We start from the raw sequence: 60,335 nt of genomic DNA, 5'->3' as shown, positions 1-60,335 counted from the left end.
TTGAGGGAATATTTGCTTTTCCTTAATTTATAGCAAAAGCAAACCACCACCACCTCACTCTATGATTAGCCACTCTTTCCCACTACCCCTTGTCACCTTAGTGGACCTTTACACCCAATCTCCAGCTCTTCCCACGTTCTAAGAGCTGGAGAATTGGTCATCTCTCCTCATTCTCATTAACTTCTTTCATTCTACACTTAGCAACCAAAGAACACTCTCCAAAATTCTCTCATCTTTTCTCTCAACTTCAAGAACTTCAAGGCTTTCTCCAGGGATTTCTTTCTTCAATTAGTAAGTATCTTCATCATTCATATAATTATTACACTCCATTCTACTCAAATCATTGATATCTTACACAAATTCCATCTTATTCGGTGTTAGATTCTCGAATCATCAAGACATCTTCTTAGTGTTCTTGGGTTGAACACTTCCTCTCTCTTACTTTCATCTACTGAAACCACATAGGGTGAGTTCATACCCCTACATTTACATGTTCTTCTTAAGTTTTAAGGGGGGGAATACAAGTAAAATCATCAAGAACACAATTAAACTTTTTCTAACAGATTACATCAGAAAAGATGGACTTCGATCACGGACTGTTTTGGTCAACTTAAATATTTTAGTTTTCAAAACTGTTCCAGGTGCAAGTAGTTCAAACTCTTAGCTTTAAAATGGCTACTTGCACATCTCCATATGATTTTTCTACAATTTATGGTGATTTTTACAAAACTGCCTATCATTTCAGAGGCAAACCCGGACCAGTCTGTGATTATGAACATTGTCACCTCTGTTAGAAATCACTAAAAATCATGATAAAATTTACGAACAAACTAGACTCATATTCCAAACTCTCAGAATTTGCGGATTTGGATTTGGAGCTTTGATGATTTTTCTATAAATTTTCTAAGAACAGTAACAGAAACTGTATTCAACAAAAAGATGCTGTCAATTTCATTTCACCTTGTAACATGTTGAGCAAGGTGTATATCTTTTTGTGATTATATGTTATTGCAATATATGACATTTTATCTTAATATTTAGACATACATCAGTTTACAAATGGATTTGGACATATAAAATATAAAGAATAACAAGTGATTATAATCAAAGTACAACCGATACATTCAAACATTTAATAAACTATTTTGAATATAGTTTGCATACATTACAACGTACTACCCTTGGTTGATAAACTATAATAGGTATAGTTTATGATACATTACATAATACATACATTTAAAAAGGGTACATTTATACAAAGGATATTTTCATTAAGCAAGGTACGGCCATACGGTACCAAGTTTTCATAACACGTAATTCCGTTAATGAGTTTGTGAGACATTTACTTCAAATTACCATTAAGTCCTGTATTGTAACCAGAGTCTCCTTGAGGGAGAGCGTGATAGTTGTGTATAGATCTATATTGGGTTTGACAAACCCACACCTAAACTGCATGCAACAGTTAGACCGATAGGTCTGGGGTGACAAATGTCATAACATTTCCGACGCCTGAAGAACGTCGTTTCAGGCCAACTAGGTCATAGCATGGTTATAATAACTCACATGTGGTATTAACAAACATAGAATTTACGGGGATTTCACAAAAATCAAACGAGTTTATGTCGATTTAAACTTGCATTGTTTTACTATAAGGAACGAACACTACTTGTACATTTCGGTCTTTGGGTTTTAAGACTACATTTACACATTAAGGAAAATATTGGATTTTCTGGAACGAACACTACTTTTACAAGAAAAGGTTATAATAAACTCACACAAAGTATTAATGAATATTGGAATTTACGGGAACTTCATTAAATTTAAATGAGTTTACGTCGATTTAAACTTACATTATTTATTATAAGTAAGAAAGTTACTTGTACATTTCGGTCTGTGGATTTAAGACTACATATACATTTTAAGGAAAATATTGGATTTTTCTAAAACAAATACCACTTTTACAAACGAAAGGCTTTTAATAATACCAAACAAAAGCTTATGAACTCACCAACCTTTGTGTTGACACTTTTTCAAACAACTTGTATTCTCAGGAAATCATTAAACAGGTAATCAAGTGCTTTTGAGGATGGGACGCTAAGGCGTCTACTATTTCATATTTTGTCAACATATTGTAATTGATTCGTAAACATGTAATTCATACAATGATGTAACTTTTTCAATTATATATATGTTGGTTGTGTTTGCTTGAATTACTATTACAATTGTTGTTATGATACTATACATGAAGTCCTCCACCCCCGGACATTTCCGCCATCCTTGGTTTGGGGGTGTGACAGATTGGTATCAGAGCACAGTTTATAGTGAATTAAGTATATCAAACCACATAAGATATACAAACTATAAACACAATTGGGACTAATAGTCTCTGATTTGTGCATTTTTCAAATAAATATACTTTTAGAAAATGAATGGTTTCTTATTAAAAGTATAAATACATGCATACATGCTCACATAGTGTCATAACTAGAAGAACATAAAGTAAAAGAAAAGGAGTTGTACATTATGGGTATGCCTTGGTATATGTAAATCAAGTCTGGGAAGGATATAGCCTGATCAACTATATCTGTCCGAGGAGTGACTTGCATATACTGGGGGATAGTCATAATGGGCAACAAATCTAACAACCTAACTACACCCTACAGGGAATACTTTAAGAATCGAATCTAAACACCTAAAAATACTATAGGAGTATTTGGTGATACTATAACCAACTTATGTGAAAACTAAAGACCTCTATTAGTAGGCCTATGATAACTGAGTGCATACGCCAAGGTTATACATAATTAAAGATATTATAGACTCAGAATCTATGACTATTGCTCTACTTCCTGTTCCTTGTTTGGTTGTGGACTTAGAGTAGAGTCATTTATTCGAAAGTCTATTCTATCTCAAATTATGTATAACTGATATGCACTACGTGATTATAGACGTAATTAATAAGGATCACCCCTATAAGTAATTATAGGATTAGACGTCTTTTAATTATCTCTTCTATCCCTATTTTCGCACGAGCAACATGATGTGTAAAATTTTAACGCCCGTACAAAACCTACTTTACCCACTACCATAACTCCGTCTCCAAGACGTTAACAGAAACACTAAGAATAGTTCACTAAAGTGCGAAATTATACATGTGTATATAAATGGTAAGGATATTTACTAAAAGGTTTATCAATGAAATAGGCATGTATTTTATTTCATTGAATCTCACTACTTGGTATTACAAACAATTTACAACTGGTAACTCTAAGATTCTTTAGGTGTACCTCGAAGTTATGTGTAATTAAGAAATGATTGACCTAGAAATGGTGAGTCCGCCTTAGGACCTGTTCCTTGTTTGGTTGTGGACTTAGGGTAGACTCATTAGGATCAACAGTCTAATAAAATTTTAATTACACATAACTGGGGGCATGTCAAGTGAATCTTAGGAGTGGATCAGACATGGAACAAATCACAAGATTATAATCAAGTTATTCCTACTAAATTCATAAGTCTATTTATATAGACCTCTGGTATAGAGTCGTCGGCGTAGTCGTGTCGGCAATCTAGAATATGGCTAAATACATAATACAAACTATAATACCCAAACTATACAAAATTTTCTGCATTAAAAATCAATAGACAAATACATAAAATGAAACTAAAAAGGGTATCAAACTATCAAGAGAAAAACACATACAATGTAGATTAAAATCCACTAATTATAACAAAATGGCTAAGGATTGTTAAGTCCTCTCTTCTTATAAATAGCTTTGAAGCAAGCTTGCCTAAGCTTCTTTGTTCTTTCTGTCAATTCCATACCTGACAATTTCTCCATCATCTTCTTGTGCCCTTCTAACGTCTCTATCTCCTCCTTTAATCCCAACTCCTAATTTTTTTTAAGGTAGATGCAATATATTTTTCATGTGAGTTCACAAAATTTACAATGAGTTAAGTTTATATAAATATAAATCAGGAGATCGTAGTAAATCAATTGATTTGATGTGGCATATGCCTAGGACCTATGTTTAGTTATAAAGAAACTAACAATTAAAATTTTAGAAAATACCAAAAGCACTTTGGTTAACAAGTGCATGAGTAATGTATAGAAGGTTATTATCATAATTTACCTTGGCATTTTCAATGAGGGATTGAAGGCTCTTAAGTTTTCTATGAGGCCATCTGTTTATGTTTAGCTCCCTGCATCTTTTCTTCAACACTGTTAAACTTATCCCTAGTTCCTTTGCTGCCATGATTATCGGCATCTCAAAGTACTTCTCTATCTCTTCAAACTGCAGTGGTCTCAATCTCTTTGCCACCTTCCGGCCACCGTGATCAGTGGTGGCAGCACTAGAACTACATGTAGCCTCACCACCGGATTTACAGTCTTCACTGAAACTAACCAATGGTAAATTACCATCCTCCCAACAATCCCATAAGCTTATATCTTCAAGGGGATCAAGATCGTGAAACTCATTTCTAGAAATGATGTTTTGATCTTTGTTAAGTACTGTGGAAACGTTCTGATCGAGCACTTCGTGCAATTTTTCCGACAACTCGTAATCATGATGGTTGAGCATGTCACCACTGCAAAAATCCAAAAAAACTCAAGATAATCAAATCCAACACGATGAAAGACTCTTTTTGATCACTACAAATCCAAACCATGTTTTGATCAATGTCGACAAAATCACTTTTCTGTGCGTAAGATGGTGTAATGAGTGACGTTTATATATACCTGAAAAGATCTTGATGATCAAAGTACTGAAACCAATCGAGGTCATCTATGGGGTTTTGATGATCTGCAGGTGGATCCATTTGTGAGGGAGAAATTAAAAGTCGCGGTAAGAATGTGATGATTTATATAAGTAAAGTGGGAGAAGTAATTAATAGCAAATTGTTGGGAATGCAACAAAACAAGTTAAGCACTTCTGAAAAATTGATAAATGATTTCGGTAACACTCGCGGAATATAAACTAGTGAAAATTACAAATGAAATGGAATATATATAGTCTATGATGTTATGGTTATTGTGTATCTAACAAATGAAGAGAAAATGAATATATATATATATATATATATATATATATATATATATATATATATATATATATATATTCTTTGAGCCGTAACCTTCTTCTTCAATTCACACACATATACGGATATGTTGCTGCAAATTATGACTTGTGTGCCTCATGCATTTAATGCATCACATGCCTACTGTATATTCTTGACTTTGAAGCTACGTACCAGTTTCCAATTTCCCCAGTAGCACAGTTTCATTAGAAAGTACTCTAAGTCTTCACACATGAACCAGTTAGAAAGTACTCCAAGTCTTCACACATGCAAATTATGACTTGTGTGTCGCTATAGGTATGTCGTTGGCTATTGTTAAAAACCTATAGCGACAACAAGTCATCGTAATAGATTAAACCTGTGGTGACGACAAGTCGTCGCTATAGGTAACTAATAAAACTTTATTTTTTTTACCCCGAGAATATGATTGACAAAATCTATCCGACGAGACCCTCGTGATACCTCTTGACGAAATTGAAATCAACGAGAGTCTCCACTTCGTGGAAGAACCGGTAGAAATCATGGATCGAGAGATCAAAAGAACAAAGCAAAGTCGTATTCCCATTGTGAAGGTCCGCTGGAACGCTAAACGAGGACCCGAATTCACCTGGGAACGCGAGGATCAGATGAAACAAAAGTATCCACATCTCTTCCCAAACTCTTGAAATCCCAGTCAAAATGAAAATTTCGGGACGAAATTCCTTCTAACGGGGGGATGATGTGACAACCGTCAAATTTCGGTCAAGTCAAAGTCAAACAAAGTCAACAAGTCAAACCGGTCAACTCCAATAACCCTTGTATGTTAGGGTTTACGTTATGTAATCACTATACAATTCGCTATTTTAATGAGAAATCATCATTTGGAAAGTTCATGTGTTTGATTTTCCTTAGCCTTAACAGTGCTAAACAACGAACCAAAACGATAAAACATTATTGCACACTCATTGGGAGTGTGTACGACACTAAAACACGGTTTAACGAGGTTTACGAACCTTGCGTTATGAAGCCGGACACTCAAATTAATCACAAACGAAACCTCTCTAAATCGTTTTCACTCTATCTCTTTCTATTTGAAATCTCTCCCAAATCTCTCTCAAAAGTTCCCATAACTTTTTGGAATCATTGGGTCATCCCGACCCTTAACCGGGTCAAAAACCACTTGAAACGGGGTAAAAACGGGTAAAATAGCCTTAAGGACCCAAAACGGAAACTTCAGGACCGAAGCCTCTCATCCGAGGCCTCGGATCCGAAGCCTCTCATCAGGACCGAAGCTGAAGCCTCTCAGGAGACCGAATCCGAAGCCATCAGACAGCAGCCTCGCATGCGAGGGTCCGAAGTCTCGGCCCCCATCCGAGAGGTCTCGCAGACGGCCCCTTTTTACCGGTTTTTCGACTACGACTTCGTTTTAACTCCGTTTTTCATTATTTTAACGTGGGATTTTCACCCAAAACTTTATTTTATAAACTAAGGCCCCAAAATATATAAATCTCCAGGGTTTTTATAAAAATATATTAAAAGAATTAGTGGTTGAACTAATTATTGAGGGAATATTTGCTTTTCCTTAATTTATAGCAAAAGCAAACCACCACCACCTCACTCTATGATTAGCCACTCTTTCCCACTACCCCTTGTCACCTTAGTGGACCTTTACACCCAATCTCCAGCTCTTCCCACGTTCTAAGAGCTGGAGAATTGGTCATCTCTCCTCATTCTCATTAACTTCTTTCATTCTACACTTAGCAACCAAAGAACACTCTCCAAAATTCTCTCATCTTTTCTCTCAACTTCAAGAACTTCAAGGCTTTCTCCAGGGATTTCTTTCTTCAATTAGTAAGTATCTTCATCATTCATATAATTATTACACTCCATTCTACTCAAATCATTGATATCTTACACAAATTCCATCTTATTCGGTGTTAGATTCTCGAATCATCAAGACATCTTCTTAGTGTTCTTGGGTTGAACATTTCCTCTCTCTTACTTTCATCTACTGAAACCACATAGGGTGAGTTCATACCCCTACATTTACATGTTCTTCTTAAGTTTTAAGGGGGGGAATACAAGTAAAATCATCAAGAACACAATTAAACTTTTTCTAACAGATTACATCAGAAAAGATGGACTTCGATCACGGACTGTTTTGGTCAACTTAAATATTTTAGTTTTCAAAACTGTTCCAGGTGCAAGTAGTTCAAACTCTTAGCTTTAAAATGGCTACTTGCACATCTCCATATGATTTTTCTACAATTTATGGTGATTTTTACAAAACTGCCTATCATTTCAGAGGCAAACCCGGACCAGTCTGTGATTATGAACATTGTCACCTCTGTTAGAAATCACTAAAAATCATGATAAAATTTACGAACAAACTAGACTCATATTCCAAACTCTCAGAATTTGCGGATTTGGATTTGGAGCTTTGATGATTTTTCTATAAATTTTCTAAGAACAGTAACAGAAACTGTATTCAACAAAAAGATGCTGTCAATTTAATTTCACCTTGTAACATGTTGAGCAAGGTGTATATCTTTTTGTGATTATATGTTATTGCAATATATGACATTTTATCTTAATATTTAGACATACATCAGTTTACAAATGGATTTGGACATATAAAATATAAAGAATAACAAGTGATTATAATCAAAGTACAACCGATACATTCAAACATTTAATAAACTATTTTGAATATAGTTTGCATACATTACAACGTACTACCCTTGGTTGATAAACTATAATAGGTATAGTTTATGATACATTACATAATACATACATTTAAAAAGGGTACATTTATACAAAGGATATTTTCATTAAGCAAGGTACGGCCATACGGTACCAAGTTTTCATAACACGTAATTCCGTTAATGAGTTTGTGAGACATTTACTTCAAATTACCATTAAGTCCTGTATTGTAACCAGAGTCTCCTTGAGGGAGAGCGTGATAGTTGTGTATAGATCTATATTGGGTTTGACAAACCCACACCTAAACTGCATGCAACAGTTAGACCGATAGGTCTGGGGTGACAAATGTCATAACATTTCCGATGCCTGAAGAACGTCGTTTCAGGCCAACTAGGTCATAGCATGGTTATAATAACTCACATGTGGTATTAACAAACATAGAATTTACGGGGATTTCACAAAAATCAAACGAGTTTATGTCGATTTAAACTTGCATTGTTTTACTATAAGGAACGAACACTACTTGTACATTTCGGTCTTTGGGTTTTAAGACTACATTTACACATTAAGGAAAATATTGGATTTTCTGGAACGAACACTACTTTTACAAGAAAAGGTTATAATAAACTCACACAAAGTATTAATGAATATTGGAATTTACGGGAACTTCATTAAAATTAAATGAGTTTACGTCGATTTAAACTTACATTATTTATTATAAGTAAGAAAAGTTACTTGTACATTTCGGTCTGTGGATTTAAGACTACATATACATTTTAAGGAAAATATTGGATTTTTCTAAAACAAATACCACTTTTACAAACGAAAGGCTTTTAATAATACCAAACAAAAGCTTATAAACTCACCAACCTTTGTGTTGACACTTTTTCAAACAACTTGTATTCTCAGGAAATCATTAAACAGGTAATCAAGTGCTTTTGAGGATGGGACGCTAAGGGGTCTACTATTTCATATTTTGTCAACATATTGTAATTGATTCGTAAACATGTAATTCATACAATGATGTAACTTTTTCAATTATATATATGTTGGTTGTGTTTACTTGAATTACTATTACAATTGTTGTTATGATACTATACATGAAGTCCTCCACCCCCGGACATTTCCGCCATCCTTGGTTTGGGGGTGTGACATCATCTCTCGTTTCTTGTCATCAAGATCACATGCTTTGGTGATTGCCATTGTTTCAGCAAGACTAAGACGATTTAGATCTTTTGTCTTTTTTATAACAACCACATTCATGTCCCACGACTTTGGAAGTGAGTTTAGCAATTTCTTGTTTATCTCTGACTTAGTCAAGTAAATCCCAGCTGTACTCATTTCAGTATTAAGTGCAGTAAATCGCTGCAACTAAGCTTCTAGTGTTTCTCCAACAACATAATTGAACATGTTGAATTTTTGTCTTAACATATCCTGATAGTTTTCCTTCATATCTTCATTTCCCTCGTAAACCTCTATCAAAGCTTCCCACAGTGCTTTGGCTGAAGTGTATTCTCTGAAGCCTTGCGCAATATCGGGAGATAGAGCCATAGTCAAGGTAGCCAGTACTCTTTCTTGTTCTTTAACCTTTTCGAAATCCTCATCGGTGTAATCAGCGTACAACTTGTCAATTACTTGTCCAGTTGGAAGATTTGTAGTTATTCTGACTGGTCCTTTTAGGATGCTTCTCCAAACCTTGAAATCTTTCATTTTGATGTATTTTTCGATTTTGTACTTCCATTCTGGGAACCCTTATGCAGATAACAGTCGGGGAATGCGAGTGGTTGTTCCCATAATGGAATCCAGTTCATGATGTAGTGCTGAGTTTTGTGAGCCCATTTTGTTTGAAGTTTTTGGCTTTTCAGAAATGAACAGATCGAAAAATTAAAAGAAAATGCTTAAAATTAAGAGGTTTAAGCTGCTAAGTAGTTTGCGGCCGCACACTCAACCGTACACACTTACAACCGCACACACTTTCAACCACACACACTCTCAACCGCACACACTCTCAACCGCACACACTTTTCAACCGCACACACAGCCGCACACCTTTCAACCGTACACACAACCGCACACCTTTCAACCGCACACTCATCCGCACACCTTCAATCGAACTCAACCGTACACTCACAAAAATCCAAATTGACACTGACTAGGCTCTGATACCAATTGTAAGTCCCTAATTCTTTAGATCCAAATCAGTGATCAAGAGATATTGCAATAAATCAGAGTGTAGGAGTAGAAGATTGAATCAATTCAAGCATGCACACATTTATATCATATAAATGTCAAATACACCTTCAAAACACACAGATACGTCACCCTATTACAGACACAGACACCTGTTATTTATACCACACCCAACAGCACATGAGTGTACAACTACACATGTGTGTGCGGCCGCACACAAGGTGTACGGCCGCACACACGTGTTCGACCACACACAGCCATACAAAAGATACAATACACCATAACTACCCCCAAGACCCAAACAAGACAATTACAAGATAAATGCCTAGCCCAAACCACTATATTATGACCTATCACTTGTAAAAGGGTGTATGTTCCTTTCTGTTTCTTGTTATTGTATGTTTCTTTTTGTTCTTGTTATCATATGTTCCTTTCTGTTCTTGTTATTATATGTTTGAACTGACTCATGTATGAACTGACTCTTGTAAGTTTCATTGTTCTAGAAATAGTAAGTATTATTCTCCTAAACTATACCTATTATAGTTTACTAGTAAGCTCTGTAATTGAATGACTGTTCATGTTTGTACACCTTTGCTACCCAATGGTATTGAACTGATTTTAAGTATTTTTATATCTACATACATATACATAATATATAATTAAGATTTAAACGGCACTCAGACAAACAACCGATAACCTAAGTCCACAACCAAACAAGGAACAGGAAATAAAGCGAGTTATCAGTCCTAAGCCCTTTTAAACTTAATTATATAAATATATCTAAGTAGACATGATTTTGACAATATATAAGTTTAAAAGAGTTTTGTAAAATGATAAAGAGTTTTATTATATAAAAGAGTTTTAACCATTCGAATGGTTATTGATGACTTGATGTTAATTTATAAAATGATTTGAAATAGTTTGTTTGATAACACAGTTTGAAGTATAAGAAATCTCTTGTTTTGATAGTTATAAATCACATGTGATTGATTATACAACTATATGGTTTTCTACTTCTCCCCCCCATAAAGCATTTAAAATCATTTAAAAGATAAGTTAGGGGTATGAACTCACCTGTAGTGAGTGACTCGAATGGAAGATAGATATAGGATGCTTGAGATCACAAAAGGAGTCCCGAAGCACAATTTGATCCTATTAGACATATAATCACATATATAGGCATACAATTAGTGTATAACAACTAATCATGTATTGGAAACACCCTTAGTGACTAGGAATCACTCACAATGGAGTGTATTAATCACACATGATTGATTTAAGGGAATTCACGGCCACACCAAGTGTGTTTACGGCCAAAGGAAGGGTTTACGGCCAAAGATGCTTAAGTGTTTAAGGCCAAGGCATGAACTAAGTAGGGTTTACGGCCCTAACAAGATCACTTGAAGGGTTCACGACCATATGAAGGGTTTACGGTCGTGAACTCTTGAAGATGATGCTTATATGATGCTTAAAAGTTGTTTGTTTCATGGGGATTCAAGAGCTCCTAATAGATAATAAGAATATGGAAATGATACTTACTAAATGGAAGTCTTGAAGGAAAAGTGATGAATTCAAGGATGTGATTCATAGGTTTCATATGATCAAGAAGATTAACTACTAAAAATGGATGAATTACTTACGTTTTTGAAGAGAAATGATGGATTCCCTTGATGATACTTGAGAGAGTTTGAGTGTTCTTGATGAAAGAAGTGAGAAATGAGGAACTAATGAAGGAAATCTATACTTATGATGAGGGGTTCACGACCACCAAGAGTTTACGGCCGTAAACTCTAGTTTGGGTCGTAAACACCCTTGATGAATGTTCCTGGATCAATTAGAAAGTCATAGATTCGTTACTCACACATCCTAGCATCAAGTCCTAAGTGTACGAGGCTTAAAACTCATAGGATAATCCTTAGCACGGCTAAAAGGTAACAGCTACAAGTCTGACTTTGATTGAATGAAATGGTTTTACAAGATAGAAATTTCGGGTTGTCACAATATCATTGGTATTATAGATGTATAGAGTTCAGGAAAATTTGACCTTGAAGTAGGTCTATAACATACCAACACATGGAAAACTTTTGACAACATAAAGACCTAACGAAACTGAAAGTTCAAGGCCTAGATATAAACAGGGAAAATAATACTAGAGTCTAAAAGTAGACCTAATCTATATCCAAAAGAGTGAGTAGAGTATGCTCTACTCGCGAGGATTCTTATTCTGGTTGGTACTAGATTCTGCCCTCGACTCAACCGGCTGGTGTTCTATTTCCCACACACGCCTTTCCAATGCAACTTGACCCTGTCGAAGTTCTCTAACTTCGGATCGATTGGAATTCAGTTCCATCTGTAGTGCGTCAGTGTGAGTCCTGGTTAACTCATGGTCATCGGTCAGATGGCGGAGACGAACTGTGTTGACTCCTGAGTTAGCCCTAATTTCCATGACTTGGTCAATGGTTTCTCTTCCTTGCTCAGCATTGCGTGCAACACGACGAACCAAGATAGGAAGGACTCTGTCTGCTGAGCCTCCCTCGCTCAAGTTGTAGAAGCTTCGGTCTCCATTATAAGGAGGTGGTTGTCTCTGTTCGTGGCTCCACCTTCCCAAGTTTACTGCCCACAAAGGCGTCGGGCCTTGAAAATCCTATCGAGGGTTAGGATTTTGGGCAACTTGAGGTGGATTATAGACCTCGGGTTCTGAGTCAGAGTCTTCGTCTACTGGGAACACTGGGTTCTCTTCTTCTGGTTCTGCTTCGAGCCAGCCCCCGTTCCCTTGATTGGGAAAGTACAGGTCGCCAGGTAGATGGAATCCAGCCATTTTATCTAAGCAAGAAAAGGGATGTAAGAGACGTATAATAGATGTATTTCTAAAGATATTTATAGGATGATCCTTACCAGTTACTTCAATACTTACGTAGTGCATACCAGCTATATATAACCAAGATAGAATAGACCTTCGAATAAGTGATCCAACTCTAAGACCACAACCAAACAAGGAACAGGAAGTAAAGCGAAGATCGCAGATTCTAAGTGTATAGCATCTTAGTCACATATAACCTTAGCGCATCCACTCAGTAACTATTGACCTACTAGTAAGGGTCTTTTTAGTTTTCACATAAGTAATTATAGTACAACAAAATACTGCTATAGTATTTTAAATTTATGTTATGTTCTAGTGTTTCATTGTAGTAGAGTTGGTAAGTTTTAGACTTGTTGCAACACCACAACCATTCCTAGGCACATGCTAATCACTTCTCGGATAGATATAGTTGATCAGGATATATCAATCCCAGACCTGATTATATGTCCCCAAGCGTACTTGTGTTGTTCAACAATCGCAATACTTTTGTTCCGTTCTAGTATGCCACTGTTCTTGCTATGAATGCATGTATGTATACTTTAGTAAAATATTTTATTATTTAAAAAGTATAATCTCTTGGTCAGAGTGTTTTAATCCTGATGTGTTTATAGTTGTATATCGTTTATGGGTTGATATACTTAGTTCACTATAAACAATGCTCTGATACCAATCTGTCACACCCCCAAACCGAGATGGCGGAAACATTCGGGGGTGGAGGACGTCATGTACAGTATCATAACAATACACAATAGTAAAACAAGCAACAACATCCATTGCATTAATAGAATAGTTAATACATGTGTGTTCTGTATAGTTGTAAGACACCAAAAATGTAACATCAAAATATAAAAGACGAGTCTTGAACATGCTCCGTCTTCTCAAAACTTGAGCTAGCGTACCTGTCTACTGGTTCCTGAGAATACAAGTTATTTTGAAAGAGTATCAACATTTAAGTTGGTGAGTTCATAAGTATTTAGTGTCAAATGTTTGTAGTTGTATCATGAAAATGTTTGTATTTGTTTAGTGAAATGTTTTTATACTTCCCAGAAAATCCTATATTTTCTTCTAAAAATGAAAAGTAGTCTTCTACCCAAGACCCGACTGTTTTGTATGTTTGTTCTCTCGTAATAGTGTAAAATGTATGTTTGTACTTGAAATAGTAAAAACGTATGTTTTCTATATTTGTAAACCATCTGTACTAGAAAAATAGTATGCATTTCTCATATGAGAATATCACTGTATGAATGTAATGGAAAATGAAGGTTTACAGTAGAATTGTATAAAATACACTACTGATGTGTGTTGTGCAGATAAATTTATATAAGCAAATAAAAAAAAATAAGAGATTGTGATACCTAACTCAGATCATTGTATTTAAATTTTTTTGAACCGATCTTGTTGATAACTATTTGTATAGGATTGTTAATGTAAGTGTACATCAATGTATTTTATTAAATAAAAACTAATTTTTTTGGGCATACCTTATGTTAAAAAGTCGGGTGTAACACGTTTTCAAACCGTGGACACTATCTCACCACCACGATCTTTGCTCTTCGTGATGTTTACCAATGATTGCAAAATCACTGATTGCTATGAAATGATCCTTTCTATTTAAAGTAAATTTTAGACTTTTTCTTTATTTGTATAAACCTATCTCAACCCTCTCTTATATTATGAACCTTATTTTTGATGTAAAAGTGGTTTTTGAATATTAAAAAAAAAAAAAAAATTCAAATTCCTTTTTTTTTAATAAAAAATATGAATTTTACAACAGTATCCAATTTCACATATATATAAAACCAATTTTAGAATATATGAAGGATTGTTTTTGGCATACAGAACCAGTTTTATTACAAAATAATCATGTCATAAAATTAATCGTTATTTGTGAAAAAAAAATCAGATTATAACTATATATTATAAAATACCATTCCAAAAATAGATATTTTTTTCATTTTCGTTGTATAATTTTGAACTTTTAATCAATAAACGTATTTACACGATAGCCGCCAATGTGGAACTAATCTAAATACCCACTTGTGTCTCGGTCTGTCCCTAACGACTAAGGCTCGTTGGATCCCATTAATCTAATGCTATTCCAATATTACCCTCCAACTTTACGATAAGATCAAATCATCAAATTGTACTCCCCGCCTCAATGTATGTACATCGTCCCCACGATGTTCCGAGTATTGTTGCATCGGTGCTATTTCTTTTCTTTAATTTATTGCAATATTTAACAATAAAACTTTAACGTAATAACAGTATTAAAAATAAGATAATATTTTCCAATATCCTTAATCATTATATTTACGAATTATTGAATAAAGTTTGACTATTCTATTATGGTTGAATGAGATTGTTTTGGTATGTATATATACGTAGAGCTGTTTATGGCTTGATCACATTATTGAAGGAGATACACATTAAGCTTTTGAACTGTAGAGAGAAAATGGATAGCACGTTGGAGTCGATGAAGGACGGAGAGGCCACCGTTGGAGGCGGCGTTGAGGACGTCTACGGCGAAGATCGTGCCACCGAGGACCAACTCGTCACGCCTTGGACTGTTTCCGTCGCCAGGTATATCGCTGCTACAAGTATCGCTTACTTTAGTTTGTGCTACTGTTTGAGTTTAATTAGCTTCGAATGATTACGATCTTGTTTCGGATTTGGTTTTTCAAATATGATTGTTAATAGGAAGTAATTGGATGCATGTTTTTGAAGTTGTATAAGCTAAATCTGTACGGATAATCTGTCGATGTGTAGTATGCAACGGGCTTTCGGTCCGTTTGATCGGAGTTATTCGTTATGCTGAATTGACATTTGCGGATGACGATTGATAGATTTATGATTGTTCAATGTACTTTAAATGATGCTGATTACATGAAACGATTGTTTTTTTGTAGTGGATACACTTTGCTGAGGGATCCACGCCATAACAAGGGGCTTGCGTTCACCGAGAGGGAAAGAGATTCTCATTACTTACGCGGTCTATTGCCTCCGGCTGTTTCAACACAGGAGCTTCAGGTTTGCATTTGTCCCCAATATCTCTATAGACACTGAAGATCAATTTGGGTTAATTATGATATAGCTTACATGAGACCTGTATGATCCATCAGGAGAGGAAATTGATGCAAAGTATTCGCAATTATGAAGTTCCCCTGCACAAATATGTGGCTATGATGGAACTTGAGGTATCATTTGAAACTTTATTGACTTTTTTTTCCCCTTTGATTTCCTGTAATCAACGTTTTTTCACAAGTTCATAATATCATTCATCCTGGTTTCTGTTTATTCCAAATACTCATTCTACTATGGCTTATAGGAACGAAATGAGAGGCTGTTCTACAAGCTTCTTATTGACAATGTAGAAGAACTTCTCCCTGTTGTATACACTCCTACAGTTGGTGAAGCCTGCCAGAAATATGGGAGTATTTTCAAGCGCCCTCAGGGTCTATACATTAGCATGAAAGAGAAGTACACCTCTCACATTAGCCTGATTTTACTTAAATTACTTTAAATTAGCATGACGTGACAATGAAATAACTCAAATTCACAGGGGAAAGATTCTTGAGGTACTCAAGAACTGGCCTGAGAGGAGTATTCAAGTTATTGTGGTGACAGATGGAGAACGTATCTTGGGACTTGGAGATCTTGGATGCCAGGTAAAACATAAGCTAATTTTTCTTTCCTTCATGATTATTTTCATCAATGTCATTATAGTTTTTTTTCAGATGAAACAATGTTGTATTCTAAAAAACTATTTAAATTTGTACAGGGTATGGGAATTCCAGTTGGGAAACTTGCTTTATATACTGCACTTGGAGGAGTTAGGCCTTCTGCAGTAAGTTGTTTGTGTACTTACTTTTCTACTTATTTTATTAGGTAGATAATAAACTACTAAACACTTTAAATTCCAAATTTAATTATGCCCATTACGTTTTCCATGTAGTGTTTGCCAATAACCATTGATGTGGGGACGAATAACCAAAAGCTACTTGATGATGAATTCTATATTGGTCTTAAACAAAAGAGGACCACTGGAAAGGTACATTAAAGTTGTGTACATTTATTGTAACTCAATCATGTCCTTTATTTAATATAAATACAAGTTTTGACTTTTTAATTTTTTGTTTCTGCAGGAATATTATGAGTTACTTGAAGAGTTCATGTCTGCAGTCAAGCAGAACTATGGTGAAAAAGTTCTTGTACAGGTAAATAATCCATGTGGGCTTCTAAAAGTCACATAAAACTGTAAGTTTTTATAAACCATAAATGCATCTTTTCATGTAAAAACTTATTTGGGTACTGTTTAAAATTTTCAGTTTGAAGACTTTGCAAACCACAATGCATTTGAGCTGTTAGCCAAATATAGAAACACTCATTTGGTGTTCAATGATGACATACAGGTATTGATTATTATGATTACCTTTACTATTATTATTATTATAATTATGATTATTAACTTTGAATCTTTTGTTACAGGGGACTGCATCTGTGGTTCTTGCTGGTCTTGTTGCATCACTGAAATTACTTGGTGGTAGCTTGGCTGATCACACATTCTTGTTCCTTGGTGCTGGAGAAGTAAGCATGTCTATTTTTGTCAATTGTGCGCAAAACTCTTACCTTTTACATTAAAAGTTTTAATTTTTATATACATAAGTCACATAAATTATCTCCTTACTTTAATATACTGAATATTGCATTTATCTTTGTATTTCAGGCGGGAACTGGTATAGCTGAGCTTATAGCTCTTGAGATATCAACAAAGGTACCAACTTTATGCTTAAGCATAATAATAAACATAAATATAATAAGTTTTTTCTTTTCTTATTGTTTTTTTATTGTTTATAGACAAATATTCCTGTGGAAGAGACTCGAAAGAAGATATGGCTTGTGGATTCTAAGGGGTTGATTGTTAGTTCTCGTAAAGAATCCCTTCAACATTTCAAGCAACCATGGGCTCATGAACATGAACCTCTTACTACTCTTTTGGATGCTGTTAAGGTGGGACAATTTTTTATGTTTTTTTCCTTTCAATTATCAACTTTTTGATTAGTTTTTTCTAAAAATTAGTTTTATTTCCACTTATTTGTCAGGCCATCAAGCCATCTGTCCTGATAGGAACATCAGGGGTAGGACAGACATTTACAAAAGATGTGATTGAAGCCTTGGCAGCTGTCAATGAGGTTCTCTCTCTCTCTCTCTCTCATACACACACACACATACAACAAGACATGAGAGACCATGTTATACTGTGGTTGGGGTGCATTCAGTGATGGGATAAAAGTTGAATTTTTTTGTCCAATCCAAAAAGGTGGGACACTTGCTATCTCGTCTGTGCAAAAAGACAAGAATGCCCTCATGATTGAAAATAACGGTAGCTAGAAAGATCGTACAATAGTAAAGTAATGAAAATACTAATAATTATTGTATGCAGAGACCTCTTATTATGGCTCTATCGAATCCAACCTCACAAGCAGAGTGCACAGCTGAACAAGCTTACACATGGACCAAGGGCAAAGCAATATTTTCAAGTGGCAGTCCTTTTGATCCTTATGAGTACGATGGCAAACTCTTCATTCCTGGCCAGGCAAACAATGCTTACATTTTCCCTGGATTAGGGTTTGGGTTGGTCATCTCTGGCGCAATTCGTGTTCATGATGAGATGCTTTTAGCAGCATGTAAGTATACCAATTTTAGTTATTGTCGCAAATTTCACATTATTATTTATTCTCATTGTTGTAAAATCATTAGCGGAAGCATTGGCTAATCAAGTAACGCAAGAGCACTATGATAAAGGGATGATTTATCCTCCACTTACTAACATCAGAAAGATTTCCGCTAATATTGCTGCCAAAGTTGCTGAGAAAGCATATGACCTTGGTATGTCCTGTTTCTTACTTTGAAGTTTAAATTATAAATAATAATAGTAAATATCATGTTCTTACTTTAATTAATTGGGTGAATGATATTTCAGGTTTGGCAACGCGTCTTCCCCGCCCCACGGATTTATTGAAGTATGCTGAGAGTTGCATGTACACACCCAACTACCGCAGCTACAGATAAATGATTAGCTAATAACTTGTGTTTGGTTATCATCCTGTATTTGTGTTCCCTTTATGTATGTTGTAATTTTTCTCTTGTTTTGTAAGTGATTTGGTAAGGGTTTTCGGACATGGTTGTTTGTGGTGTGAATGTTGTTATATAATTACAAAAGGTAAAGATGAATAAAGAAAAGGCCTCATTAGCCTAATACTACGAATCAAAAATTATAAAGCTATGATGAATACCACTGGAGATTGCCTTGCTCTCTTCTATTACATGGTGATGATCCGAAACCCTTAGGTTGCATTTGGTTGTGGAAAACAGTTTTTAGAGTAAATTACATGAATCGTTCCTCGTGCAGGTGTTAAAATACACGTCAAATCTCTATTTTCAAAAATTAACTCGGACCGTCCCTCGTTACTTTAAAACTTATATGCTTCATCCCTCGAGACATAAAAAGACAATTTTACCCTTATTTATTTCTTTTTTGATTTATTTTTTATTTACTAATAATTTACTCATTTGTTTATTATGAAAATAATTATTTATTTCCTTTTATCAAAGATATTAAATAAAGATCCTTAAACCCTAAGCACGCCGTCCTCTTCCACCATTTCTTCTTCGGTCATCTCCACCTCCACCCAGTATCATCGCCGGCTTCTACGACTTTAGGACATCTCCGCCTCTTCAGCCACTTTAGCAATGCTATCAAATCATTACCCACCACAACTCAACCCACCCTCCCTCTTCCATTTCACTTTTTCCTTCCGTCCTCATCGAAATCAGGTCATCGAACCAGGTACAAGTCCATCACGCGAGATCGGATAAGAGGGACATTGAGATCGGAGAAGCAGGTCGGATCGAACCCAAATCGTCTCCATTGACAATCCTCCTCTGCGATAACACAATGATGCGAACCCTAGATGATGCGACGATGGCAGCGCGCCGGTGACGATGGCGACTCACAGTTGGCGATAGTGGTTCACCGATCGAACGAAGTGCAGACTTACAACCCCCTCTTGCCATCTCCGTCTGTAATGAATCAGATTTGCAGGTTCAGTGAATCAGGTTTGCTTTCAATTTAAGAACCCTAAATCGTTTTCTTTCAATTAGTTTTGTATCAAATCAGATTTTCCATCTCCCTGACTCTTACTTCCTAATTTACCCTGATTATTCTTTCCTGTTTTGCATGTGGTTTTTCCGATGGAGGATGGTGGTGGTGTTAACAGTAAATGTGCCTGGTTCGATGGTGGGTTAAGTATATGTTGTTGGTTTGGTGAATGAGGTGGTGGTTTGTAGTTATTTTTAGTGAAACATGTTAACATCAACGAAGGAGTGGGTTGGGTGAAATGAGGGGTAGCGGTGGTGGTACATGTTCCGGTGAGAAGTGGTGGTGGTGCTCCATTTTCTTGTGGTGGCGTAGATTACCGGTGGTGGTGGTGGTCAGTTCTTATTCCACAAAATAGAAAAATAACTAAAATAATTTTTAGTAATTAAAAATAATCGGGGCAAATAATTAAAATAATTTTAATAATTAAAAATGTTTAAAATAAATGAAAAAGAAAAGAAAAGGGTATTATAGTCTTTTTATGTATCAAAAGGGATGAAACGTGCAAATTTAAACTAACGAGGGATGTACCGTGCAACTTTTAACAATACGAGGGACAATCCGAGTTAATTTTTGAAAATAGGGACTAAACGTGCATTTTGACACCTGCATGAGGGACGGTTCGTGTAATTTACTCCAGTTTTTAATTTTCTTGGAAAAGTTTTTCGAAATGGGAAAGGAGTTCTCCTTTTCAGTTTTCATTTGAAAATTCAAAAAATGTGTTTTGTTAAAACTTTTTTTTTCCATTTTTCATTTTAGAAATTAGAAAACATGTTTGGTTATGTATTTCAGTTTATAGTTTATTTAGTTTATTGTTATTTCAAATAAGGGAGGGGTTTGGGTAGGTAGGGTGGGGTGAGTAGTGGTTGATAAGCATGAATGGGTGGGGGATAGGGTATGTGTGGGGTATGAGATGTGAATGGTGTTTGGGTGAGGGTGTGGGTGTGGGTGTTTATATATCTTTTAGAAAACTCTTGGAAATGGAAAAGTGTAGCAGACAATAATTATCAGTTTTCCTAGTTCTTTGTAATTTTTGAAAACAGAAAATATTTGTTTTTCAAGAAAAAATTGGAAAAGTTATCTAACCAAATGCATTTTCAAAATTTTCATTTTTCTTGAAATTTATTTATGAAAACCTAGAAAAATTTTCACAACCAAACAACAACCTTAATCTCGTATGGAAAGATTTCCTGCAAAATGCAACCTTTCTATTGACTAAGGATAGAAGCAAGCTACAAGCATTAGCAACCGCTTTCGTTTAATCTTTATAAGTGTTGCTTTAGCAATGTATACAAACATGTACTTTCCTTATTTAATGCAACATTTTCTGCTATATGTTGCATGCACAATGAACAAACATAAACATATAAACGAACGAATTTTCTTGTTCATGTACATTCACTTAACAACATACATTGATCATGTTTATTCGTTTATGTTCGTTAAAATATAAACATGCATAAGCGAACAAACATAAATGATTTTAAATAAACGAACATAAATGAGCATAAATATCCAAATCAAGAACAACAAAATATGATCATCAACTTTTCTAATATGTTGATTAAACTTAACATTTACCAAAATCTAGAAGTATAACTTGAACAGTCTTTAAAGCTCCATTGTCACTCTCCCTAGTTGTATGAGATTATATAATATAATAACCAAACATAAACAAATGTTCACGGACATAAATGAGCAAACGAGCCCGTTGTTCGTGTTTATTTGTTTAACTAAACAAACATTTTTTTATTCATGTCCGTTCATTTATTAAATGAACGAACATAAACGAACTTCATGTCGAATGGTTCATGAATGGTCTGTCAAACATTAAGTTCATTTACAACCTTAGTTATGAAGTCACACTACTATATAGGAAGGTTTCAATATTATTAGGAGGTTTTTGAGTGTTATTAGAACTCTCCTCGTAAAACTATAAATAAATTCATTAGGATGTTATTTTCCGTTCATTGTCAAGATTTTCTCTCCTTTTCCATTGGCGATTTCAACCTCTTGTACTTTCCTCCTTTCACATTGTTGATTTTTTTTTGTGTTCCAAGTACCCATCCACTTCGCCAAGTGGGTGGTATCCGAGCCATTCATCCTAAAGCCTAGATACATATACTTAACTCTCATACTTGTTGGATACAAAGTTCTACATGTATGATGACAAGGAGCCTCTTTATGACTTATGTGGGTTATTTACTTGACTTGTATATTTTGCCTATAAATAGGCTTGTAGCACTCTTTGTGTGAGTGTGTGACATGATCTAGTCCTTTTTGTGAGTTGAGATGCATTAGATAGAGTAGATAGATTGCAATTTACTTTTTGTAATTTCATCAATATTAGTTGATTACAAGATCGTGTTCACCAAATCATATCGTATCGATTGTGTGGTGATCATTTTCGCATGTCAAATCCGGGTTTATTGTCTCAAAAATTGGTATCAGAACGGGTGTTTGAAGATCTAGATGATTATTTCGAGTATGTTCAACATTTGACAAATTCTTCACAATTCGATGGTATGAATTTCAAAATCTAATGGAATCATGTTCTTAATGCATGTTACTGTTCATCATTTTATCTGTTGGATCTCTGATATCTAGCCCAAAGCCCAATCTACTCAAAATTATTTGATTTACTATCATAACATTTGATCCAACCCACTTTATTGATTCATTACTGTTCATACACCTTTTTGAGCCCAAATCGATTTTGATCAATCAATTTGATATCTCTCAATCGCATAATACAGTTACTTCGTTTGACTGATTTCGTTTCATCTCATATTTTTTAGAGCATATTTGGGATTTTATTTTGAAGTTAAAAAGAACTTTTTATCTAAAAGGACTTATTGACTTATGAAGGTATATGTGTTTTTTTTAAATGTTTGGATTAGCTTTTTAGTGGCAAAAATCAATAAGTCAATAAGTTAAAAAATATTTGACTTAAAATTGTTTTTGTTTGCTTTTTAATCCTAATAAGTTATAAGTCATTTCAAAAAGTCACAAACTGTTACTTCTTAAAAACTCATTTTCAAATAGTAAACGAAAAGTTGTTTTAAAAGTCCTTATTAGTTATCCAAACACTATCTATCTATGTTATCTATTTGGGATTTTCTATATATGTTTATTCTGCAGCAAGGTTGCATTGTAACACACACACACACACACACACACACACACACACATATATATATATATATATATATATATATATATATATATATATATATATATATATATATATATATATATATATCTTTATACCTTAATAAGCATTTAACCTCAAATGCTGAATTTTAAGAGGTACACGATAAAATGCAAGTTGTACAATGAATTTATGTATTGAATCTTATTTAGTCAAACGATAACTAATGTGAATCGTTTAAATGAAAACTTATTCCAATCTGTTCCTTGAAAATCGATCATATACGGTCAACTACTGAAAAATTCAAATAAACTTTAAACAAACCGAACAAACTCCTCTGCCAAGTGAATCGGTCATCCCATATTTAAAGCCAATTGAATGGGTCAAACTCTAAATATGATTTATATTTGCATTCACTTTCTAAAGTTCGATCACAAAGAGAATCCATTCACCACGCGGTCTCCATCGCCGGAAAAAAAAGCATCTTCAAGTTCATTTCATCTTTTTGTGCTTCCGAGAAACCTGTCACCACCACCATCGGATCATTTTCCATCCACATTGGTCTGGAACAGTAAGAGAAAAAAAGCTACGCTTTCTTCATCTAGGTTTGTTGCGAAACTGTTTTCTATGCAGGTGGAAACAACCCACTCTGATGCTTCTCTCTGTTTCTCTCTAAATGTCATCAGACACCACCGCCTATGCTTACCGATGCCTATTGCTTCTTTCACCATCCAACCAATGAGGTATTTTTAGAAGAATCATAATTTCCCATAAGTTAGATACTTAACCCTTTGTAGAACCCTAATTGTTTTTTTATTGATCTGTAGGGGATTCGAGTCCCCATGGATGTTTATCTCGAAGAACCAACATCATTATCTCCTCCATCGGCCACCCACACACCCTGGAGATAGACGCCGCCAAATGCCACTGGTTCTTCTTTAGCCGTTTATCATTGTTCTTTATCTCTAAGGTTTTAAAAGAGGTGTTTAGATCTGGATGAAGATGAACAAGAAGATGAACCATTTATATCCTAAATGATTCTAAGGTTCAGTTGTTCATCAAACGTCTCTGATATATGATGTTTTAATTACATAATCATATTGAGAAGTAAGATGGAGCTTTTCATTGGGAGCAACGATTAGGATTTTCGGTTGAGGCTGGAGGAGAAATAGAGAGAGGTATGTTTATAAACTCAAACCTCCCAATCTTCATCATCTTATAAATTATTTTTGTAGAATTTAATTTTGTGTGATATAGGTTTTGATTTGGTTTCTTTGATTCTGTTTCAAGGAAATTTTCAATTCCCTTGCTTATTTGTACTTATTTGTTTCTAATGGATAAAGAATGTATGCCAACTGTTTGTGGAAATGCCCCAGTTAAACTAATATATGATTTTGCTTTTTTGCTATGAATTATGTTTTGCATATGTACGAATTGCATATCAATGACACATGATATTACTTAAATTCCATTTTTCATCTTCATGGAGTTATCTTATCTTTGGAACATTCTTGCTTTAGAGCCTGAAAATGACAGTAGTTTTGTTTTTCTTCCGATCTTTATGCTTCTGGTGTAATGTTGAGTGATGTGAGAGAGTTGAGAAGGGAAATGAAAAGTAAAGATGTTGGTAAGGAACCTAGGTTTAGTTGGATTCAGTATACATCTTGTACTTTACCTTTTTCCTAGTTTTTTATATCTTGAACATGGCAATTCAAATGGTCCTACATTGTGATTAAAGGATCGGACATTGCTTACCTAGGTTATTTTATCTAATGGTTTTGTATCTGATCTTACTTGCAGGCGAAGAGCTTTGGTAATACAAGTTCCAATGTGGTAATCTCATTTTTTTAATTCAAGTTTACAAGTTGTTTTAATCATGATCATGTTAAGTTTATGAGTAATTGTGCTTAGTATGACATTTTGCTGGAATAATTTCATTTACACGGTGTGAGATTCGAAGATACCTCAAGAAAAGCAATTGGGTTAGCTGCATGACCTCACTCTCCACATTCTCATTCATTGTCTCCTACTTTGTTACCCATTCTGGTCAGAAGAGTATTTTAAACATTTTTCTGACAAGTTATTTATCCTAATTATTTATACATTTTGTTAATGAGATTAAAATATAATAAGATAGGTTATATAAGATTTTTTTTCAGTTGCTCATAATGGGAAATAACCTGAAATAAATATATTTAAGTTAATGACAGTCCCTGTAGCATTTTCAGAAGTTTGCAAATTCAAGAATGGCCTTCTAGTGTTAAGGGTTCTCAAAGAGAGCACTGGTTAGTCCTTTTCTCTAACTCTGTCATAAAGTAATTAAAGAGTAATCGTTTTTACTTTATTGTTTAAGCTTGGAAAGTTCATTTAATTGTTGCTGACAACACATGCTGGTGCTGCTTATTGCCTGGTAAATCTACCATTTTCAACTTTTTAATCAGTTTTAGTTGTGAAAAGCTTATAATATATTACTCTCTTCCCGATGCAGAGCATTCCACATCCATTCAGCATGTTGTTTTTACCGAAAATGGATTTTGACATGGTCATTGAATATAAATATGGGGAGATACATAAATAATGGAAATGAATTGAATAGGCCTATGTTGATACTAGAAATGACAGTGAGAGAAGAGTAACAATGACAGTTACAGTATACTGCCACCCGTGTTACTTCATCTCTCTCTCTCTCTCTCTCTCTCTCTCTCATACTTACACACTATTTCTCAGGTTTATTGTAACATTTTTTATTTCTCAGATCTGTTTATCCTGTTGTGGGGAAGGGAAGTAAAATGGGATTAATAGGGTTTTATCATGGTTAGACTTTTTTTTTATGTTTCCGATTTGCAATTTTCAATCTTGACTTCATTAAGTTTTCTTTTGATTCTATATATTTTTTAAAATTTGAATTTTTCGAAGTTGTTTTACTTAGCAAAAAGTTGTGATTTGATACAAGGATGGATCATAGTAGTGTTAATTGGTTTGTTGCTGTGAATTTGTGATGCTGACGTATTCTTGTGAACCTGTTTCTTGAAAATCATTTCGGTTTTAACCTTAAAATTATATTTTTGCAGGCGTGGTCATTGGCATGTTCACAAAAGGTTAAATATGGAAAAGTAATAAACTTATAATCATTGCTATTGGTTTGACACCTTTGTCCCCAAGGGGGTTAAAGTTGATTTTAAGTGCTTGATTCTTCATACATTCTAATTGGTTCTCTATTTTCATCTACATTTTCAGTGTTGTTGTAACTTTAATATTTGATATTTGAGGTTGAAGTTTCTTAAAGAACTTGGAGGAAAGCGATGGAAGAAAATGATGTTATGTGATATTGGAATGCTGGCCCTACCATGAAGGAGTGCAAACTGCACAAGGCCCTTAAATTTGAAGGGTCCAAATTTCCAATGAAGACAACAAATAAAATTCAACTTTTTTTTTTTTGAATTTAGAAGACGGATAAAAGAGGAAGTTTGAGTTCGACTAAATGGTGCAGTGATCCAATGACTCTCACTTTGTAATTCTTTTATAAATTGGCTTTTTTCTTCTAATGGGAGGTAAACAACATATTTAAGGGGTGTGAGTATGGGTTGGATAATTTTCTAATTTGAGTTTTGGTGTTCATTCGACACATTTATTTTTGAAGTTTTACTCCTATGAAGAATAATATATTTGAAGTTGTATGAAAGATTAGATTATATTTTAGGATACACATATGCTTCTAGACTTTGAGTAGATATTTTATTCATTTTTATCAACATTTTCTCAGGGACAAGGCTACTTGACTAAAAAAAGTATTTATTGGTTTAATTTTTAAATTAACTATTTTTAATAATAGACATATCTAAATGTCATAATATATTAGTATTACTATCATGTATAATATTGCCATTACTTTTATTTTTATTAATGTTTTATAAACAAACTTTATTAACTAATAATCAACTAAATTTGCGTCAATTTTTTTAAAAATACAAAAAAGTTGTATTTTAGGACTACCGGAAATTTTTAATGTTCTATTTTTAGTCAATCCAAAATACTAAATGTTATATTCTAGATTAAATTTTAATGTTCTATTAAAAGTGTTAGATTACTCATTTATTTATAAATTAGTTAAATAGTTATCATTTATATACAGAACGTCAAATGACTAAAATAAATTGTTAATAAAAAAAGGAACATATAAAAAATTGTCTAAATAGAAACTACAAAAATATTAAGGAACATATCAAAAATTGCCTAAAAGGAAACTACAAGGATTGTATATCCTTTGCAATATAACATTCTGAAACTATTTTACGAAAGAAAATTACACGCAAAAAGAAAACTATTCACCGCCCCACGCATTCAATGCCTGTAGCATCCATCGTGATTCACCAATAGCATTGATCAATGAATTGATTTCATGTTCTTCGAAACGTTTCCAAAAACCGAGATAGTTCGACAACTTTGTACAATATACTTTTAGTTTGAACTCCAGAATCAACGTAATTTTTAACCGACATAACTCTTGGTCAACATGTTGGAAAGAGGGTATTTTTGTCAATAATTCTTCTATGTTGGTCTGAAGATGACATCTTCTATTTCAAGCTAAATAGAAAACAATTTCCAACTCGATTATGTTTTATGATGACAGTCAATGGACAAACAATTCCAAATGTAGGTAGGTATCTTACAAAATCGGTTTTCTCACATGACTAACTTTATGTGACACTATCCGGAGGATATCACGTGCCAATACAAAAGTATTAGTGAACCCAAATGAACAATTCAACAACAGTGAAGTCTACACATCAAATGTGGTGCATAAAAAAGTGTTGCACGATTAATAATGCACAATCATTCATGTGTTCATGTACATTTCTAAAGAATCCCAAGTTTTCATGTTAATTCTTATTGATTTCGTTTCTACTAAAATTACTCTTATCAATAATTGTTTACATGTAGTAAACTTATTTGCGCAAAAGAACTAATTGTCTCTAGAAACTAATTTCTGAAAAAAAAAATATTCGCACCCGGCGCTTGGCGTGGGTAAACGGCTAGTATATATATATATATATATATATATATATATATATATATATATATATATATATATATATATATATATATATATATATATATATATATATATATATATATGCGCCAGATTGTCTTCTTCTTCACATACACCGAATGACTTTCAATTCCTTCTTCGTGAGAGTAATAATTGTTTCATCCTTCACATGCCAAATAAAACAATTGTTAAATTGTGATAGTGGCGTTCACTCAATTGTAAATTAAATTGTAAACCAATTTACAATTATTGCCCTTAGAACTTTAAACATCTCGTCACAATTTTAAAGGTTTGGCATTGTTGTTCATGGCTCCCGGTAGCATTAGTACTTGGGATCAATTGAAAACCATCATTTTACAAGAGTTTTAGCCCGCAAGTAAAACCACGAAAATAAGAAAGGCTATTCAGGATTTCACACAAAAAACAAATGATTATGGTCATGCCCACATCTTGAATTTCCTCATTGCCAACTTGTATGTTACTTTTTTAGGAATCGATAGAACACATCAGACCATGATAAATGTTGCTTCGAGCAGAAAATTTATGTTGCAACGCAGTTACAACGCCTAGAGATTTTTAGAGTAGTTAAGTAATGACTCGAAAGCTAATTGCTCAGCTAAGAAACGAGCACCCCACTTTTATTTGCCACCTCCGAATGAATCAACAAAATTTGTGAAAATAAAGTCAAATCCAACATTCACACTTTAAATAAATGGGATTAAGTACTCGACACTACAAAGAATAGTTAAAGATATATTAGCTATTCCTGTTTCCACTGTTGCCTCGGAATCAGCTTTCAGCACTAGTGGAAGATTAGTAAGTCCTCCTGGTAGTCGACTTCATCCAAAGACATTGGAGGCTTTAATGTGTGCTCAAAGTTGGTTGTTGAATGAAATTCGAGGTAGTATACTATTTTATATTAATTATATGAAATTATGAATCTTTTTTGCATATTAATAATATTAATTTTATACAGCAACTTGTTCTGAAGAGACCGGGGCATATTGTCGTTCTGTTGAATTTGATTATGAGGTGGAAGAGGTAAAACGACACTTCTAAGAATATTAATTTTATATAGTTTCCATGATTTTGAGTTTGTTTAATATTTTGTAGGAAAACACTAAAGAAAGCGGGACAACAAGCGTGGATAATTTTGTTTGATTTTAAGTTTGTTTTAATGTTAAGTGGTAATGTATTATTGTGATGAATTAGTTTTTCATATTGTGTACTTGGGTGTTTTGGTTGGTTGGTTGTTGTTACAATATTAGACTATTAGTAATTTCTATTTTGTTAAATGATTTAAGAACTTATTTGGTATTTTAAGCCTATGCAACGTCTTAATTTATCATTCTGTATTTGTAGTTTTTCCTTTTTTTTTTCTGCCACGTTTCGGGTTTTAGGGTCGGGTTTTCAGGTAGTTATCGGGTTTCGGGTCGGAGTCGGGTACACATTTAGAAATCGGGTTCGGGTTTGGGAAACCATGACCCGCCCCGTTGCCATTCCTACTAATATTGCCTAAGAGAAATGTGTACATGTTTTGCAAGGTCAAAGAGTATGTGTAAGCTTTGGAAATATCAGGCACTTGGCTGATGAGTGTATAAAGAGTCAAGAAGACATCAATCAAGTATATATTATACAGTCAATGTCACAATACATGGAGACCATTCAACAAATCTAACAATCAAGGAAACTTCCAGTATAACAATAATCGCTAGAAAGAGTAAGATGCAGAGGATTTTTTTACTCAGTTGCATAAATGAAGAAAGTTGTCTGTTACAATAACATTATTTTTTGTGGGATTTAGCCACATGACACTATGGCAGGTAGATTAGGCAACATATATTCTTCTTTTCATTTCGCTATACATATTAAGAGAGAGTGATACTGATGTTTTCAACAATCGGTTCATCAATACAACTAAAGGAACAACAAAAATCAAATCATCATCATTGCATATATATGTTGAGTAACTATATCTTGTAATAGTTCCCATACATCATGTAATGAAAGTTGAGCTTTGCTCATGTGGATTTGATTTCACCTTTTTGAAAGCAAAGCAAGTACTCTCAAACAGTTAACATACAACCATATATATTGCTAATCCTATAACCATGCATCCACCTCTTGTTTATTGTAGTATTTATTACTATAACCCTTTCTCATGAGCAATGAGTAATGACACAACAACTTGGTTTCTACATGCTGAAACTTGTATTCCATAATGTAGAACATCAAACCCATTGATTAGCAGCAGTCAAATTCAGTGTTTGTTATATGTACTAAGATCAGCATGAGTGTCCTGATATCGTTGAAGAAGATAGGTCTCACATTTGATTGGAGGAAACCTAAAACAATCAAACACCATATTTAATAAATTATATAAAAAAAAAAAAACTCTACTTTTCATCATTTATACTTACTTGGGAGGGTTTTGTTTTGAATGGCAGGTAGGCAGGCATTCAACAACACAATCATGACTTGGCTCCACAAAGTATGGAATCTGTTCATACAAATGGTTTAACAATCAATTGTTTCTTTGTAAAGAAAGTAAAAGCATGATAATTTAATTTGATTTTTTTTTTAAGTGAGAAAAAAAGTCATACAGAATATCGCTCTTGACCATTGCCTAACACCCGATGCAACGTTGACCTGAAAAAAATATTTCATTTAAGCCAAAGTTAAAGAAATGAAGGCTCAAGTGATCCACTTTTTGAACCATTTTGATCGGCTTTTTGTTCTTGAGAAAATGTCACATGAACAAAGATTTGCAAGAATGATTGGTTTTAAACAAAGGGCTAAATGCAAAATAGCAAACTAGTTTTATTTATTTATGTATTATAACATCCTACCTTCATTTCTTTCTATTACAATATTGTACTTTCATTTTTTTTCTTATGAGGAAAAATTGCCCAATTATAGACAACAATGAAAATTGTTTCTTTTTTTGGATGATATTGTTATAATCAGGTAGACTTTTCAAAATACAATGTTGAAATAGGAAGATATAAAAGAAGGATGCTGTAATAAAAATAAAAAATAAAATTAAAAAGTCAATGGAAGTATGTTGCTATTTTTTGCATTTAACCCTTGAGTAGATTATTAGAACGCAAGTGCAAAAGAGCCATGACAATTTTGTTTTGTTTTGTTTTTTTTTTGTCAAAAGCTACTCACATTCTTGCATTCCACAGTGTATTTTTGGGCATTTTCACAAGTATGTGGCTTAGCTTCCACTGAAAAGTCAAAGTACCATGGTTCAAAAAGTCAATCACTGAAAAAAAAGATGATTAGGAACAATACTTATACTACTATATTACATAGCTAGTCTACAATAGGGAAACAAGGTGAAAGATTCTTGATTGAAATCGTGTGCCAAATTGAATATTTTGCATTATTTAGTCAACATGCAGACTATTTCAGTCAGACTTTTGAGTCAAACCTATTACCTCAAAAGGTCAAAATAGATACGGATTTCATTTCAATTTTGACATGATTCCTCTCAATGTAGCATCTTTTTAAAGATCTTAATATTAAACCAAATTTGAAAGTTTAAAGACTTAACATCAATTATCAAATTGAAGAAAATCCATTTGATCTCAAGAGTCAAAACTATCCAAAACCACAACATGAAACAATATGATACTTATTATACCTGAAAATACAATTGCTCCATCGCTCCAACATATCACCAAGATTTACCACAAAAGCTCTGAAAAGATTTTTATAAATCCATTAACTGATTTTGAAAATCCAAACACACAAAATTTACCATCTAGGGCTACTTCTAATGATAAGGATGAGAAGGGCATTCATGTCTTTTGCACAGACGAGAGATCGATAGTGAGTCCATGTCCCACCTTTTTTGGGTTGGACAAAAATGCATTTCTCTACCACTGACATCAGTCCCAGTCCCAGTCCAATGCACGCCACACACAGTACAAGACTGTCTGTCCTGTTTTGTCCTGTCCTGTAAAGTGTTAACCGACGTACCCTTTTAATGGTTCAACAGATTCCCACACCCGAGGCTCCGCGTCTTTGTCCTTGCATATCTTTAAAAACAAATAATAAAAATAAAAATTAAAACTTTCCAAAGAAAAAAACGTGTATTTGTTGTTAATATCAAATTTGCATACTTGGAGTCCAGAAACACTATCGGTTGCCAAGAGAGTAATCAAACCATAATCAGAGTGTGCACCAGCTCCATAAATTCCCTTCAAAGGGTCAGATACTTGACCTAAAACTTAAACCAATGCTCTTTTTTTTATTTGAAAATGAAATTATAAACATCAGAAAATTGAATTAATATTATTATATGTTTAAATTTCACCTCCATAATGCAGCAAGCGTAAGACTGCAATCGGTTTTCCAAGCATTTCTGGTTGCTCAAAAAAATCGGCATCTAAATCAAGCGAAAGGGCAATGAGCCTTGCAATTTTTTTAACTACTTCCCTAAAAAAAATACAAAAATTAGCAGTTTATATGTGGTTATAACTTATACCATTTAATGTTCATAACATTTGGTAGGGTATAAGCTTGAGAAAACTTACAAAGCCTGTTGATGATACTTTTCCATAGTTTGCCTCCATCCAGGCAAGATATCTGTCAAAACCAAAAAATAATAACACAGATTAGAATATTTATGCAAAAAGGGTTATTTTTCCAACAACCAGTGGTTGAAATTAGAATTACCTGAATCAGGCCATAAATTTGGCCCATAAAATGTTCTTTGGGCTTCAGGGTCATCTTCAGGAAGCTCGATACCAATGTAAAATCCTTCCTTGTGATCACCTATGATATTTTGATTATTGTGCAAATGAGTTGTGAAAAGTTTTATGATGAGAGTTAGAAAGAACAGGTGGATCGTTATAAACTTTACTTGAGTTTGAACAAACCATGGAGTTGATTGGCGGGATCAAGGAGTTCATCAAGAACAGGAGTGTAGCCTCGGTGTTTCTCATTTCTAAGAAGCTTCATTTTCTCCTCTAATGGAAGGTCAAAGAACTTCTTGCTTTCCGCAAAAACTTCATCCATAAATTCCTCACTGATTCCATGATTTGTTACGTAGAAGAAACCGGAATCTGTGCAGGCCTATGAAATATTGAAAAAATATTAAAATACTAGTAGTCTTTTAACATCCCAACTAAATTGGAATGGAATTGAATGCCAATTCCGGACAAATCCAATGGAATAAAGGAATAAAAGGCATCTTTTAATTGATTCTTCCCAATTCTTGGAAGAAACAATCGGAAGAAAGTAAGGAGGGTCTTGCATTTTTCTTTAGTTCATTCCGATTCTTGCATTTTATCACTCCCATCTTCATTTGAATCATGGGTTTGTTTTTCTAGCAATCATTAGCAATCATATATAGCATGAAGCATCCAGGTTAATCAGATCATTTCACTGGTTTTGCTATATCCCCAATTTTCATATCTAATTGTAGAATAAATCTATAGAACTGACAAGTATTTCGATAATCCATAACAAAATTGCAGACCCTTAATCACCCAGAATCAAACTACACCTCCTCTGAATGCACAGACCACCTGACATACATGTGTGTAAACACACACACAAACACAAACACAAAAAAGAACACAAATTCTTTCACTTCCCCTGCATAAACAACAGAAGCCCATAACGAGAGATAGAGAGAGAGAGAGAGAGAGAGAGAGAGAGGGAGAGAGAGACCTGTTTGAGTAAAGATACAGAGGTAGGGATATGGGGGGAGGAAAGATCAATAGAGTTCAATTTTGAAACATTTTTGTAATCCGCCATTAGAACGCTTTCCTGTTCTTGGGTCACCTTGTGTTTGTGATGCTCTGATTCTAAAAGCTTTATATGACAAAAGTGTGGAATAAGAGTCTGCGGTCAAGTCTTTATCATAGGGAAGAATCTCATCCCGTCACTCGGGTTTCATTCCGAATTGCTTTTTTAAGCCGCCTTTTGTGCCTTTTTCCCCATCAACTATCCAAAGTAGGAAAAAGAACGCGGATGATTGTATTTGTACATGTTAACTTTGTAATATCGTTTTCTTTCATTTTTATTTAACATTTTTTTTAAAAAACTGTAATAAAGTCCTTAGATATTGGTTTCATAATCGATTTAGTCCTTATATTTTTTTTTTATTCAATTAAGTCCAAAAAACCGGTAATCGTATTCAATTTAACATTTTTACCGGGTCAACAGGTCATCCAAAAATTTCTAAAAGTTGGGCAAAAAGGGTAAATTTTGGACCAAATTTATAATAAATATTAAAATATGGGCTAAAAGTGTAAATTTTGGACCAAATTTGTAATAAGTTTTTATATCTGGGCCAAAAATGTAATTTTTAAAAGATGGATGACCTGTTGAGTAGGTCAAATGGTTAAAATGAATACCATTACCGATTTTTGGGACTTAATTGAATAAAAAAAATATAATGACTAAATCGATTATGAAACCAATATGTAAAGACTTTATTGTAGTTTTTTTTTTTTTTGTCTTATGACTTCTTCAATAGATAATTTTTTTTTTTAAAAAGCAAATTGTAATAAAGTCATTAATTAGTGGGAAATTTTGATTTTGGCACACAATATTTCTTTTCAATTAAGTCATTATATTTATAATTTTGTTGCAATATCAACCAAATGATCGGTTCTTTCTGTTCTGTCGATAACTATTTTTCCCAAATTGCAATAAAATCATTAAGTTTACCAAAATTACATTAAGTTTACCAAAATTACGATTTTGACACAGTGTTTTGATTTTCTCAATTATTTCATTACATTTACAATTTTATTGCAATGTCAACTAATTGACCAGTTACCATCGATCTAACATGTTACAAAATAAATGACATGACAATATTGTGATGTGGAAGTCACGTCGGATCTTATGTGATAAGATTGAGTTTCAAATATAGGGTTTGCATTGAACCTAATTTCACATATCTTCTTCTCTTATTATCCTCTTCTCTTCAGAGTATTTGTTCACAAATGGTGTCTGAAAGGTCGGTCCAATGGTTCAAACTCACTTACAAGTCACCGAAAATGGTATAATCACCCTTCAAGAGAAGCTATTGTGGTTTGGAAGCTTGATTTGTACAACAAGTAAATGAAGACCCTACAAGGTCGATCTAGTGGTCCAAACCCACTAAGTATCTCTTGGATCGACCTTATATGGGTTTTTATTTACTTGTTGTACAACTTGAGCTTCTAAACCACAATAGTATCTCCTGAAAGAGTAATTACACCCTTTTCGCTAACTTTTAAGTAAACTTGTAAGTGAACTTGAATCATTGGATCAACCTTCAGACACCGAAGAAGAAGAGAAGAAAGAAGATATATGAAATTAGGTTCGATGCAAACCCTACATTTGAAACTCAATCTTACCACATAAGATCTGACGTGACTTCCCACATCATAATATTGTCATGTCATTTATTACTAACTTGCTATATTAATGGTAATCGGTCAATTAGTTGACATTACAACAAAATTGTAAATGTAATTACATATTGAGAAAAAACAAAACATGGTGTCAAAACCGAAATTTTGGTAAATTTAGTGACTTTATTGTAATTTGGGAAAAGTGTTAATCATGAGCATAGGTCATTTGGTTGATATTGCAACAAAATTGTAAATATAATTTCTTAATTAAGAAAAAAAAAACGGTATCAAAATCAAAATTTTCGATTAACTTAGTCATTTTATTACAACTTGCCTTTTTTCTTTTTAAATTAACTAATTATTGACATTTACTTATCTAATATATTTTATAAAATTCTTTCATATAATTTATTATCTTTTTAAACATATTTCATATTTCCAAAAAAAATATTAATTTATAAGTAAATTTTAAATAAATAAAAATACCACTATACAATAAAATATTGTGTGACAGGAATGTTTTATAATATTTGATAGTTGTTTTATTTTGAAAGTCTTGCCAATGTTATATCTTTTTAAAACATAGTTATTTTTATTTAATAGGTAGTATATATATATATATATATATATATATATATATATATATATATATATTATTTTTACTTAATTTAAATAAATATTTTAAATTTATTCAAAAATTATAACCCCAAAATTAGGTGTTATATATTTCAATATAAAACATTTCAATAAAAAAATATTAGTAGACATTAATATTAAAATAGCTAAAATATTAAAATATATCGTTCAAAAAAAATATATAATTCGTCGTTCGAAGATACCATATTGAAAATATTATAATTGTTACAAGTTTTATATTTCATAAATGAAATATTAAATTCATAATAGAATTAATTAATTGGTACGTAAATAAAAAAAGATTTAAAATTAAAAATAAAATAAAATATGATTAAATGAGAAAGATTAGATGTGAAAAAGACCTAAACTAAATTACCTATTTAATATATATCGTAGAAAAGAAAAAAAAAATCCACTAATTAAATGGTAATAAATAGTTAAACAAATAGTAGCTAGTTTCTTCTTTCTGTAAAAAAAAGGTTTTTGTTGAAGATGTCTTAATGAAAATGAAGAAAAATTGAGAGAGAAAGTTAAATTGTGGGATCATGGCATATCATAATTTTTGTTGTTCGATTGGCATAAACTTGTTCAATTCCAATACATGTCTAGAAGCGGCCATTATTTATTTCCATTGCATAGATATGTCATATAACTCTTCATATGATCTTATCTGAAACTTATGATGACCACGTTTATTGGGATAAACTTTTTAACTTTGCTTTTGGTTCGTTATGTTGTAAATCATACCAAAAAATGAAAGCGAAAAAGTGTCTAAAGAGTAAAGGCTTACGGTAGATCGACAATGATGTATTTATATTCCTAGCAAATTTTCATTGTAACACAAAAAAATTATGTTTATGGTTCGATTTAGTCACTAATTTTTTTTTCTTTTTGGTTTTTTTTTTTGTTTTCTTTTTGCAATAGGGTCATTATAGTTACAGTTTACCTGTCTATTGAGTGAATTTCATTAGTATTTAGCAGATCACTCATTAACTAGTTATTATAAATTATACGAATGGTCCCTATGATTTCTATTTTTTTCGAGATTACTCCCTCACCCGCACCACCATCGTTCACTTCCGGCAGCCACTACCGTTCACCTCCAGCAACCCCACGTTTTTCTTATTTAATTAGAGTCCAACCTATTGGCAGAAGGAAAGAAAAGAAAAGATGACAAGGATAAGAAAGATGACAAAGCCGAAAACGATGTCATTTTCCTTTTATAGGTTGTTCACCATCTTCATATAAAAAGTTTACAAAACATTCCTCTGCTACCGTTTCAAAAATTCGTTTAAAAATTTCATCTCCAACATCTAATCAATTGCCCATCTCCAAAGGCTTAGGTGTTGTTTGTTTTTTTGAAGCAAAAATCCATAAAGTCTGCGGACCACATCTGCAACCCTCTACAGTAGAAGAGGTGGACCAAACGGCTGCAGACTGTAATAAGACGCGTGTTTGTTTTTTTAACATCTGCATGCTGCTGCAGATATTAAAAAATTAAAATAAACTGATTTTATAATCTGAAAATAGTTTTTTAATACCGAAAATTTAATAATGTATGACATTTCGGCAAGAATTTATGATATTTCAGCAAAAGATAATGATATTTTAACAAAAAATAAAGATATTTTAGCATAAAATAATGCTATTTCATCAACAAATTATTATTATTCAATATAAAAAAAATTCAACAAGAATAAACAAAAAAAAAACGAAAAAAAAATGTAAAATAAGATTTCAGCAATATATAATCAATATTTTAGCAAGAAAAATGAAGAAGAAGAGGTTGGAAGAGGTAGGAAGAGGCAAAACAAGTGCTGCGCCAAGAAGAACGCGCGCAGAGGTTTTTTAATCCGAAGACTTCTGAAAAACAAACAGCTGCGAGATGAAAAGTGTTGCGCGTGTGCTGCACCATGCAGCAATAAGAGGTCTAGAGAGGTTTTTTCCAAAAAAACAAACAACACCTTAATCATGCTAACCTATTCACATTCTTTAGAATTTCTTGTTTTTCTTTATGGTATTTCCACGACAAATCCATAGTCTTTTTACGTACTTTAATCTCCAAAAAAAAGGATATCCCCACATTGATATATTAAGTACCAGACATTGACGGAAACCACTTATATTTTCAACTATCATGATACTGCGGAACTTTAAAGGGAAAATGACTTATAAGGGTAACTATGTTTCAGAATCGTTCAAAAAAATATCATTCAAGTTTGGTCTGTTCAAAAAACATCATCTAAGTAAATCATTTGTACAAAAAACACCAACGAACTACATACTTTGTTTAAATTTCACCTTATGGTAACCGAAAGTTACCTGTAAAAAATAATTAAAGGAAAAAAAAAGAGGAAATGACTCAGGAGGGTAACTATGTTTTAAAATCATTCAAAAAACACCATCAAACTTTACATTTTTTTTTCAAATGATACCCACTGGTAACCGGTTCTTGTAATTTAAATGATGACTTGGGCTAATTATTGGTGACATGTCATTAGTTGATACATTCCTCCTTTAAATTTTGATTTAGAGCTTCTTCATGAACAGTCGACTGTAATTTGTAAAAACAAGGGGATAAATGTCTATAAGTTGCTCAAGGAATGAGATTTGTGAAAATCGGAAGATGCATAATAGTTTGTAATCCATTCTAGTTTAGTTATGACTTGTAGCTAGACGAGATGCAAACAACAAGTAGATTTCACGACACTACATATTGACATAAATATTAGTCAAGACACTATTTTTGTCACATTACAAATTGGCATACATATTCAAAAAGTGTATTGCTCAAGATTGTTATACTACCCATAGCAAAAGCTTACACATATATATTAAAAAAAATGAATCACATAACCAAGCAAATATATACAAGAAATACATGATAATGATTACGGTTAAAGTTACCGTTCGGTTGGGAAAAATCCCAAAGTTTTTGACATGATTAGTCTTTGTGGTTGATGTCCAAATTCAAGATGGATGCTCATAGCCACAAGTGTTTGTATCATCAAATATCTTATGTGTCTTTAAAATGTGTGAGATTGAGTTGGAGATCATCAATTTAGAAGAAGAAAAAGAGAATCCGAGGAGAAGAAGTCATTCGTTTATGAAGAATCCCTAAATCGATTTATAAATGAGGAATATATCAATTAATGTCTTGTCACTAATTATTTTGCAATGTCATAATAGTTAGGCCAAGTCATCATTTAACCTATAAGAGTCGGGTACTAGTATGTAATATTTGAACAAAACATATTGTTGTATTGGTGTTTTTTGTACAAAAACCTTACTTTGATGATGTTTTTTGAACAGACCAAACTTGAATGGTGTTTCTTGAACGATTTTGAAACATAGTTACTCAAATTATGTAGTTCGATGTCTTTTGTACAAAGACTTTACTTTAATGGTATTTTTTGAACATACCAAATTTAAATGGTGTTTTTTGAACGATTTTGAAAGATAATTACCCTTATAAGGCATTTTTCCAACTTTAAATGATATTTGTGGGCCTGCTTCTTTGTAAATAAAGCACGAAAGGTTTTGTTTATTCTAAAACGAACGTGTTGAAGACATATGATTAATTATTAAGTATATGATTCACAGTCATTTTGTGTTCATAAAAAACCACTTTGGTGTGTAAATTGCAAAACTTGTGTTGTACACCGATAAATTGGAACTGTATTGATAGAATAGAACTCAGAGGGTTAAAGTTGGAAACAAATGAATATAAACGAACAAATTGGCACTTACCTTATTAATGTTATTATACGATCTTTTAAATTGAAGTAACCTAACCTAGATTGTGTCATTTTCCTTTTATACGAAAGACGTCGAAGCCGAAATCAATGTCAATTGTTGAAGGTGAATATTGGTGGCTACTGGAAGTGAACGGTGGTAGTGTCGGTGAGGGACCAACTATGAAAAAAAATGAAACCATAGGGACTATTTGTGTAATTTAGAATAACTGGTTAACGATGATCTATTAAAAACTAACAAAAGTTACTTAATAGACCGGTAAGTTGTAAGTTTAATGACCTATTACATAAAAAAAATAATAGTTTAGTTACATAATCAAGCCATAAACATAAGTTTATTATACAACATTTACCATAAAAATATAACATGTTAATTATAGACCGCAAAAACTTTGTATTATTTTTGTGTACATTAAAACTCTCTTATTATATTCCTTTAAGGATTTCCCCCCAATAATGTATCCATGATAAGTTATGTTTTCGGCTTAAAAAAATGTTATTCAACATAAGAGTTAAAAGCCTTAACATTTACATATTTTAATGTTTTTACTATTAACATTATTCTTTTACCATTAAAGCTCAAAAATTGTTAGTCTTTTATTAAATATGACATTTAACAGATTATATCATTTTAGCATGTTACCATGCCACATGATAGTCATGTTGGTTGTGATGACTGTGCATCTTGGCTACAACGTGGCTACCACCGCCTCATAAGGTCAAAAAAGTGTAAAAACACCTTATAAGGTCAAAATAATATGCAAGACATAAGTCTTTTATATGAGACTAGTTTCACAATATGGAAATTGATAATTTTAGTTACTATCACCACAAATCTAAATTACAACTAAGATGAAAACACCTTATAAGGTCAAATAAGTGTAAAAACAATAGGAACAACGAAATTTCTAGGGTTAATGACCTAGAAAGGTAACGAACTTTGGTCTTTGTCCACATTTAGGTAACCATGTTTTTTTCGTTCACATTTGACCATTGAACTTGTTTGACCTGTTCAAAATAGGGTAATATGACCGGTAATTAGCGGTAACATTACCCTATTATGAACAGGTCAAACAAGTTTACTGGTCAAATCTGTACGAAAAAAACATGATTACCTAAATTTGAACAAAAACCAAAGTTCATTACCTATTTTGGTAATATTGAGTTCTTTATGTTAAGTGCAAGTAGTCATAAGATCCATTGATGTGAAATGAAATTGGGTTGCCCGGTCTTGTGTATGAGGAGATGGTTAAGTCTTGGGCCAACCCAGTTTAGGCCCAACTAGTTAGGTGTTAGGTTGTATACGCTTAAGGAGCTAGGTTGAATGTGTTTTAAAGACCGAGCAACACAGCTTAGCCCATGACTAGCCGGGACTAAATTGGGTTAGATCAAGCCTAACCTAATTGTTCATTAACTGTCGGAGTCTGATCCCAAGGCACACAGTCCCTAAGACGGTTCTTGTCCAGTATTACCAAAACGGGTAAGAAACTTTGGTTTTTATCAATATTTAGGTAACCATGTTTTTTTTGGACACATTTGACCAATAAACTTGTTTGACCTGTTCATAATAGGGTAATATTACCGTAATTACCGGTCATATTACCCTATTTTGAACAGGTTAAACAAGTTCAATGGTCAAATGTGAATGAAAAAAACATGATTACCTTAATGTGAACAAAGACAAAAGTTTGTTACCTTTCTAGGTTATTAACCCAAATTTCTATACTTAAACTTACAAGAGGTACAATATCATTGAGGCCTAAACATGGGGTGTATTGGGAACAAAAAAATGTTCACTATTTTATTAATTAACAAATTTGCCAAATGAAATTTAGGGTTTTTTGTATGTACTAAGTTCAGCATGAGTGTCTTGATACCGTTGAAGAAGGTAGGTTTCACATTTGATTGGAGGAAACCTAATAAAATCAAATTGTTAAAAATTATAACAATAAAGCAATAAACATTTAATAAAAAAAAATGTTTTTACAATACTTACTTGGGAGGGTTTTCTTTTGAATGGCAGGTAGGTAAGCATTCAACCATACAATCATGACTTGGCAACACAAAGTATGGAATCTACAAGAAATAGCAACATACTTTCATTGATTTTTTTATTATATCATCCTATTTTGATTTTTCTAGTTGCAGTATTTTAATTTGAAAAATCTACCAATTGATAACTTGTATTGTTCTTTGTTTTTATATATAAAGGATTGAAATCATTTAAATTAAAAAATAAAAATTAGGAAATAAGAAAACGGAGTAATATTCGATAAAAAGGTCGTACAGAATATCGCTCTTGACCACTTCCCAACACCCGATGTAACGTTGACCTGTACAAAAAGTCAATGAAGTCAAACCTATCACCTCAAAGAGTCAAAATAGAATATATATATATATATATATATATATATATATATATATATATGCATTTCATTTCAACTTTGACATTATTTCTCTGGAGAAAGCATCTGTTTCAAGATCTTAATATTAAAAACCTCTTTGACAATTACAAAGACTTGACATCTTGAAGAATATTCATTTGATCTCAAAAGTCAAAATTATGTAAAATAATAACATGAGACTTATTATACCTGAAAATACAGTTGCTCCATCGTTCCAGCATATCACCAAGATTTACCACAAAGGCTCTGAAAAGATTATTATAAATCCATTAAGTAATTTGTAAATGCAAAAAGACACATAATTTATCATCTTAGTGTATCAATCTTCTTATTCTCCAATGGTGTAAAGTGTCAAATGTTGTTCCTTTTTTACTTAATGGTCTTACCCTTTTAATGGTTCAACAGATTCCCACACCTGAGGCTCAGCATCTTTGTCCTTGCATATCTTTATAAATAAAAAATAAATAAAAATTAAAACTTTCAAAACAAAAACATGTATTTGTTGCTAATATTTGCATACTTGGAGTCCAGAAACATTATCTGTTGCCAAGAGTGTTATAAAACCATAATCAGAGTGTGCACCAGCTCCATATATTCCCTTCAAAGGGTCTGATATTTGGCCTACAACATAAACCATTTTTTATCATCTTTAATTAAAAATATAATGTTGAAAAAATTAAAAATTATATTATCATTCTTGAGTTTAAATTCTCACCTTCATAATGCAGCAAGCGTAAGATTGCAATCGGATTGCCAAGCATTTCTGGTCTTTCAAAAAAGTTGGCATCAAGATCAAGAGAAAGGGCAATGAATCTTGCTATTTTTCTAACTACTTCCCTAAAAGAAAAAAACTCAGATAAACATGAAGTTTTAAAAAAATACGAAAATTGGCAGTTTATATGTTGTTAAATTTTATGCAACTTAATAGTCATAAAATTTGGTGCGTTATAAGCTCAAGAAAACTTACAGAGCTTGTTGATGATATTTTTCCATAGTCTGCCTCCATCCAGGCAAGATATCTGTCAAAAACATTCAAACAACATAAAATAATAACACAAATTAGAATATTTATTCAAAAAAGGTTATTTTTCCAACAACTCCACCCATGTAAATCAAGTACACAGTGGTTGAAATTAGAATTACCTGAATCAGGCCATAAATTTGGCCCATAAAATGTTCTTTGGGCTTCAGGGTCATCTTCAGGAAGCTCGATACCAATATAAAATCCTTCCTTGTGATCACCTATGATATTTTGAGTATTGTGCAAATGAGTTGTGAAAAGTTTTATGATGAAAGTTAGAAAGAACAGGTGGATTGTTATAAGCTTTACTTGAGTTTGAACAAACCATGGAGTTGATTAGCAGGATCAAGGAGTTCATCAAGAACAGGAGTGAAGCCTCTGTGTTTCTCATTTCTAAGAAGCTTCATTTTCTCCTCTAATGGAAGGTCAAAGAACTTCTTGCTTTCCGCAAAAACTTCATCCATAAATTCCTCACTGATTCCATGATTTGTTACGTAGAAGAAACCGGAATCTATGCAAGCCTATGAAATATAAATCAGATCAAATTAACGACTAGTAATCTTTAAGAAAACTTAAATGGGGTTTGTTTTGATGATATATATGCATACAAGAAATCCGCATACATTGGAGACGATTAAACATTCAAAATCAAACTATACCTCCTTCTGAATACACTTACACATACACACAAAAACAAACACAAATCCTTTCACTTCCCACAGATAGAGAGTGAAACCTGTTTGAGTAAGGATACAGAGGTGGGAATATGAGGAGATGAGAGATCGATAGAGTTCAATTTTGAAATTTTTTTACAATCCGCCATGCAACACTTATTTATTCTTCAATCGCCTTCTGTTTCTGTTTGCTTTGATTTGAACCTGTATGTGAGAAATGGGTGGAATTAGAAACGAATCTGCAACTAATGTATGCTGTTATATGGAAGAATCTCACTCGGATTCGACCCCAAATTACTTTTTAAAGCCGCTTCTGCTATTTTTTATCCATTAAATATTCAAAGTTGAAAAAAGTGTCACTTGATTTTCTAACATGTGACTAAGGCACACATATGAAATATTAAAACTATTAAATTATAATGAATATTATCATAATTAAATATGAAATTAATTAATTATAAAAAATATTCTTCATAATTAATATATTTTACATTTAATTATAATAATATTTCCCATCCTCTCTAATAAATGAATGTTTTTTTGCTACTTGTCAAATTCTCAAGAGTTTTGACACATGTAATTTTGTGGGAATTTTAGAATTATTATTTTCCATTTGTCATTTTTTGGGAATTTTCATTTTTTAAAATAAAATTCTAACAAGTTTTATAAGGAAAGAAAATCATTCTATTAATTTGATAATAAATGATCATAAATGCTCTAAAGAATATTTGATTTCTTTTATAAATGTTCCAAAAGATTACATTATATTATATAAAAGTGTTATTTTATAAAATATTTAATGTTTAAATATTTATATTAAATTTTTATTTTTAGTAAACCCACGGGTCTCACACCTAGTAATTAATAGTTCTTATGTATGTCTTTAGGGCATATATTAGAAAAAAAATCCCTTAGGGTTCTTTTAATTTATGAAGAAAATCCCTTAGGACACATATTAGGAAAAAAAAAGTATTTTAGACAAAATATGTACCCATGTTTTACTTTAAAATTAAAAAAAAATGATATTTCGTTTGTAACTTACTAACCGTTTGAAATTTAAATCAGATAAATCAATTAATAAAAAAAATGAAAAATATCGCTGCATTAGTTGATAAGAAATGAAAGATTGTTAAATAAATTGGTACATGCGATAAAGTTTTACTGAATAACACTTAGCTAATATCAAGTCAAGAAGTAATTGGTTATGGCTTACAATTTTACATATCTTGATTCTCGAATAAAACATGATTATATATTTCGATTTAAAACTTCTTTATTGCACAATTTTAAATAAAAAATATTATTACACAAGTATAAACCCAATTGCTGAAAAACAAAACCACCATCTTCCAATTTCCATCATCAGTTTCATCATAAGGCACCTAAGGCCCCAAACTTTACAATTCCTCATAATTTAAGGAAGTTTTACAAAAGTAACATACTTTTAATATACCACTATAACTCTTCATATCTTTTATCAGTTTAAGTTTATACATTACTTTATTGCAGTTTATAGCTTTTAAGTCAAAGAATCACTTGAAGACATATTTGATAAACTAGGAAGAAGAAGAAAAATATTCGATGTTGATCACAATATTCTACATTTTTTCAAGATTGAACAGCAAAGACAAATAAATATACAACATTAACGACTGAAGATTAAATATTCTACATGTTTTGAAGATTGAACAACAAAAAATCTAAGAATTTATAATATTCCACTTTACAAGTTATGTTTGTAGTTTGTAGTTTGTAGTTTGTAAATACCCCTAAAAAGATTCCAGTTTATAATACTCCATAAAAATCTAAGAATTTATAATCTTTCGTCTACAAAAACCATAAATGCCCTAATCCGCATCAGCATCATTATCGAAAGACGAAAATACCCCTCAACGGATTCTCTAGTCTGTCATGTAACACAAACGCAACTATAGAAAACTACACATGATTTTCAAATCAAGTTATTCAATTGTCAATCTCCTTAAGATCAACACTAGTGCAAATTAATCTGATGTCTTCAAATGGATTACATATAAAGGAAAAGCTATCAGCTAAAATAGATCAACAATTTAATATCATCACTTCTCTAACTCCCCAATGTAGAAGTCCTCAATCATATCAAATACTCGGGTTGCATGTTGTGGCCTGAATAAAATTTCATAAAAATAGTCTCAATCTGGGTTGCATAATATATCCAATTGCTCAAATCAAATGACTATTTTTGGAAAGAAAATCAAGAACTCCATATATCTAAAAGGGCCCTATGCAGATTAATTCAAATAGTTGTTTTCTCAAATGCATAGAAACTTACCCAAAAAATCCTTCAGTTGAGTCATCACCAGCATGAGCCAGAATTGCATCACCACCAGGATGTTCCTCCACATAAGGGGTAACATCATATACCTATGGTAGATCAAGAATCATATATATGTGAGGAAAAAAGATTGAGGAGAACAAATGTCATCATTTTTCCTTTTTCTATGTGAAGCATATAAACTTTTTTAGGTTTTCCCTAATTTCATAGTGATGGAATGAAGTATTATCTAGGTTATATAACCTAACAGAACCTTCTCTTTGATGATGATCCAGCAATCTGTCCTCTTGTTATGCAAGGAAACCACACCCTTGTTGTATGATTTTACAGTCTGCAATTAAAAAGTATACACCATTATAATACTATTCATTAGGCACTTGTTTGTTTTGGAAATACAAATCTAGTGTTCTTTGAAATCCATAGCATCAATGTTGTCTGTATAACAAATATATGGTTGTTTCAAACATCAGAATTCTTATTTGTTAAGATAGTACCTTGATGTTAGTATCTGAATGAACTTTCTTGGTTTGATCTGCATTACACAAATACCCGAAGATTAGAAATACATACAAATTTTGTGCATAATATTGGATACTTCCGATTCACTGGATTATACGAAAGAAATGTAAGAGGAAATGAAAAGATTTACCGGATTTGATGAATCGAGGGGCTAGAAACAACAAGCTCAACAGGAAGCCCATAATCAAAGTAACTACCATTAGCTCCATAGCTCCTTTACTTTGAGCCCTGGCTGCAGTAATGTAGTGTGTGTGAGAGAGAGAGAGAAGTAGAGAGAAATTGGGTGAATTGAAGAAGAGATGAGACTTGAGAGGGATCTACAAATGTTTCTAGATTCGCTCCCTAATTTCCCCAATTCAAAATCGTTGCAGCCAGGCGTTTTTATCGACTTCTGACTTGTTGACATTTTCGGTCCATCTACTAATCCTTTTTGACGTTTTTTGTTTTCTTATTTTTGTATTTAAAAATTTAGTCGGATTTGATTGGATCAAAAGATAACTGTGATGGTTTGATAGTTGCTAACTGGATTATAATTGACTGGTTAGAAGCTGACTGTGTTAAAGGTTTTGACCAGATTAGAAGCAAAATGGAACGCCAAACATGTGGACTAAGAACCGAGTCCAAGGGAGGGGCTCATCAGAAGCAAAATGAAAAACAAACTGGATCAGGAGGGAAAACAATGGGGACCGAATGAGCAAAAAAATATGGACTTTTACAAAATGTTGACTTGGGACTAAGGACCGGGTCCTAGCTTCGGACCCGGTTAGAAGGCAAATCAAACAACCACTTATATATGAATATGATTGAGTAAGAAGCATTTTAGAAGTGTCATGGCTGATTCAAACGTTTTTAAAAATATGATATCAAACATCCCTTAAACAAGTGATTGATCAAAATGATTTTTTATTTGAATTTTTTTTATATATTACTGTAAACATCTCGTAAGTTGCCTAAAATATATTTGATTATCAGAACTTTTAAAATCATTTTCTATAAAGTTTTACATTATTATTTGAAAATTTATGCTATACAGAAATAAAAAATTATATCTTTGAAGTTCTTTTCCCATATTTTTCCATCAAAATAACCTGATGTTGGTTACAATTACTACATCCAAAATCCACACAACCTTGCAAATGAAAAAGGCAATTGAGGCTTTATCCAAAATGAAATATAATAGCGCAAAGCTTTATGTAGAGAGCTTGTGAATACATAGATAGGGTGAAACACAATAATTTGTAGACAAGGTAAAACACAACAGCTTCTTTGATTTTGACAAAGCTTATTTTGCCAAAAAAAACTCTCATTAGGTTATTATTGTGGTCGTTATTATTTGCTACAAAAAGTTTAGTATGATCATAAAAAAAAAGGTAAATAACAAAAGAATAAGACTAGATTGGTCAAAATTTGGTTTAAGCACTCCATTTTAGTTTGTTCTAAAAAATATCATCTACATTTACAAAATAAAATAAATAAACAAAAAATCCAATGCGTTTATCATGATCTCCCATGTCATTTTTTTCCACTAAAGCCTTTTAATTTTAACATTTATTTCTGTTTTAATCACTAGAACAATTTTTTTTTTTGTTAAAAGGCAGGGTTTTTTTTTTGTGCATTTTTTTAAGAATGGTTTATTTGTTTTCACAATAGCAACTTTTTGTAATCTGAACTCTTTAACTAGGAGCGAGCAAAAGACATACCGAAACCAAAAAAATTAAAAACGAACTAAACTAAAACCAAAATCCCAAACCAAAGAAAACCGAAATCGAATAGTTTTTCAATAAAAAGAAAACAAACTTTGCCGTCTAGGTTTAAACACCTTTACCTATAATGCAAAGTTTAAAATGACCAAAATATTAATTTCAGACTAAAGTGCACAAACGGTCCCTGTGGTTAGCTCAAAATTGTCACTTTGGTCTAAAAAAGTTTGGACTAGCACCACAGGTCCAAAGTTTTCATTTTACTGCGAGTTTGGTCCAAAGCACTTTAAAAATTCTTCAAATGACAGATTTGCCCCTCTCTATTTGTTTTTTCCTTTTCTTTTTTCCTTTACTATTTTTTATTATTTAATTACAAATGATCTCACCTCTCTCACCTCTCTCTCTCTCTCTCTCTCTCTCTCTCTCTCTCTCTCTCTACACCCCTGGACAATCGTTCAAGAACATATACAATAAAAAACACACTCCCCTTCCCCTTGTTCTTCCTCCCTGCAACCCAAACCCACCAACAACCTTCCTCTGTCTTTCTCCAATGACTATCGTCTTCCAAAATTTATTTTTTGTGCTCAAAATATTTGTTGTGAATCATTTTTTTTTGGGAGAAATCAAATTCCGGGTTTCATCTTCTCCAACCCAATTTCTGGGTTTCATCTTCCATCATCAACAGATAAAGTATCCTTTGTCGTCAAAGGCGTTGGCGAAGGCGTCATCGTTGAAGAGAAAGATGTCGCTTTTCAGAGCCTTCATTGGATTAACTAGTCGATATGGTAACGGCAGTCCTAGAAATGTCGAAGAAGGATAGATATGAAGATCGAGGTCGCCGGAGCCACAACGAACCCTAGCTCCGATTAGGGTTTCGTCGTCGTTGCTATGAAGATCCAATTAGGGCTTCGCCTCCGCTTCAAATCTATCTCTCTCACCGTCAATCTGAAATCCCTCACCGTCATTGCTATGAAGATCCACTGCAAAAAAACTCGTTGTTGTGAAGATCCACAACAAACCCTGCTCTGATTCCTTCCTCTTGTTATCAACGAAAACATCTTTTTCTCCATCATAATCTTTATGTCATTCGAAACCAGAAGCTGCAAATCGATTTGGCTATAAATGTTTGAAAATTGTGGATTTTTGAGGTTGTAAGCTTCATATTGTTTGTGTTTGCAGTCGTATTAATTTCATGGAAGCTTTGTATTAATTTCATGGAAGCTTGAGAGAGAGAGAGAGAGAGAGAGAGAGAGAGAGAGAGAGAGAGAGAGAGAGAGAGAGAGAGAGAGAGAGAGAGAGAGAAAGAGAGAAAAGTAATTTCTTTTTTATTTTTCTTTTAATTAGAAAAGTTTTTAAATAAATAAAAAAAATCAAAAAGTAAAAAGTAAGGGTAAAATTGTCAGTATAAAAAAATTAAATGCAAATTTGACCAAACTCGCAACAAAATGAAAATTTTGAACCTGTGGTGCTAGTCCAAACTTGTTTGGACCAAAGTGACAATTTTAAGCAAACCACAAGGACCATTTGTGCAGTTTAGTCTTAATTTTAAAGTGTTTTAACCGATTGAAATGAGCAAAATGACAGAAAATGGTCCTTTTGGACCAAAATGACAAAAATATACTTAGAATGGTCAAAATGATGAAAACGGTCCAACTCCTTTCCTTTGTAACTGTGATGCCAAGTTTAAAATGATGAAATCACAAAAAAAAAAAAAAAAAAAAAAAAAAAAAAAAAAAAAAAAAAAAAAATCTGTTAAACCTGATTGAAATGACCAAAATCGTCGACAAAAATATACTTACATGGTCTAAATGACCATAACGGTCCAAATGCGTTTTTTTGTTTGTAGTGCAATTTCTTTTTGGTTTGATAATAGAAAGTAGTGTAAAGGAATATCACACTATGCACAATACTACACACTATGCAAAAGCGAACTCAACACATGGCTTAACAGCCGAAAGGAAGTGCACATAATTTGAATTAGTAACAATAAGTAAATCAAAGAATTTGAAATAAATAATTAATCTTTTCTTTAAGTAATTTTGACCGGGGTATACTAAGTTTAACTTCTGTGCTTGAGAGTCAATGTTGAGAGGTTCCGAAAGAACCATGGCTGTTCCTGTATATAGCTCACGACTATTAGGTCCCACAACCAGTGGTGAGTCAAAGTAATTCTGATGGAGAAAAGAAGGTTTAAAAATATCTAAAGTGGGAAAAGAATAATAAAATATTTCAATTAAAGAGAAAAAATTAGCTAGGACCTCAACAACCATACTTGTTCAAGAATGAATGCAATCTTTTTGGTTTTTAACATAGCACCAGATGTTTCCATCTGTTATGTAGACACAAAAGCAACTAGTATTAGAAAAAAAATACAGTACAAAATTGATTTAAAAGGTGAAAAAAAACAATAAATTAAAATAAACTACTCATGTTTATAGCAACAAGATCACCTACCCAGCTGATACACTGTCGAGTATTTTGTAAGCTCAATCTTGGTTAACTGTTAAATCAACACACAGATTAAATACAATAACAAAGGATAGCATGAACATGAGCATCCTCAAGGGGTAGTTACCTGATGCAATCTTGCCAAACACAGGTGAATAGGTAAACGAATGATTTTTTATTTGATGTCTACATTTATTAATGGATAGTGCTACTGTTAATATTTGATTGTGAATTTGTGATTCCGTTTGTATAAAGTTTTATTATGGTTTTCTTAATTTTATAGGAAAAGGATCCACAATGAAGTCATGACTAGTTTGCTATTTGGTAGACCATGGTGCAAGAGTGTAAATTCAGCCTAACAAAACTGTTATTAAACTTGATTGAACAAAGATCACTAGGATTTATTTCACCTCATAACACCCGTTTAGCACATCATGCCTCATCCAACAGCCAATGTTTATTCTCAATTCTCTCAATCAAGCCAATAATGAAACATTGTGTGTATGCGTTACCCGCAGACGAAGCATGGATATCTAAAGCACTCAATTTGAGTGGTTGTGAAAATTTGAATCCCAAAACACCAAAGATGGAGGTTATCATGGGGGCACTAGCTATGTTAGAATGTCTCTTCCCCCACAAGCTAGCTATTCTATCGGTATCTTTAATTGTTATTGTTTGGACAAAACTCCAGACTTTATTCAGAATTTTGCACAAGTATCTCATGGTCAACAATTCCCATTTTATCTTTGAAGTGCCTTGAGACTTCAGTTCTTGGTCATCACTTGAGGTTTCCATTAGACATGCTGCATCCTTGTTTGCGATTCTCAAACCCTAAGGGTGCGTTTGGTTGTGGAAAATTTCCCAGTTTTCTAGGAAAATTTTCCAAGAAAAACGGAAATTTTGAAAACGCATTTAGTTCGTTCAGTTTTCCAAAGTTTTCTAAGAAAATGAAAATTTTCAGTTTTACAAATTGTATGTAAATTAGAAAAGTGATTTTTACAGTTTTCCAAATTTATAAGATGGAAAATGAAAACTCCACCCGTTACAACCAAACGCGTTTTCATTGAAAATTGAAAATGAAAATTCAACCCTATTTTCTGAAAACATTTTCAAAGAAAATGAAAACAGTTTTCCACAACCAAACGTACCCTAAGGGTGCGTTTAGTTGCGGAAAAATGGGCCGTTTTCCGGAAAAATTTTCCAAGAAAAATGAGAATTTTGAAAAACGCGTTTAGTTCGTCTATTTTTCTAAATTTTTCACGGAAAATGAAAATTTTCCGTTTTCTAAAATTACAAAGAAGTTGAAAAATTTTGGAAAATTGATAATCATTGTTTTCCACATTTTTCTAATTCCAAAATTTTTCTAAAATATAAACACACACTCACTTCCACCCCATCCACCTCTACCTACCCCCACCTTAACACCCCCACCCACATACACACATACATACCCACCCCCACACACACCTACCCGCACACACACACACATACATACCCACCCACCCACACACCCACCCACAAACACACACACACACATAAGTGCTGTTTGTTTTTTCGAAGCGAAAATTCATGAAGTCTGCGGACCACCTCTGCAATCCTCTGTAGCAGAAGAGGTGGAACAAACGGTTGCAGCCTATTATAAGAAGCATGTTTGTTTTTTAACATCTGCAGACTGCTGCAGTAAACTGAAATTTAAATAAACTGAAAATAGTTCTCAACACCGAAATTTAATAATTCTAGTCTTAAAACATTGAAATAATAATAAAAAGAACATGTAAAAAAACAAAAATATAAAACTTTTTTTTTAAAAAAAAAAAAACTTAAAAAAATGTAAAAGAAGCTAATAGTTTTATTCTAGAAAAAAAAACTAATTTTAAAAAACATTAAAAAGGAAAATAATAAAAAAATTAAGAAAGTATTGCAAACGATGTCTACAAAGTTCGTAAAAAATTACACACGTTAAAAAAGATGCAACTGAAACTGAAAATATTATTAATAAAAACGATAAAAAAAATTTTTAAAAATCAAGTTAAAAAAAATCGTGGAAACTATAGAAATAAATTGTATCACATCCGTAAATAAAAATTTAAGAAAATCAAAGTTTTAAAAAATAAGTTAAAAAAATAAGTTATACAAAAATTCTTAAAAAACACTTGGAAAAATGAAAGCTGAAGAGGTTAGAAGAGGCAAGTCAAGTGTTGCGCCACGCAGCACACGCGCAGAGGTTTTGTAGTCTGAAGCCTTCCAAAAAACAAACTGCTGCGAGAGGGAAAGTGTTGCGCGTGTGCTGCGCCGCGCAACAATAAGTGGTTTGAAGAGGTTTTTATAAAAAAAACAAACAGCACCATACATACCCACCAACGCACCCACACACACACAAACACACCCACACACACAAACACACTCACACACATACCCACCCACACCCCCACAAACACACACCCACACACACAAACCCACACCTACCCCCACCCCTACCCCCACCCTCACAGACACACACACACACCCACACACACACAAACCCACACCTACCCCCACAAACACACACTCACACCCCCACCCACCCAACACCACCACCACAATCACCGACCTACCATCACCATCACCACCACCACCACCACCACCACTAACCCGTCACTAGCACCACCACCATCGTTGCCGCCGCCATCACCACCACTGACACATTAATTGCCGCCGCCACCACCATCGCCTGTCATCATCACCACCGCCGCCAACCCGCTACCGTCACCGCCCCCACCCACACCCTACCACCGCTACCGTTTTCTAAAAATGAAAACCGATAGAAAAATACACATCTAAACATGTTTTCTAATTTTCTAAAACTGAAAATGAAAAATGAATAAGTTTAACTAAACGCGTTTTCTAAATTTTTCAATGAAAAATGAAAACGGAAAACGAAAATCGAAAAGGGAAAACAAAAAACGGAAAATGAAAATTGTTTTTCCGTAACTAAACGCAACCTAAGAAATTTATTTTTTTCGACCTCTTTTTATCAAAATGTTTTTACTTTTACATATACTAATAAGGATCATTTGTGTCACTTAGGCTTGCTTCTCAAGCCCAATAATGGTGTATTACAACCTCACGGAAAAGCATAATTTTGTATTCATGTGTCCTCTTAATACATAAGACGAAAAGGAACATCTTAACGCATTACTAAAAAATGCTAGGACGATTACAAGCGACAAAATTTGCACACTTTTGAAAGCATATCGTCCTCTGCAAAGGTTCTTTTCTTCTAGGCATATTGCTAATTGATGAAGCATATAAGCTCAACTTATTTAAGACATTAAAACAGTGACTGACAGGGGCGTTGCAGATAAAAAAAAAATATAGCCTCAGTCTTTTTTTACATTTACTTCATAAAACTTGATATATATTTTGTTGTATTTAACCTTTGTAGGAATGGTAGCTGCGGTATTCAAGAAAAAATTAACTTAACGTTTCATAGGTTGGTATTCCTCGAGATTTGATGTGGGGTACAAAATTAAGGTATGTAATATTTTTGTTTCATGTAATACTTGTATGTTTTGCTTTCACAATAAATATCTTTTGGTGCACACAAAAACCCATGATGGAAATTTAAAAGTTATGAAAATAGGCTTCTAACGCTTTTTTTACTGGATACCCCACAAGAAACAAAGTCTATTCCTATTTTTGTTTCGACCTCTTTTTATCCAAATGTTTTTGCTTTTACATATACTAATAAACATTATTTGTGTCACTTAGGCTTGCTTCTCATTGTAGTGACTTCTTTGGCAACAATAAAGTATGGAATGGCCTTCATTTCTTGTGGGGTTTCAAGTAAAAAAATGTTAGAAGCCCATTTTCATAACTTTTCCATGAATGATTTTTTAATGTGAAGGAAAAATATACAAGTATTACATGAAACATAGATATTAAATACCTTAATTTTATATCCCACATCCAATCTTGAGGAATAGTATGTTTTAGCCCAACCCATTAAATCTTCAGCTAATTCTTTCTTGAATACCGCAATTAGAGTTCCTATAAAGGTTAAATACAACAAAATTAGATATCAAATTTTATGAAGTAAATGTAAAAAGACAGAAACTATAATTTTTTCACCAACAAACCCCCGCCGGTTACAATCTCAAAAGGGTGAGCTAATATGTTTCACCAATTAGCAATATGACTAGAAGAACCTATACAGAATGCATCTTTTGTCGTTTGTAATCGTTCAAGCGTCTTATTGGGTAATGCATTAATCGTCTAATTTATTCATACAAAATAATGTTTTCCATAATGCTATAATACGGTGTTCTCACACCATTGTTGGTGCTAAAAAAGCAAGCCTAAGTGACACAAATGGTGCTTATTAGTATATGTAAATGTAAACACATTTTGATAAAAAGAGGTTGATACAAAAATAAATTTTTTACGGTTCAAGAATCGAAACAAGATTGCAGCATGTTTGAAGAAAACCTGAAGTCTTAAGTGAAGACCAAAAACTGAAGTCCCAAGACACTCCAACTATTAACCGGGAATTGTTGATCATGATAGACTAGTGCAAACCTATGAATAAAGTCAAATGTTTTGTCCAACAAATATATATATATATATATATATATATATATATATATATATATATATATATATATATATATATATATATATATATATATATATATGCTTAGGTTATTTTGTTTTTACTAACTATTGTGTGCCAGAATGCACAGATCTGACTTATCGGATGGAATAGAATAAAAGGTCATGATCTGAGGGTCTATGATACTACAATAGGGTAACATGTACCATATAATCACACAAATTTCAGCATAAGGACATTTTAGTTAATCAACCTATATTAAAAAATGGAATTTTCGGATTTTTAGGGATAATTAATTCCATTAATTTTAAAAATATGAATATTTTAAATTAATTCAAATTTAAAAATCCAATTTTATTATGTCAGAATGACAGAAAGCCAACCATAAACTAGTAGATATATTTTCGATTTTATTCTTGCAGAATATATTTCCAATGCAGACATTTTTTATAATTAACCTGATTTAAGAATTCTAGATTATTATTCATATACATCCAAGTTGGGTCTATGATTTTATTCTTAGTACACATCGGAAATAAAATACAAATTCATACATACTAATATCCTTATACATTTTAATATAGTTATACATATTCTAACATATTCTAACAGAATATCCACTTGATCTTTGCATATATACTTGTTGTTGAACTCGATTCCAAATATTTCTCTTGTATGATCAATATTGAATTCCTTCTCCATGCAATTCTGAAAGAATAAGATACATTACTCGTTAGTATTACCCGTTAAACAAATATACTTGTTGTTAACAAACATTCTCAAAGACATTCTAACAGAATGCATTTATATAAATAAATTCTGACAGAATACATTACAGAATACACTTAAATAACATTCTTTTGCGAATTCTTTTACGAATAATAGGCATCAAATCGATGAGTATTACTAACCTCATTCTAAAAGAATATTGTATTTTTTCATTCTGAAAGAATTTGCAGGTTTGAATACACCAAAATAACATCAGAATGCAAACAATGGTTATGAAATTGGTTCAAAAAACTTAAGGGTTTCATAAACAAATAATAATAACATAAGAAATTCTTCACCATAATAATCGAGTTATATCAGAATAACATTTTGTAAGAATGACTTAAAACATTGGTCACATGACATAGTTAATTGGCCTAAGGTTATGCCATCAAATTTCACCCCTGGTGTTTTTCACTCACAAAATTAGTCTAGCTTCATGACATAATAAGACTACTGTTAGTTGAGATGAACTGAAAGCATACAGAACTAGAACATGATAAAACTCCCTTAAATGTGAAAATATGATGCAAAACCAACATCGAGAGACAAGAAACGCCCAATTTTCAAAAAGACAAATTAGGGAAGCTTAAAAAGTTTGGTCGAAACCCTTGATTCGATCATCTTCGAATCTCTTGCGAGTATAATCGTATAAATATTATTCTCAAAATTGGAAAGTCGCCTGGTGAATATGAGGACTGAGAGACCGGAGTGAACAAGGAGAAGACAATCGAGTGGGTCTCCGGGTTGCACTGTCGCTGCAAGTCGTAACCAGATATTGTTGTTGGATATCGATGTTCAATTTCAGAACTACCAGATTATCATAAGCAGTAGATTTTGGAATCGTTTGAACTTTGAATATTAGGAATCTGATAGGGGGTTTTAGGGTTTGAAAAAACTTAGTAAAAACGGATCTCATGTAGTTTACGCTTCATTGTAGATGTGGTCGTTGTAGTGTCCGGCGGCTGTGGTGATTTAGGGTGAGGAAGAATCGGTTGTCGGGTGAGGAAGAAAAGCACGAGGCATTTTTTATTTTCTCAAATGTTTTAAAGAGGAGAAAACTAAGTTAGATGAAGTCAAAGTAGTTACCCTAATTAAAGGAAAGTAGTTGTGGAAATTATTTTTTCTTTTAAAGGGAATTACTAAGTTACCCTTATTAATTTAATTAATGATTAGTTTTTTCCTGAATTCTTATTGGTGCCTACAAGCACACAATAGTTATATATATATATATATATATATATATATATATATATATATATATAAAGAGAGAGAGAGAGAGAGACAAAGAGAAGTAAGAGTTCATTTGAGACGAACATAATTTTGTGAGACCGTGAGACCAAATTTTTTTAGTGAAATATTCTAATATTCTATTGTACGTAAAAATAGTATATGCAATATATTCTAACATTATATGTTTTAGAATATTTCAATGTAAAATATGTTAAAATTATTGGCTTAGAATATTAGAATATTACACATATTTAATTTTTATATACACTAGAATATTAGAATATTTCTTTAGAAAAAAGTGGTCTCACGGTCTCATAAAATTAGGTCGTCTCACATGAACCTAACCCTATATATATATATATATATATATATATATATATATATATATATATATATATATATATATATATATATATATATATAGAGAGAGAGAGAGAGAGAGAAAGAGAGAGAGAGAGAGAGAGAGCTAGGTTCAAATGTTTCTAGCAACTATTGTGTGCCTCTAACAACCAATCAAAATTAAGAAAAATAAATTCAATAATAAATAATAAAAAGGGTATAATAGTAATCTTGCTACATTTAATTATGGTAAATATTAAAAACATTTATTATCCCTTAAATTAGGGGAATTCTCAACCCTACAAAAACACTGAATCCTCATCACCATCAACATGCATTAGTTTTTTACCCCACAAACATCCATTATCGTCTTCTTCATCTAATACACAATCGTCTTGATCCCATTCTCTTCTTCTTCGTCAAATACTCTCATCCAAGTCTGGTCCAGTTTACATATATAATATATAGGCCCATATTTTGAGCATGAATCGTAGAAGAGAAGAGCGTACAAGTACAGGAGAAGGGATACTTAACATAATACGAGTAACCTAATAATTAACCCATATTTTGCGACTTTCGTTCTTCAAGTAATCAAGGCGATCGTACATTGTTCAATCGACTGGGGATTCCAATTCCAATACAACGGTAAATTTCTTTTCCTTTCCTGATCAGTTCTTACAATTTTATTAAATCAAAATCGATATCTTCTTTGTATATGCCCTTCTCAGGATTCATATATCTTATATCCCAATTTATTTGACTCACATATCTAATTATGTAATTCTGTAAATTAGTGTCAATATTTGACAATTGATAATCTGATTATGATAATGCCTAACAAGTGTTTGTTGAAATGCCTGAAAGAGAATCTAAAAAATCTAACAATATGGTATGCATTCTATCAGAATTACTAGCAACACATGTTTTATGTAATATTTTTATATTCTCATGGAATGAACAGATTTTTGCATTCTGATATGGAAAAGAAAGAAAACATGGTGAAATTACAGTATACTATTTTGTGATAATTTGGAAAATTTTGTCAGAATATGTTAAGGTAAACAATATACTATGTTGTTAGAATGACAGTAATATGTTTATACTTGTATTGAAGTATTCTGTTAGAATTAAAGTATATACTACTTTGTTTTTGATACTTGATTGTTCTAAATTTGTCTTTGATGAAAAAGGTTAAGCTGGGGATTTTTTTTATATCAGAATGCAAACACATGTTCATTTTATGAGAATATAAATATTACATAAAACATGTGTTGCTAGTAATTTTGACAGAATACATTTATACATGCTTTAGAATGTTTATGCATATAGAAGAAAAGACTATGATTTAAGTGCATTATGTAATGTATTCTGTTAGAATTTATTTATATAAATGCATTCTGTTAAAATGTCTTTTGAGAAAGTTTGTTAACAACAAGTATATTTGTTTAACTGGTAATATCAACAAGTAATGTATCTTATTCTTTCATAATTGCATGGAGAAGGAATTCAATATTGATCATACAAGAGAAATATTTGGAATCGAGTTCAACAACAAGCATATATGCGAAGATCAAGTGGATTATATTCAAGAATGCTATTTTTTAAGAATTGTATTCATTTTTTATGATATTCTATTAGAATATGTATAACTATATTAAAAATGGATAAGGATATTAGTTTGTAAGAATATGTATGAATTTTTATTTTACTTTCAGACGTGTATTAAGAATAAAATCATAGACCCAACTTGGATGTATATGAATAATATCTAGAATTCTTAAATCAAGTTAATTATCAAAAATATCTTCATTGGAAATATATTGTGCAAGAATAAAATCGAAAATATATTTACTAGTTTATGGTTGGCATTCTGTCATTCTGACGGAATAAAATCGGATTTTTAAATTTGAATTAATTTAAAATATTCAGATTTTTTAAAAATAAAGGAATTAATTATCCCTAAAAATCTGAAATTTTCCTTTTTTAATATAGGTTAATTGGCTAAAATGCCCTTATGCTGAAATTTGTGTGATTATATGGTACATGTTACCCTATTGTAGTATCATAGACCCTCAGATCATGACCTTTTATTCTATTCCATCCGATGGTCCAGATCTCTGAATTCTGACACACAATAGTTAGTAAAAACAAAATAACCTAAGCCTATATATATATATATATATATATATATATATATATATATATATATATATATATATATATATATATATATAGTAACGTCCGGTTCCCGGTACATATTTAAATAAAAGTAATTGCATTTTTACACTGGGACTCGACGAGTTGGAGGCCCAACTCATCGAGTAGATTGTACGTTGGACACGGATTTTAAGTAATCTACTTGACGAGTCGGGAGCCTGACTCGGCGAGTAGGACTGCCTGGAG

General features: G+C 32.6%; 4 protein-coding genes across 9 annotated transcripts; 1 reads left to right on the top strand and 3 right to left on the bottom strand.

The window, feature by feature from the left end:
• Window positions 1-15,194: 15,194 nt before the first annotated feature.
• LOC145133345 (NADP-dependent malic enzyme-like) lies at window positions 15,195-19,064 on the top strand. Its single transcript, XM_079068290.1, has 16 exons — window positions 15,195-15,388; window positions 15,715-15,835; window positions 15,928-16,002; window positions 16,134-16,285; window positions 16,368-16,473; window positions 16,587-16,652; window positions 16,761-16,856; window positions 16,951-17,022; window positions 17,134-17,217; window positions 17,294-17,392; window positions 17,532-17,579; window positions 17,663-17,815; window positions 17,908-17,997; window positions 18,249-18,492; window positions 18,566-18,694; window positions 18,789-19,064. The coding sequence occupies exons 1-16, from the start codon at window positions 15,261-15,263 to the stop codon at window positions 18,875-18,877; spliced, it is 1,752 nt and encodes a 583-aa protein (XP_078924416.1). The 5' UTR covers window positions 15,195-15,260; the 3' UTR covers window positions 18,878-19,064.
• A 10,923-nt stretch (window positions 19,065-29,987) lies between these two features.
• Window positions 29,988-34,129, bottom strand: LOC145131916 (azadirone synthase LFS-like). Of its 4 annotated transcripts, none has more exons than XM_079066558.1 (11): window positions 33,851-34,128; window positions 33,055-33,250; window positions 32,852-32,950; window positions 32,710-32,761; window positions 32,490-32,611; window positions 32,296-32,402; window positions 32,153-32,211; window positions 31,815-31,871; window positions 30,769-30,814; window positions 30,586-30,665; window positions 29,988-30,510 (listed from the first exon to the last, which is right to left on the bottom strand). In XM_079066558.1, exons 1-11 carry the CDS (start codon window positions 33,935-33,937, stop codon window positions 30,426-30,428), a joined length of 990 nt encoding a protein of 329 aa, XP_078922684.1. In that variant the 5' UTR covers window positions 33,938-34,128; the 3' UTR covers window positions 29,988-30,425. The 4 variants fall into 4 exon arrangements, 3 of the variants coding, with proteins under 3 accessions (XP_078922684.1, XP_078922685.1, XP_078922686.1); XM_079066559.1 differs by having other exon boundaries at window positions 32,296-32,396; window positions 33,851-34,126; XR_013717835.1 differs by lacking the exon at window positions 29,988-30,510 and adding an exon at window positions 31,337-31,395 and having other exon boundaries at window positions 30,584-30,665; window positions 33,851-34,129.
• Window positions 34,130-41,580: 7,451 nt separating this feature from the next.
• LOC145132125 (azadirone synthase LFS-like) lies at window positions 41,581-44,295 on the bottom strand. Of its 3 annotated transcripts, none has more exons than XM_079066785.1 (11): window positions 44,083-44,295; window positions 43,672-43,867; window positions 43,469-43,567; window positions 43,293-43,344; window positions 43,041-43,162; window positions 42,846-42,946; window positions 42,712-42,770; window positions 42,515-42,571; window positions 42,208-42,253; window positions 41,917-41,996; window positions 41,581-41,836 (listed from the first exon to the last, which is right to left on the bottom strand). In XM_079066785.1, exons 1-11 carry the CDS (start codon window positions 44,167-44,169, stop codon window positions 41,752-41,754), a joined length of 984 nt encoding a protein of 327 aa, XP_078922911.1. In that variant the 5' UTR covers window positions 44,170-44,295; the 3' UTR covers window positions 41,581-41,751. The 3 variants fall into 3 exon arrangements, with proteins under 3 accessions (XP_078922911.1, XP_078922913.1, XP_078922914.1); XM_079066787.1 differs by having other exon boundaries at window positions 44,006-44,083; XM_079066788.1 differs by lacking the exon at window positions 44,083-44,295 and having other exon boundaries at window positions 43,656-43,863.
• A 1,673-nt stretch (window positions 44,296-45,968) lies between these two features.
• CB5LP (cytochrome B5-like protein) lies at window positions 45,969-47,224 on the bottom strand. Its single transcript, XM_079068094.1, has 5 exons — window positions 46,984-47,224; window positions 46,829-46,866; window positions 46,588-46,665; window positions 46,332-46,423; window positions 45,969-46,165 (listed from the first exon to the last, which is right to left on the bottom strand). Exons 1-5 carry the CDS (start codon window positions 47,060-47,062, stop codon window positions 46,099-46,101), a joined length of 354 nt encoding a protein of 117 aa, XP_078924220.1. The 5' UTR covers window positions 47,063-47,224; the 3' UTR covers window positions 45,969-46,098.
• Between the last annotated feature and the right edge of the window lie 13,111 nt (window positions 47,225-60,335).

Source organism: Lactuca virosa, chromosome 8 (genome assembly GCF_052849685.1).
Source record: "Lactuca virosa cultivar CGN04683 chromosome 8, Lactuca_virosa_CGN04683_v6, whole genome shotgun sequence".
In the NCBI taxonomy this organism is placed as follows: Eukaryota; Viridiplantae; Streptophyta; class Magnoliopsida; order Asterales; family Asteraceae; genus Lactuca; species Lactuca virosa.
Note: the sequence above shows the minus strand (reverse complement) of the source record. Positions and strands in the feature narration are given on the sequence as shown.

Coding starts and splice junctions, on each gene's coding strand:
- LOC145133345 (XM_079068290.1), top strand. CDS start 15,261: ATGGATAGCACGTTGGAGTCGATGAAGGACGGAGAGGCCACCGTTGGA. Junction 15,389..15,714: donor TGGACTGTTTCCGTCGCCAG/GTATATCGCTGC, acceptor GTTTTTTTGTAG/TGGATACACTTTGCTGAGGG. Junction 16,286..16,367: donor TACATTAGCATGAAAGAGAA/GTACACCTCTCA, acceptor TCAAATTCACAG/GGGAAAGATTCTTGAGGTAC.
- LOC145131916 (XM_079066558.1), bottom strand. CDS start 33,937: ATGGCGGATTACAAAAATGTTTCAAAATTGAACTCTATTGATCTTTCC. Junction 32,951..33,054: donor TCCCGCCAATCAACTCCATG/GTTTGTTCAAAC, acceptor AAAATATCATAG/GTGATCACAAGGAAGGATTT. Junction 30,666..30,768: donor ATGGTCAAGAGCGATATTCT/GTATGACTTTTT, acceptor TTGTATGAACAG/ATTCCATACTTTGTGGAGCC.
- LOC145132125 (XM_079066785.1), bottom strand. CDS start 44,169: ATGGCGGATTGTAAAAAAATTTCAAAATTGAACTCTATCGATCTCTCA. Junction 43,163..43,292: donor AAATATCATCAACAAGCTCT/GTAAGTTTTCTT, acceptor TTTTTCTTTTAG/GGAAGTAGTTAGAAAAATAG. Junction 42,771..42,845: donor ATAATGTTTCTGGACTCCAA/GTATGCAAATAT, acceptor TTATTTATAAAG/ATATGCAAGGACAAAGATGC.
- CB5LP (XM_079068094.1), bottom strand. CDS start 47,062: ATGGAGCTAATGGTAGTTACTTTGATTATGGGCTTCCTGTTGAGCTTG. Junction 46,666..46,828: donor ATTCAGATACTAACATCAAG/GTACTATCTTAA, acceptor TTTTAATTGCAG/ACTGTAAAATCATACAACAA. Junction 46,424..46,587: donor GGATCATCATCAAAGAGAAG/GTTCTGTTAGGT, acceptor GATCTACCATAG/GTATATGATGTTACCCCTTA.